This window comes from Bos taurus, chromosome 6, assembly GCF_002263795.3.
Source record: "Bos taurus isolate L1 Dominette 01449 registration number 42190680 breed Hereford chromosome 6, ARS-UCD2.0, whole genome shotgun sequence".
Taxonomy (NCBI): domain Eukaryota; kingdom Metazoa; phylum Chordata; class Mammalia; order Artiodactyla; family Bovidae; genus Bos; species Bos taurus.
Window position 1 is genome coordinate 78,047,080 of NC_037333.1, and position 72,089 is coordinate 78,119,168.

A 72,089-nucleotide genomic window follows, 5' to 3' on the forward strand; every position below is an offset into this window, starting at 1 on the left:
AGTGGCCACAGGACTGGAAAAGGTCAGTTTTCATTCCAATCCCTAAGAAAGGTAATGCCAAAGAATGTTAAAACTACCACACAATTGCACTCATCTCACATGCTAGTAAAGTAATGCTCAAAATTCTCCAAGCCAGGCCTAGACACTACGTGAACCGTGAACTTCCAGATGTACAAGTGGGATTCAGAAAAGGCAGAAGAACCAGAGATCAAATTGCCAACATCCATTGCCTCCAATTAAAATAAATAAATTTTAAAAAAAGCAAGAGAGTTCCAGAAAAACATCTACTTCTGCTTTATTGACTATGTCAAAGCCTTTGACTGTGTAAATCACAACAAACTGTGGAAAATTCATCAAGAAATGGGAATATCAGACCACCTGACCTATCTCCTGAGAAATCTGTATGCAGGTCAAGAAGCAATAGTTAGAACTGGACATGGAACAACAGACTGGTTCCAAATTGAAATAGGAGTACGTCAAGCCTGTATATTGTCACCCTGCTTGTTTAACTTATAGCAGAGTACATCATGAGAAACGCTGGGCTGGAAGAAGCACAAGCTGGAATCAAGATTACTGGGAGAAATATCAATAACCTCAGATATGCAGATGACACCACCATTAAGACAGAAAGTGAAGAAGAACTAAAGAGCCTCTTGAAGAAAGTGAAAGAGGAGAGTGAAAAATTGGCTTAAAACTCAACATTCATAAAACTAAGATCATGGCATCTGGTCCCATTACTTTTGGCAAATAGTTGGGGAAATAATGGAAACAGTGACAGACTTTGTTTTGGGGGGCCCAAAATGACTGAAAATGGTGACTGCAGCTATGAAATTCAAAGATGCTTGTTCCTTGGAAGAAAAGTTATGAGCAACCTAGACAACATATTAAAAAGCACAGACTTTGCTTTGTCAACAAAGGTCCATCTAGTCAAAGCTATGGTTTTTCCAGTGGTCATGTATGGATGTGAGAGTTGGACTGTAAAGAAAGCTGAGCACTGAAGACTTGATGCTTTTGAACTGTGGAATTGGAGAAAACTCTTGAGAGTCCCTTGGACTACAGGGAGATCCAACCAGTCCATCCTAAAGGAAATTGGTCCTGAATATTCAGCTTGTGATTCTTCTAGCCTGGTATTTTGTACAATGTTTTCCCATATAAGTTAAATAGGCAGGGTGATAACATACTTGCTGTCATACTCCTTTCTAATTTTGAACTGATCACTTGCTCCATGTACAGTTCTAACTGTTGCCTCTTGACCCACATACAGGTTCTCAGGAGACAGGTAAGGTGGTCTAATATTCCCCTCTCTTCAAGAATTTTCCACAGTTTGTTGTGATCCACACAGTCAAAGGGTTCAGCATGATCAAAGCAGCAAATATTTTGCTGAAATTCCCTTGCTTTCTCTGTGATACAACAAATGTTGGCAATTTTATCTGGGTCCTCTGCCATTTCTAAATGCAGCTTATACATGTGGAAGTCCTCAGTTCACGTACTGTTGAAGTTTAGCTTGATGGATTTTTGAGCATATCCTTGCTGGCATGTAAAATGAGTGCAACTGTGTGGTAGTTTGAACATTGTTTGAGTTGCCCTACTTTGGGATTCCAGTGAAAGCTGACCCATTCTAGTCCAGTGGCCACTGCTGAGTTTTCCAAATTTGCTGACAGCGAGTGTAGCACTTTCACATCTTTTAGGATTTGAAATAGCTCAGCTGGAATTCTGTCCACTTGCTTTCTTCATAGTAATCCTTTGTAAGGCCCACTTGACTTTACATTCCAGGATGTCTGACTTTAGGTTAATGATCTTACCACTGTGGTTATCCAGATCATTAGGTCCTTGTTTTGTATGGTGCTGTGTATTCTTGCACCTCTTCTTTTTTCTTTAACTATTTATTTGGTTGCATCAGTTCTTGGTTGTCACATGTGGGATCTTTGTTGGGGTGGGCAGGCTCAGTAGTTGGGGCCTGGGGGGCTTAGTTGCCTTATAGTGTGTGGGATCTTAGTTCCCCAAGTATGGATTGAGCCTGCTTCCCAATGCATTGGAAGGCAGATTCTTAACCACTGGACTGGCTGGAAAGTTCTCTTGCCACCTCTTCTTAATCTCTCCTACTTCTGTTAGGGGCTTACATTTTCTGTCCTTTATCTTAGTTTTGTGTCTTTTTGCCTTTTCATACTGTTTGTGGAGTTCTTATGGCAAGAGTACTGGAGTAAGTTACCATTTCCTCTTCCAGTGGACCAGGATTTGTCACAACCCTTTACTATGATCTCTCTCCATCTTGGGTGACCCTGCATGGCATGGTTCTAGTTTCATTGAGTTATGCAAGCCATTTTGCTATGACAAGACTGTGATCCAAGAAGGGATATTAACCTTTACAATATTTTCAATTCTTTTGGTTTTCTTCAATATGAGATTATACTCCCAATTAAATGTTACTAATTTTTCTCCCTTCTCCCTTACTTGGTATCACCAAGAGCTAAAACCTGACTAACCAGACTCTTACATGGACTCTAGGTATCCATGTAGCAAATCTCTTCCCCCACCATCTGAGAAACACCATAAAATAAATTCTGAGGACTTGATAACCTTGAAGGACTCATAACCACAGTATACTATGTGTAGAATAAATTTCTTCCTGCACTATCTGCTGATTGGTCATCAAGAAGTCTGATAAAGTCCTCAAGTCTTGCAAGCTCTTAAAGGAGAGATACCTGAACACTGACATCTTATTTAGTTCAGTTCAGTTGTTCAGACGTGTCCAGCTCTTTGCAATCCCATGGACTACAGCATGCCAGGATTCCTTATCCATCACCAACATCAGGACCTTACTCAAACTCATGCATCAAGTCGGTGATGCCATCCAACCATCTCATCCTCTGTCGTCCCCTTCTCCTCCTGCCCTCAATCTTTCCCAGCATCAGGGTTTTTTCCAATTAGTCAGTTCTTTGCATCAGGTGGCCAAAGTATTGGAGTTTCAATCACATAATTAAAAGACACTTGCTCCTTATAAGGAAACCTGTGACAAACCTAGACAGTATATTAAAAATCAGAGATATCATTTTGTTCACGAAGGTCCATATAGTCAAACCATGGTTTTTCCAGTAGTCATGTGCAGCTATGAGAGTTAGACCATAAAAAATGCTGAGCACTGGAGAATTGATGCTTTTGAATTGTGGTATTGGAGAAGATTCTTGGGAGTCCCTTAGACTGCAAGGAGATCAAACAAGTGAATCCTAAAAGAAATCAACACTGAATATTCATTGTATGGACTGATGCTGAAGCTAGAACTCCAATATTTTGGCTACATGTTGTGAAGAGCTGATTCATTGTAAAAGACCCTGATGCTGGGAAAGATTAAAAGCAAAATGAAAAGGGGGTAGTAGGGAATGAGCTGGTTATATAGCATCATTGACTTAATGGACGTTAGTTTGAGCAAACTCTGGAAGATAGTGGAGGACAGAGGAGCCTCATGTGCTGCAATCCACGGAGTCACAGAGTTGGATATAACTTAGCGACTGGACAAATGTTGACAATGCATGCCACATGAAAGGATCCTTTCCAATAAGATGTTGGTAACATAATTGATTTTTCATATATATTTGTTACTTACAACTTGCCAAGTGTTGCAAAATAGCTCAAAAAATAATTAAAAGGGCCAGAGTACGATAACCTGCTTGGGTGTGCTACAGTTGTTCAGCACACAATTTCTTTCTACAGTTGTCTTTCTTTTGATCAAAGATAATGTCAAATAAAGGGTCAGTTCAGTTCAGTCAATCAGGCATGTCTGACTCTTTGCAACCCCATGGACTGCAGCACCTCAGACTTCCTTGTCCATCGCCAAAGTCCAGAGCTTGCTCAAACTCATGTCCATCGAGTTGGTGATGCCACCCTACCATCTCATCCTCTGTCATCCCCTTCTCCTCCTGCCTTCAATCTTTCCCAGCATCAGGGTTTTTCTAATGACTCAGTCCTTCATATCAGATGACCAAAGTAATGGAGCTTCAGCTTCAGCATCAGTCCTTTAAATGAACATTCAAGGTTGATTTCTTTTAGGGTTGATTAGTTTGATCTCCTTGCAGTTCAAGGGACTCTCAAGAGTCTTTTCCAACACCACAGTTCAAAAGATCAGTTCTTTGGTGCTCAGCTTTCCAACTTTCACATCTATACGTGTCTATTGGAAAAACAATAGGTTTGACTAGACGGACCTTTGTTGGCAAAGTAATGCCTCTGCTTTTTAATATGCTGTCTAGGTGGTCATACCTTTTCTTCCAAGAAGGAAGCATCTTTGAATTTCATGGTTGCAGTCACCATCTGCAATGATTTAGGAGCCCTACAAAATAAAGTCTATCACTGTTGCCATTGTTTTCCCATTTATTTGCCAAAAGGAATTGGACTGGATGCCATGATCTTAGTTTTCTGAATGTTGAGCTTTAAGCCAACTTTTTCATTCTCCTCTTTCACTTTCATCAAGAGGCTCTTTGGTTCTTCTTCACTTTCTGCCATGAGAATGGTGTCATCTGCATATCTGAGATTATTGATATTTCTCCCAGCAATATTGATTCCACCTTGTGCTTCATCCAGCCCAGCATTTCTTATGATGTACTCTGTATATATGTTAAATAAACATGGTGACAACATACAGCCTTGACGAACTCCTTTCCCAATTTGAAACTAGTCTGTTGTTCCGTGTCCAGTTCTAACTGTTGCTTCTTGACCTGCATACAGATTTCTCAGGAGAACAGGTCAGGTGGTCTTGTATTCTCATCTTTTAAAGAATTTTCCACAGTTTGTTGTGATCCACATAGTCAAAGGCTTTGACATAGTCAATAAGGCAGAAATAGATGTTTTTCTGGAACTCTCTTGCTTTTCCGATGATCCAATGGGTGTTGGCAATTACATCTCTGGTTTTCTGCCTTTTCTGAATCCAGATTGAACATCTGGAAGTTCATGGTTCACGTACTGTTGAAGTCTGGCTTGCAAAATTTTGAGCATTACTTTGCTAGAGAGTGAGATGAGTACAGTTATGCAATAGTTTGAACATTCTTTGGCATTGGCTTTCTTTGAGATTGGAATGAAAATAAACGTTATTCTAGACCAGAAGTTGAGGCTTCTCTCATTAGATTTGGCTTCATTATTTCATAGATATTGTTTGAATGGTGATTTATGCTTATAGATCTTCTAAAATTTACTTTGCTGGAACTTTTCATAAGGAATCTCAGGTATAGTTTCAAAAAACTCTTAAGTCTGGGCAGCCCACCCAAGAATTCATCATTATAATTTACCTACAGTAGTTATAAATTTGGGTGAATTTCTCTCTTCTAGAGATTCTTAAAATACCCTAAGTTCCCTGTGCCTGCAAAGAAATGCTCATCCTTACCAATTGTAAACCTGAGCTAGGTACTTCACTGGATTTCCTACTTAGGGCTTTGTGAGTTTGGGCTTCATAAGGTTAACTTGAACTCATTCAGTTCAGTTCAGTTCAGTTCAGTTCAGTCACTCAGTCGTGTCTGACTCTTCGTGTAGTGTCTTTTTAAGTGTTCACTCACTTGTTTGTGTCTGACCCTTTTATGACTCCATGGACTATAGCCCACTAGACTCCTATATCCATGACATTTTCCAAGCAAGAATACTGGAGTGGGTTGCCATTTCCCACTCCAGGGGATCTTCCCAATGTAGGGATTGAACTCCTGCCTCCTGAGTCTCCTGCACTGTCAGATGAATTCATTACTACTAGTGCCACCTGGGGAGCCCTTTAATAGTGTCTAATCATATATGATTTAAAACATCATTCCAAAATACACTTCAGTGTTGTTGTTGTTGTTTTAATTACCAGTATTTTCAATTATGTTCTGCTAACAAAAGAAGACAGATACTTACTAAACCTAAACCAAGTTTATGTTGCCATAAAATAAGAATATTCAGTCAATAAGAGTTTCCAAAATATGATGGGATCTGGATTAATATATTTCTGTTTGTAAGAATATAGTCTACTAAATTGTTAGAAGTTATAGAGAGAATAATAAAAAACAAACAAAAAAAGGGTTCCTCATATCCAGAAAATAGGTTTTTTAAGTCAGCAGTATTGGATGTGAGAGATGGACTGTGAAGAAAGCTGAGTGCCAAAGAATTGATGCTTTTGAACTGTGGTGCTGGAGAAGACTCTTGCAAGTCCCTTGGACTGCAAGGAGATCCAACCAGTCCATTCGGAAGGAGGTCAGTCCTGGCTATTCATTGGAAGGACTGATGCTCAGGCTGAAACTCCAATACTTTGGCCACCTCATCCAAAGAGTTGTTCATTGGAAAAGACCCTAATGCTGGGAGGGATTGGGGGCAGGAGAAGAAGGGGATGACAGAGGATGAGATGGCTGGATGGCATCACCAACTCGATGCACATGAGTTTGGGTGAACTCTGGTTGTTGGTGATGGACAGGGAGGCCTGGCGAGCTGCGATTCATGGGGTTGCAAAGAGTCGGACACGAATGAGCGACTGAACTGAACTGACCTGATTCATAATTCATCCTTTATGAGTTCTTTGTGACCTGTGTAATTCTGTTCTGATAGATTCTGGGTTGTCTGGTGAACCTGTTTGCTTCGGCATTAGAGTTAAGCAAACACTGACTGTCCAATGGTATGGTCTCAAATAAAGTTATTTAAGGAATACCATATGAAATGTATGCTTGAGAGTACCTGGTATAGTCATTTTCTAAGAGTCTCTGAGACAGTCCTTTTTGGTAAACAGCATTCTGTTCTGTAGCTGATTTGAAAGTGCTGTCAATGAAGTGCTAGAGTAAAACAAAAAACTATGTTGAGAAAATGCAAGACTTTAAACTAGTGATTAATTTACCATGGATAATTTTCAAACATAAAAGATCTGATGAAAGTTCATTAAAAAATAAATGCAACTGACAAGGATATTTGCTTGCTTTTGGCATACAAAACAAAAAAACCCACATGACAATAAGAGATTTTTAGCATATACATAAGATATAATAAGAACTTAGCATAAAAGTGAAAAAAAATCTTATTTTCTTAACTATCTAAGGTCATGATAAAGTCAAATAAAGCACAGGGAACAATTGTGACATGACATAGAATTTTTACCTTCCAGGCAGATTATTCAGAAGGCCAAGATACACATTTTGCAAACTCTTGTTAAGAACAAACCAGTAATTCAAGAAAATATGTCATTTTAACAGAGAGAAAACCAGATTCTAGTTTTGTTTCAATATACTATTTAATATAAAAGCACTTTTCAAACAATTCTTATTAATAAACCCATCAAACCTTTGGTAGCTTTGAACACAACAAGTAAAATTGCCTGTCTGTAGAATTTTACAACTTACTATACCTATTTATGTTTTGTTCTACACATTCCTCTTTCTCACATGGAGCAACTAATCAACTAATCATTTTATACTGGGGTAAAACTACTTCCTTTTCCCCTAACTAAAGCACTTCCTGAATCCCCTGCACAGAAATTTGTTTTTCTCTGCCAGATTCTTCTGGTAGAGTCTCATTAACATATACTGGACATAAGTATGTTAACTTACATTTCACAGAGTAAAATATAGAGTAGATAATTGTGACCTGTTTGTCATAGACCTCAGAGATCAAAGCTATCAACATATTTTTCCTTGCAACCTGGCAAATGTGCAAATATGGCTAACATGACACTTTAAAAAAATGTATCTATGATTTGAACATAATAGAGATGGGAAAGAAGAAGAATCTTTTTAGTTTCATTGCTAGATATATGACAATATTCATATTTTATTAAAAGATAACACAGTTTCAAAATGTAGTTTCGAGTCTGTTTGGTAGAAGTATGTTCTGAAGAGATAGCTGTGATATCAGAAAACCTTCTGAAGTAGTTACATAGATTAAAGGGTGAGACTGTGTCAGAATGTAGATTGATATGATACATTCCTTCCTTCTTGGAAAAAGGCTTGCTGTGAAAAAAAAAATGTGCCTACTGATATAGCAACAATTATTCATTACAAAGCTAACACATTAAAGTTATGATTATTACTATGTAATAATATGGAAGTTGATCCTAAACAACTATTAATACATGCTAGGAATCAAACATTCTGTTCAAAATGTTTTAATTAATAAACATTTAGTATTTCTACAAAGTAAAAAATCAGGTTGGCCTTAATTTTTTAAAGCTATAAATTGGACTGCTAGTTTTCATAATGTGTATACTGAGCATTTGTAATGTGTCTAATTTTTGTATGGAAATGATGTAATACAACATGACTTTCTAAAGCAGATAAGATCAAGAATAAAAACAAAAGTTAGATGTTTAGAAGAACCATTTCACTAGATTCTGTAACATGCTTCTTAATTTAAGAATAATTATCACTTAGGTACTGCACTAAGTCACTTTGGTCATGTCCGACTGTGTGACCCTATGGACTGTAGCCCACCAGGCTCCACTGTCCATGGGGTTTTCCAGGAAAGAACTAATGGAGTGGCTTGCCATTTCTTCCTGCAGGGAATCTTCCCTACCAAGGGATGGGACTGAGTCTCTTAGGACTCCTGCATTAGCAGGCAGGTTCTTTACCACTAATGCCACCTGGGAATAATTATCAGGTATTACATATCTGTATAGGAGGCAGGGTTCAAAACCATCGGTTAGAAAAAGACATGCAAAAAGACAAAATAGTTGTCTGAGGCAGGCTTACAAATAGCTGAGTAAAGAAGAGAAGTGAAAGGCAAAAGAGAAAAGGAAAGATGTATCCAACTGAATGCAAAGTTCCAAAGAATAGCAAGGAAAGATATGAAAGCCTTCCTAAGTAATTAATGCAAAGAAATAGAGGGAAACAGTAAGATAGGAAAGACTAGAGATTGATTGAAGAAAATCAGAGATACCAAGGGAAAATTTCAGGCAAAGATGGGGACAATAAAGGAAAGAAACAGTATGGACCTAACAGAAGCAGAAGATACTAAGAAGAGGTGGCAAAAGTACACGGAAAAACTATGCAAAAAAGTCTTCATGAGCCAGATAACCACGATGGTGTGATCAGTCACCTTGAGCCAGACATCCTGGAGTGCAAGTCAAGTGGGCCTTAGGAAGCATCACCACGAACAAATCTAGTAAGGTGATGGAATTCCAGCTGAGCAATTTCAAATCCTAAAAGATGATGCTATGAAAGTGCTGCACTCAATATGCCAGCAAATTTGGAAAACTCAGCAGTGGCCACAGGATTCAATGAAAATTCAATTTTCATTCCAATCCCAAAGAAGGGCAATGTTAAAGAATGTTCAAATTACTGCGCAATTGCATACATCTCACATGCTAGCAAAGTAATGCTCAAAATTCTCCAACCCAGGTTTCAACGGTACATGAACTAAGAACTTCCAGATGTTCAAGCTGGATTTAAAAAAGGCAGAAGAACCAGAGATCAAATTGCCAAAATATGTTGAATCATCAAAAAAGCAAGATAATTCCAGAAAGACATCTACTTCTGCTTCATTGACTATGCTAAAGCCTTTGACTGTGTGAATCAAACAAATTTTGGAAAACACTTAAAGAGTTGGGAATACCAGACCACCTTACCTGTCTCCAGAGAAATCTGTATGCAGGTCAAGAAACAACAGTTAGAAATGGAAATAGAACAACAGACTGGTTCCAAATTGGGAAAGGGGTGTGTCAAGACTGTTTATGTCACTGTGCTTATTTAATTTATATGCAGAGTACATGTTGTGAAATGCTGGACTGGCTGAAGCCCAAGCTGGAATCAAGATTGCTGGGAGAAATATCAATAACCTCAGATATGCAGATGATACCACCCTTATGCCAGAAAGCATAGAGGAACTAAAGAGCCTCTTGATGAAAGGGAAAGGAGAGGGTGAAAAAGCTGGTTTAAAACTCAACTTTCAAAAAAATAAGATCATGACATCTGGTCACATCACTTCATGGCAAATAGGGAAACAGTGGAAACAGTGAGAGGCTTTCTTTGTTTGGGATCAAAAATCACTGCAAGTGGTGACTGTAACCATGAAATTAAAAGACACTTGCTCCTTGGAGGAAAACATATGACCAAACTAGAGAGTATATTAAAAAGAAGAGACATTACTTTGCCAACAAGGTCCATCTAGTCAAAGTTATTTTTTCCAGTAGTCATGTATAGATGTGAGAATTGGATCATAAGGAAAGCTGAGCACTGAAGAATTGACCTTTTGAGCTGTGGTGTTGGAGAAGTCTCTTGAGAGTCCCTTGGACTGAAAGGAGATTAAACCAGTCATCCTAAAAGAAATCAACCTTGAATGTTCATTGGAAGGACTGACGCTGAAGCTGAAGCTCCATTTCTTTGGCCACCTGATGTGAGGAACTGACTCAATGGAAAAGACCCTGATGCTGGGAAAGATTGAAGGCAGGAGGAGAAAGGGATGACAGAGGATGAGATGGTTGGATGACCTCACCAACTCGATGGACATGAGTGTCAGTAAACTCAGGGAGTTGGTGATGGACAGGGAAGCCTGGCATGCTAAGTCCATGGGGTTGCAAAGAGTTGGACAGGACTGATTGACTGAACTGAACTGATTACATTTATGAGAAATGTTATCACTGAAAATAAAAATAAATGTTTTTTAGTATTTTGTATGTTATTTTAATTTTTAAAAATTTATTTATTTATTTTAATTGGAGGCTATTTACTTTACAATATTGTGGTGGTTTTTGCCATACATTGAGATGAATCATCCACAGGTGTGGAAACCAAGAATTTTATAAAAAATTGTCATTTGAGATTTTCAAGAAAGTAAGTTTCACATATGAGAAATCTATGAATATAAAATTGCTTACTTTAATTATGAAATAATTTAAGTTTAATCCAAATTTTATAAAATAAGTCATAGAAATTGCTACTGATAAGCAATTAGAACTGAATTTTGAAAAGTAGCACAGTTTAGTTCAGTTCAGTTGCTCAGTCGTTTTTGACTCTTTGAAAAATCCATGGACTGCAGCAGGCCAGGCCTCCCTGTGTTCATCACCAACACCCAGGGCTTACTCAAACTCATGTCCATTGAGTCTGTGACTCCATCCAAACATCTCATCCCCTGTCGTCCCCTTCTCCTCCTGCCTTCAGTCTTTTAGAGCATCAGGGTCTTTTCAAATGGGTAAGCTCTTCTCATTAGGTGGCCAAAGTATTGGAATTTCATCTTCAGCATCAGTACTTCCAATGAACTCTTAGGACTGATCTCTTTTAGGATGGACTGGTTGGATCTCCTTGCAGTCCAAGGGACTCTCAAGAGTCTTCTCCAACACTATAGCTCAAAAGCATCAATTATTCAGTGATGGACTTTGTTGGAAAAGTAATGTCTCTGCTTTTGAATATGCTATCTAGATTGGTCATAACTTTCCTTCCAAAGAGTAAGCATCTTTTAATTTCCTGGCTGCAGTCATCATCTGCAGCGATTTTGGAGCTGCCCCAAAATAAAGTCTGACACTGTTTCCACTGTTTCTCCATTTATTTGCCATGAAGTGATGGGACAAGACTGATGGTACAGTTGAAACTCCAATACTTTGGCCACCTCATGCAAAGAGTTGACTCATTGGAAAAGACTCTGATGCTGGGAGGGATTGGGGACAGGAGGAGAAGGGGATGACAGAGGATGAGATGGCTGGATGACATCACCGACTTGATGGAGATGAGTTGGGGTGAACTCCGGGAGTTGGTAATGGACAGGGAGGCTTGGCGTGCTGCAATTCATGGGGTTGCAAAGTCAGACACGACTGAGAGACTGAACTGAACTGGACTGAACTGATGGGACCTGATGCCTTGAACTTTGTTTTCTGGATGTTGAGCTTTAAGCCAATTTTTTCACTTTCATCAAGAGGTTCTTTAATTCTTCTTTGCTTTCTGCCATAAGGGTGGTGTCATCTGCATATCTGAGGTTAATGATATTTCTCCTGGCAATCTTGGTTCCAGCTTGTGCTTCTTCCAGTCCAGCATTTCTCATGATGCCCTCTGCATATAAGTTAAATAAGCAGGGTGCCAATATACAGCCTTGACGAACTCCTTTTCCTATCTGGAACCAGTCTGTTGTTTCATGTCCAGTTCTAACTATTGCTTCCTGACCTGCATACAGATTTCTCAAGAGGCAGGTCAGGTGATCTGGTATTCCCATGTTTCAGAATTTCCCACAGTTTATTGTGATCCACACAGTCAATGGCTTTCGGATAGACAATAAACAGAAACAGATGTTTTTCTGGAACTCTCTTGCTTTTTCAATGATCCAGCAGATGCTGTCAATTTGATCTCAGGTTCCTTGCCTTTTATAAAACCAGCTTGAACATCTGGAAGTTCACAGTTCATGTATTGCTGAAGCCTGGCTTGGAGAATTTTGAGCATTGTTTTACTAGCATGTGAGATCAGTGCAATTGTGTGGTAGTTTGAGCATTCTTTGGCATTACCTTTCTTTGGGATTGGAATGAAAACTGACCTTTTCCAGTCCTGTGGCCACTGCTGAGTTTTCCAAATTTGCTGGCATATTGAGTACAACACTTTTACAGCAGCATCTTTTAAGATTAGAAATAGCTCAACTGGAATTCTATCACCTCCACTAGCTGTGTTCGTGTGATACTTTCTAAGGCCCACTTGACTTCACATTCCAGGATGTTTTGCTCTAGGTGAGTGATCACACCATCATGATTATCTGGGTCGTGAAGATCTTTTTTGTACAGATCTTCTGTGTATTCTTGCCACCTCTTCTTAATATCTTCTGCTTCTGTTAGGTCCATACCATTTCTGTCCTTTATCGATCCCATCTTTGCATGAAATGTTCCTTTGGTATCTCTAATTTTCTTGAAGAGATCTCTAGTCTTTCCCATTCTGTTGTTTTCCTCTATTTCTTTGCATTGATTGCTGAGGAAGGCTTTCTTATCTCTCCTTGCTATTCTTTGGAACTCTGCATTCAGATGCTTATATCTTTCCTTTTCTCCTTTGCTTTTCACTTCTCTTCTTTTCACAGCTATTTCTAAGGCCTCCTCAGACATCCACTTTGCTTTTTTGCATTTCTTTTCCATGGGGATGGTCCTGATCCCTGTCTCCTGTACAATGCCACAAAGCTCTGTCCATAGTTCAGCATGCACTCTGTCTATCAGATCTAGTCCCTTAAAATCTATTTCTCACTTCCACTGTATAATCATAAGGGATTTGATTTAGGTCATACCTGAATGGTCTAGTGGTTTTCCCCAGTTTCTTGAATTTAAGTCTGAATTTGGCAATAGGGAGTTCATGATCTGATCCACAGACAGTTCCTGGTCTTGTTTTTGCTGACTGTATAGAGCTTCTCCATCTTTGGCTGCAAAGAATATAATCAATCTGATTTCGGTGTTGACCATCTGGTGATGTCCATATGTAGAGTCTTCTTTTGTGTTGTTGGAAGAGTGTTTGTTATAACCAGTGCGTTCTCTGGGCAAAACTCTCTTAGCCTTTGCGCTGCTTCATTCCATACCCCAAGGCCAAATTTGCCTGTTACTCCAGGTGTTTATTGACTTCCTACTTTTGCATTCCAGTCCCCTATAATGAAAAGGACATCTTTTTTGGGTATTAGTTCTAAAAGGTCTTGTAGGTCTTCATAGAACTGTTCAACTTCAGCTTCTTCAGCATTACTGGTTGGGGCATAGGCTTGGATTACCATGATATTGAATGGTTTGCCTTGGAAACGCACAGAGATCATTCTGTCATTTTTGAGACTGCATCCAAGTACTGCATTTTGAACTCTTTTGTTGACCATGATGCCTACTCCATTTCTTCTAAGGGATTCCTGCACACAGTAGTAGATATAATGGTCATCTGAGTTAAATTTACCCATTCCAGTACATTTTAGTTTGCTGATTCCTAGAATGTCGATGTTTACTCTTGCCATCTCTTGTTTGACCATTTCCAATTTGCCTTGATTCATGGACCTGACATTCCAGGTTCCTATGCAATATTGCTCTTTACAGTATTGGACCTGCTTCTATCACCAGTCACATCCACAACTGGGTATTGTTTTTGCTTTGGCTGCATCCCTTCATTCTTTCTGGAGTTATTTCTCCAGTGATCTATAGTAGCATATTGGGCACCTATTGACCTGGGGAGTTCCCCTTTCAGTGTCCTATCATTTTGCCTTTTCATACTGTTCATAGGGTTCTTAAGGCAAGCATATTAGCTATACCATTATCAATTAGTCTCTAGTTCTCCCTGGGTTTGACTTCCCAATCTGTTATCTCTATTGCTTTGGGTATATCCTCTGATAATTTCTTTCTTTTCATTGTTAGGGTTGGAGTGACATTCTTGTGCAAATTGACACCTTACATGTTTGTAGAACTATTTCTAATTATATCTTGAATTATTCTTCTAGCTATTATTTCTTACATTCCTCAGAAGTACTTATTTTTTAAATTTCAGGTTTCCATTCTTTGTCTTTCATAGTTCCTATATTTCTTTTTTTTTAATTTAAATTTATTTATTTTATTTGGAAGCTACTTACTTTACAATATTGTATTGGTTTTGCCATACATCAACATGAAACCTTGTCTATCTCCTCTATGTTATCTACTCTAGATCTCTGAAGATTATTTTCTGCAAATAACTTTCTTCTTGTTTCAATGGATATTTTAAAACTGCATTTTCATCTTTACTTAGGACAAACAGCTAGCATTTTATTCCAAAGAATCTCAAGTGTTGGCTTTCCTTTGTGTATTACACTTTCTTCTTTGTTGCTAGTCACTCAGCCGTGTCCAACTCTTTTCTGATGCCATGGACTGTATCCTTCTAGGCTCCTCTGTCTTTGGAGATTCTCCAGGCAAGAATACTGGAGTGGGTTGCCATTTCCTCCTCCAGACATTTCTTTCTTTATATCTCCTTATACCCTATGGATGACAATGCAGAGTATTTTCTAACATGTCTTAAGGTATACTGTAGAATCTTTTCCTGATAAAGTTTTCATTTGTTTCAGGATGATGTTCTTTTTATTCTGTATTGTAACACTGTTTCTTTCTTTCTCCCCTAATCTTGCCTACTTTGAAATTATTATTTGATTAGCACTGACATACTACCCAGAAAGCATGAGTGAGATCTGCAGTTTTTATAAGTGTTCTTTGCAATCTTGGTGTACTTTCTATTGCATTGCTATGACAAGAAGGCAAATTGTATTATGCAAATTCTAGTGTAATTTCTAACAAGATTCTGATAATAGTTAGGAACTGGAAGTGAAGGATACTAGGCAACATCAAAGAACACACACACTAATGAGTACAGGTCTGCTGCCTTTTGATCAAGAAATTGACTGGATTGGAGTCACTTTCTACCTACTTCCAAGAGTAGCAAGTTCACTTTGTTTTGGAAGATAAAGAGGCAAAAATTGTTCAATTAATTGAGTTTGCCAAGGTAGCTCCATGGCTTTAGTTACTTAAAAGTTTCTCTTTATTTTTGGCAATAAGTTTAGGGACTTGGCTAAGTTAGGGACATACAATAGAAAACATTTTTCTCCTCTCCATTTATAGGCATCTAGGAGGAAGATTTTAAAAGTTGGATCAGAGACTATTACTAGTCAGACTTCATTTTAAAACTGAAAACCTTACATAAAATTTCAGACAATATCGTGCATTAAACCTGGACTGGTGACTCATTTCATATATGATATTATACATGTTTCAATGCCATTCTCCCAAATCATCCCACCCTGGGATGACCCAGAGGGATGGTATAGGGAGGAAGGAGGGAGGAGGGTTCAGGACATGTATACCTGTGGCAGATTCATTTTGATATATGGCAAAACCAATACAATATTGTAAAGTTAAAAAATAAAATAAAATTTAAATTAAAAAAATTTCAGACAATGGCGTATATGCTATGGTCATCATATTGATGCTAAAGTTGGTGATTTTGATAAAGCAAATAAACAGCTGTTTGTTACTGATACAGTGTGAGGGGTATGCAGTACTTAATCATTAAACTGCATCTGTGATTTAATCAATTGTTGTCGTATATTTATTGAGTGCCTAACAGGCAGTCTGAGCTATCAGACCTCCACTGTGGCATCACACTATGAATTTCAGAGCTTTGATATTTGCCAGAGCATTCTTCAAGGGGCCCTACTTAAATTTGGCTTTCAAGCTGTTACCTAGTTAGATAAAATATAACTTTTGTCAATTTTAATCTGTGCTAGGAAAGAACATCTAAATTAAAATCAAACAGAAACGGTGTGCTCATTTCCATTTTAGTTTATCTCTCACTGTAACAAATACTTTACTCTCTAAGTTTGGAAGATACACAGCCCAACTCTGTGCTGTGATGCTTAGATTACCTTTTCTGCATTTCTAGGGACAGTCCAGTTGGGTCTGAGTTCTTTGACTTCTGTTTGGGATTTGCTGGAGATAGCAATGGGACACTGAAATATTGGTGAAAAACAGTTCTGGAAGATACTAAACATTCTAGAATCTTAATAATAAATTGCAACAATGTGGTAGATTTGGGGGCTCCCAGAATAGAATGAATCTTTCATGTGAAAGCTCTCTTGTTTTAAAGTTTGAGGTCAGTGAAGTGGGATTGGTGACTAAGAGCTGTTAATTAAATACCTTGTCCCAAACATATTAGATCTTAGTACCTACACACCCACTCCCCTCATTTCCCACCTTTTCAAACATGATTAATCTAGAGTATGGAGAGTTTAATAGCTTATCATAACTTCCAGTTGGTACAAACATATTTTGTACTCAGGGCTTCCCTGATGACTCAAGTGGTAAAGAATCTGCTTTCAATGTAGGAGATGCAGGGGACACTGCAGATGTGGGTTTGATCCTGGAGTCAGTAATATCCCCTGGAGGAGGAAATGGCAGCTAACTCCAGTACTCTTGCCTGGAGAATCCCACTGACAGAGGAGCCTGGCAGACTACAGCTCATGGGGTCACAAAGTCAGACATGATTGAACATACATGTATGCATATTTTGTACTTAGATCTTTAGGAGTAAAAACTTTGTATTCTTTCTCCTCTAGTAATTTACTTACAGTATGTAGGATACCATTTAGGTTTTGGAGTTACATAGAACAAAGGTCTATCTAGTCAAGGCTATGGTTTTTCCAGTGGTCATGTATAGATGTTAGAGTTGGACTGTGAAGAAAGCTGAGTGCCAAAGAATTGATGCTTTTGAACTGTGGTGTTGGAGAGACTCTTGAGAGTCCCTTGGACTGCAAGGAAATCCAACCAGTCCATTCTGAAGGAGATCAGCCCTGGGTGTTCTTTGGAAGGACTGATGCTGAAGCTGAAACTCCAATACTTTGGCCATCTCATGCGAAGAGTTGACTCATTAGAAAAGACTGATGCTGGGAGGGATTGGGGGCAGGAGGAGAAGGGGATGACAGAGGATGAGATGGCTGGATGGCATCACTGACTCGATGGACGTGAATCTGAGTGAACTCCGGAAGTTGGTGATGGACAGGGGAGCCTGGCGTGCTGCGACTCATGGGGTCACAAAGAGTCGGACACAACTGAGCAACTGAACTGAACTGAACTGAACTTGTTTGACTCTTCAAGGTTTAAAATCTAGTTGGGGGGTTTAGATGTATCAATTTAAACCACCAATTTGTATAAAAGTTAGAACATGAAAGGAGTCATTCCAATAGGGGGGAAAGCTTCATAGCAGAAAATATTCATGAAAAAATATTCATGATTTATAACTTTAACTTATAATATTACAATGATTTTAATTCAAAACAGAAGGATGTCATACTAACATCATCAGGGCTAAGGAAAAACAAAGTTCATCTTCTTTCATTTCTGTTTCTGCTTGAGATGGATAGTCATGCAATTGCTTTTTAAATATTTAGTTAACATGGTAAACACAGTTAAGACAATAGTGTCTCTCTGGAGTAGCCTAAAAGTGCCATGAATATGGAAGGTATTTAAACTACACTAAAAGCTCATTCAGCATCTGTGGCTTCCAGGATTTCAGGAGTGAAAAGTACTGGGTACCATCTTTACTTGGCCTTACATGAACATCAGTGGCCTAATTCTTCTACATGGTTACAAAATACTTTTGATATTCTGCACAAGAGATAATTATTATCTAGAAATATTTAAAACTTTAAGACATGTATTGCTCAAGAAAAAGAATAAGAAGGGAACTTTAAGAAAGGAGGTGAGTAATGAACTACAGGGTAAACCAGGAAATAAATGATAAATGCTTTTGGAGCAATGAATCCATCAGTGGGCTAGAACAAATCGTTTCACTTTTAGGTGTATTTGAAGATAAGCCAGGAAAGGTTGCCAGGTTGTGAACAATCAGGTTAAAATGGGAATTTTTTGTTAGGTGATTGGGAACAATAAAACATTTGAGCAATAAACTGGAGAGTTCCAGTGGTAGTACAGTGGTTAAAACTAGCTGAGGTGCATTCTATCAAACAGAGGAAAGAGAGCCTAAAGGCTGAGTTTTTTATTATACGACAAAGAGCCTCAAAATATCAGTGGCTCACAACAATGGACATTTATAGCTTCTCTTTCATAGTTTTGCAGGTCAGCTGAAGCTCTTTGCCTTCAGGTTGCCAATTGTCTAGACTTGCTATAGACTGCAGGTCGGGTTCAGGTCCCCAGGTCCCACAGTTTCTCATCCTGAGATCAGGATATACCAGGACATTTTCTTGGTAATGACACACGACCACAAGCAAAAATACCTGCTGACTCTCAAAGCCTCAGCTCAGAAATAATTATTGTCATTCTCCTCCATTTTCCACTGGCCAAAATAAGTCAATGGCTAAATTCAAGATCAATAGGGTGAAAACATTTACTTGGCACATTTTAGTAGTACCTCAATGGAACATGACAAAAGTTGTGGCACTATCATTGTGATTTAGGGGGAAGTAAAGAAAACGGACCAAGGACTAAATCTACCACATAAAAAGTGACTCCTTGGGTACCTACTTGGCAAATCTGGACTGACGGTGACAAGAACCTTAACTGGTATTATAACAAAAAGATTTCTAATTATATGATGGGAAGAATTCAAGAGACATTTCTAATGAATGAGGCTTTCTGATCCTCCTGATATTTCCCCTCAGGAAGCCTGGGAAAAAAATTTAAATCAATACAAAGGACTCAGTGGAACACATGATATGTAATTTTTCTTAAAGATATGAAACTTGAAAGTTGTGATGATCTTGAAAAGCAAGTAGGGCCAGCTTCAAAATTCATAATCTCATCTATCATGCTGTATAACTATCAGTTAAAGTATTTCCAGAAATAAAGCACAATATGGATTGAATGTGTGGAGACTTGGTCACATCATCATTGTTTTAATTGGAAACATTGCTTCAGCCTCTCCCTGTACCTACTGGAATCTGAACAGGTCAATCTAAAGGTTTTAAGATCCAAATTCATAGATTCTCTTCAGAAATGACTGTGATTATAGATAATGCAAAGTACCTGGAGGTTACAAGAGGTTTTCCCAAGAAAATTTTAACGTGCCCTGTTTTGGCTAAATTCAACAGGATGCATTTACAATTAGACAATTTAACTAATTTGTTAACTGCATGGATTATTCTTTTCTTAGAGTTCCCTTATATTGTCAATTTTGGATATTATCAATTTTTTCATGAATCCAGGCTAATTTCTTCATGTATATAACTGAGAAGAAAAGTAAGGACAGTGATAATACGTGGTATGAAAACTTAATGAAAAGATGAATACAAATATGAAAACAATTATTTTATTTAAATGGATGTTAGAATATGACCATGACATATATAGAAAATAAGCTGTAGACAAATTTTTAAATGTTAAAATGGATCTTTAAACTAGGAATAACATTTGATAACATTTGAAACAAAAATAGAATTGATTTGATTGAACTGAATTTTAATTATATTTAGACATAATTATTATTAGTTAAGTAAATTTATGCCAGTACTTTATCATAGAAGTTATTATGTTTATGAAGAGGAAAGAGATAATTTGGTGAAAAAAATCTGCCAATATTATCTTTTGACATCATATGGAGGGATCAGTAGGTTTCTTGAATGTGCTTGTCAGTACTTATTTTGGTGTTGTATGAATATAGTCTAGCAAAAATATTTCTGTGTATTTTTCTCCTCTCTTTTAAGTCATACTATTTTTCAATTATTAAAATAATAAAAGAAAAAGAGGAACAGCATGGCATTTTCCCACAATCACTTCTATGACCTTTTAAAATTTACCTTTTTTATCTCACATAAGGGAAGACTGCATATAAGATAAGCATAAATAAACCTGTTAAAAATGAAAAAGACTACTTCAGAATATAATAACAGAAAAAATGTTTGTTTATAAAATATTATAAAATTAAATATATTTGCCACTATTTGCGAATTGTCACTAAGCCATATTAAGAAGAGTGAAATGCAAAACTCAGTGAAATTATAACTAGAGAGCTAAATATTTTCTAGACATAGAGATCTTAACTTATGTGAAAGTAAAATTTTAACCCTTCAGGGCTGTTGAAAAGCAATAAAAATTGTTGAATGGCTTGGACTTATATTCTAAAGTCAAACCAAAGATTTGAATGCTTTCCACTGGTACAGAATTTATAGCTTAAACTTGATTTTCCTTTATCAAGAGTAATGAAATGCAAAGTGTTGAAACAGAAGAGCAGAAATTGATCAACAAAATGTCAATAAGCATTATGTTTATGCAACATGAATAGGGCCTATAAATACCTAAAACTCACCATGAATCAAAATATGAAGTTGGAGGTTAGAAACAAAGACATAAAAAGGGAATCTGCATTTAAAAAGCAGTCATATTTTTCCTTCAGTCTTTCTCAGTTTCAGTTCAGTTCAGTTGCTCAGTCGTGTCTGACTCTTTGCGACCCCATGAACCACAGCACTCCAGGCCTCCCTGTCCATCACACAACTCCTGAAGTCCCATGTCCACTGTGTTGGTGATACCATCCAACCATCTCATCCTCTGTCGTCCCCTTCTCCTCCTGCCCTCAATCTTTCCCAGCATCAGGGTCTTTTCCAATGATTCAGCTCTCCACATCAGGTGGCCAAAGTATTGGAGTTTGAGCTTCAACATCAGTCCTTCCAATGAACACCCAGGAGTGATCTCCTTTAGGATGGACTGGTTGGATCTCCTTGCAGTCCAAGTGACTCTCAAGAGTCTTCTCCAACCTCACAGTTCAAAAGCATAAATTCTTTGGTGCTCAGCTTTCTTTATAGTTCAACTCTCACATCCATATATGACTACTGGAAAAACCATAGCCTTGACTAGATGGACCTCTGTCGGCAAAGTAATGTTTCTGCTCTTTAATATGCTGTCTAGGTTGGTCAAGTAGGTTGCCAGAGAAGGCAACAGCAACCCACTCCAGTACTCTTGCCTGGAAAATCCCATGGACAGAGGAGCCTGGTAGGCTGCAGTCCATGGGATCGCTAAGAGTCCGACACGACTGAACGACTTCACTTTCATTTTTCCTTTCATGCATTGGAGAAGGAAATGGCAACCCATTCCAGTGTTCTTGCCTGGAGAATCCCAGGGACGGGGGAGCCTGGTGGGCTGCCGTCTATGGGGTCGCACAGAGTCGGACACGACTGAAGCGACTTAGCAGCAGCAGGTTGGTCATAACTTTCCTTCTAAGGTGTAAGCGTCTTTTAATTTCATGGCTGCAGTCACCATCTGCAGTGATTTTGGAGCCCAGAAAAATAAAGTTTGTCACTGTTTCCACTGTTTCCCCATCTATTTGCCATGAAGTGATGGGACCAGATGCCATGATCTTCGTTTTCTGAATGTTGAGCTTTAAGCCAACGTTTTCACTCTCCTCTTTCACTTTCATCAAGAGGCTTTTTAGTTCCTCTTCACTTTCTGGCATAAGGGTGGTGTCATCTGCATATTTGAGGTTATTGATATTTCTCCCAGCAATCTTGACTCCAGCTTGTGCTTCCTCCACCCCAGCATTTCTCATGATGTACTCTGCATATAAGTTAAATAAGCAGGGTGACAATATACAGCCTTGGCATACTCCTTTTCCTATTTGGAACCAGTCTGTTGTTCCATGTCCAGTTCTAACTGTTGCTTCCTGACTTGCATACAGGTTTCTCAAGAAGCAGGTCAGGTGGTCTGGTATTCCCATCTCTTTCTGAATTTTCCACAGTTTATTGTGATCCACACAGTCAAAGGATTTGGTATAGTCAATAAAGCAGAAATGGATGTTTTTCTGGAACTCTCTTGCTTTTTTGATGATCCAACAGATGTTGGCAACTTGATCTCTGGTTCCTCTGCCTTTTCTAAAACCATCTTGAACATCTGGAAGTTCACGGTTCACATATTGCTGAAGCCTGGCTTTTGCAGTTTCAGTGGTCAACAATTGAACAAGGATAGCTACATCTCAGAATCTGCAAAGATGCCCTTCTTCAAAATTGGTCAGAGTTGAATTCTTTAAAAGAGTGCAAAAAATGTAGATGTTTTATTTTTGTAAAATGTCCTGAGACAGCAAAAGAGACACAGATGTATAGAACAGTCTTTTGGACTCTGTGGAAGAGGGAGGGAGGGGGGATGATTTGGGAGAATGGCAGTAAAACATGTATAATATCATATAAGAAATGAATCGCCAGTCCAGGTTTGATGCAGGATACAGGAAGCTTGGGGCTGGTGTACTGAGATGTCCTAAGGGGATGATATGGGGAGGAAGGTGGGAGGGGGGTTCAGGATGGGGAATACGTGTACACCCGTGGCAGATGCATGCTGATGTATTGCAAAACCAATACAATACTGTAAAGTAAAAAAAATAAATAAAATAAAAAAAAATAAACTAACAACAGAGACTTCTGCAGTTGACATATTAGTTGAGTATAAAATTTGTTATTTTTCGGTGGGATCATAAATTGCTTATTTCAGAACATTACATTTATTCCTGTATTTTATAATTTTTATTGTAATCTTTCAGGTTTATAAGATGTAAAATTGCATTTTGTTCTTTAAACAATTTAAGGGAAATATAATGTCAGACTTCCCTGGTGGCTCAGACAGTAAAGAATCTGCCTGCAGTGCAAGAGACCTGGGTTCGATCCTTGGGTCAGGAAGATTGCCTGGAAAGGGAATGGCTCCCCACTCCTGAATTCTTGCCTACAGAATCCTATGGACAGAGGAGCCTGGTAGGCTATAATCCAAGGGGTTGCACAAGCACACAGCACATAATATAATGTCAAGGAGAAAGTAATAGTGTTTTTATTACTGCTTGAAAATGCATACATATTTTTACAAGCTTTCTAAAATGTTTGTTTCAGAATTGTTTTAAAAAATCAGTCATTAAAGAGATGAGACCCCATAATGATGAATCCCCTGAGAGTAAATGAAAATTCAGCAATCTCTGAGCAAGGTGTAGGATATTAAAAAAAAATAAAAATAGATTTTGTTTTTATTAGCATTGAATATCGAACATTATGGAGTGAGAAATATATACATATATAAGTAATATACAACTATTTTGGTTATGAATAAATGAAAAATTTTATATGAAAAGATCAGCATAATTTAGCTGTAGTCACATAGAATTAAGCCAAAATTAAGATTTTTGCCAGTCACTGCTTACATGATTATGGGTTGATTACCATTCTCCTTTAGACTTCATTTCCACATCTCTTTAGTGAGGGAAATTTAAAAAAAAAATGGCTTTAATCTAATGAGAAAATTAGATTCTAAATACAGATAGTTTAGTTTTGTAATACAATGTTTGCCATATAGTAAACTAAATAAATAATCTGTTACTGTAATTATTACTATATTATCCTCATTGCAGAAACATGTTGTGTGCCAATACTTAACACCTGAGACCTGATAATTTGCAAAGCATAGCATTAATTTTGATGATTTAATCCAATTATTCAATGTAATTTTTTAAGCTACTTAAAAATTAACTTATTTTAACTAGATCTCTTGGTAATTTTTTTATGTGTGTGTTAGTCACTCACTCGTGTCCGTCTCTTTGCATCCCCATGGACTGGAGCTTGCCAGGCTCCTCTGTGCGTGAAATTCTCCAGGCACAAATACTGCAGTGGGTTGCTATTTCACTCTTCAGGGTATCTTCCCGACCTAGGGATTGAACCCAGGTCTTCGGCATTGCAGGCAGATGCTTTACCGTCTGAGCATACTAGGGAAGCCCATGCCTTTATATTTTCATTGCTGGGCTAAAGTTTTCCTTTGAATTCCACATTCACTTCCAACTGCACATTGGATACATAAACTTATATCTCTCTCAGGTTCACATTGAAAATTGAACTCTTGATCAGACTGATAAATTGCCTTTCTTGCAAAAGCACATGCACATGCACACCCACTTCCCCTGCTCCACAAACACACACACACACACACACACAAATAAGAACAGTACTAACCAAGCAACTATATCTGAGTAGATTAAAGCACACTGTCATTTGTTTCTCTCACAAGTCTGCCTTTTGGGTGGCACTAGTGATAAATAACCTGTCTGCCAACACAGGAGACATAAGAGACACAGATTTGATCCCTGGGTCAGGAAGATCCCCTGGAGGAGCGCATGGCAATCCACTCCAGTATTCTTGTCTGAAGAATCCCAGCCAGAGGCGCCTGGCTGGAGTCCATGATAGCTTGTCACTGCTATACTTGGTGTTAGCTGGAATCAGGAATCACCTGAAGGTGTCTTCACCCTCATATCAGTTGGTTGTTGCTGGCTTTCAGCTTCGAGGCTGTTGGTTTGAGTAGCTTTCTTCCCAGGTAGTCTTTGCTTCCTTACAACCTGATGGTGGCTTTCAAGGATGAACCTCGAGAGTGACCTGAGAGTGAGATTGCCTTTTATGACCTACCTTCAGGGGTCAGGCAGTATCCTTTACCTTACGTTCTTATTTGGTAACGTAGCCAAAAGGAGCCAACTGGGTTCAAAGGAAAGAAATAGTCTCCCTAAGCTACTTCCAGAATTGGGTGCAGGATCAGAAATCCTACTATTTCCAGAAGTGGATGTATGATCAGAAATATTGTGTTGCTACTTTTTTTTTTTTGGCGGGGGGGGTTGAGGGGGCAGGGGATACAATCTGCCACACTGATCAAGTAACAGAATATCAGTACTATTCCTTTATCAGTAATCCAGATTTATTTGCTCAAACCTCAAACCAAGGAGTCAGCCTTAACGTATTCTTTTCTTTGACATCAGTAAGTCCAGCTAATGTTATCACCCATATTATTTATCTTGGATTCCCCTCCTCCTGTCCTTTTGCTTTGTCCCTACCAATCCAAACATATGTTTTGTTTTTCCTAAACTTCACCAGTAAGCTACTAAAACATCACCTGCTACTTTTTATCCCTGTCCAATCCTTTCTCCACATATGTGCATTACATTTAATAACAGAATTTTCCTGATGTCACTTCCTTGGTTAAAACAGCCACACACAAGCTTTTCTAATATAGAAATATGATATGGGCATATGAATCACTCCAATTATGAGAGTTGTGTGTGATAGAAAGAGTAACAAATATGTCTCAATCACCTTTCATTGTTTAAAGATTTGTGGAGTTTTTATACTCTTGTTTTCTTCCTTGAAATGATAAGGGAAAGATTAGCTTGTGTCTTTTTAAACAGTCAGAGCACCATATGTTTTATTATTATGTCTCAAAAAGTATATTATTGTTTTCTCCTATAAATGAATATATGGATCATAAACTTTTTTTCTTTTTCTAAACAACGTTTGGATTAGGTCCTAGAGCTCTAATTTTCTATCTATTAAGTGTTTCCAGCATATAATCACATAAGGCAAATAGCCATCTTGAAAAGAGACAGATGTTTATACATTATTTACTATTTCTGTTGTGCTGCTTCATGTTCATATAAAATGCATGTATTTTTATATCAACTGAGAAAAGAAAATAATAGGATTTTAGCTAAGTTAAAAACATATTTTTTGATATCCTTTGTAGTCTATCTGCTTTTCATGCTTGATCTTTCTTATACTCAATAAAACATTTACACAATAAAATGGTCTCTTCAAAATCTATAATCTGTAATACAAAATATATAACATTTATATATATTTATTCATACACTTCTTTGGCAAGAATTTTAAATTTTTATAATTTTTTTCTTTAGCCATTGCATATTTTATGTAATGAAATTCACACGAGAATCTTGAAAACAGTATAATTTATATTTTATAAAGGCTTATTTTTCTTTTATTCTTTCCTTTGCTAGTGGCAGTCTTCATAGTGACAGTTTTTATTTTTCTTCCAAACTTTGAAATTGCATGTATTATGTATGCCTGGGGCATACATGTATGCCTTTAAGCAATATATGGATGGTTTTATTGATCAAAAACTGGACAGATATGCTAAATTTACTGGTAAGATTTTACCTGTTTTCAATTCACAGTCTTCTAACAACTCTTTAGAAACTTCATGAAATTGTGTGCTATTTTAGTTTAATAGGTACTTTATATTAAAGTTATTAACACAAACAAACTTTGGGGAAATGGTCTTCCTTTATAATTTTTTTAAAGTATTGAACTTAAAAAATCATGTTTCATCCAGTGTATCTCAGAATTTTTTCTAATTACCTCAATTCTGAAATATCATTTTTCAAATTAGTTTGCATTTAAAATGATCAGATAAAAGCCTTACATTTTATAGAAACTTTATAAAAAGTGAGTAATAAGTATCTTCCAAAGAGACAACTTCCTTAATTTATTAGAAAAAAAATTATAATCTACAGGACACAGTTCACATTATATAATAATGCATGTGAGAAAGCTTTTGCTAATGAAATTATTCATTATCTGTACTCTAGATTTTTCTTGTAGCTGAGATACAATTGGCATATAACATTATATTAGTTTCAGCTGTATGACATAATTATTTTGTAATTGTATATATTGCAAAATGACTAAAACAGTAAGTCATCTATCACCACACATAGTTACAATTATTATCTTGTGATAAGAACTTTTAAGATGTACTTGCTTAGCAATTTTCAAATATACAGTGTGGTACTATTAACTTGTGCTCTGGATTCCAAGGCCATGGTGCTAATAATCCATTGCTTAGTAACAATTAGACACAGACTTAATTTCTTAAAACACATATTATCTCACTGTTTCAGGAATCTAGTCATAGCTTACATGAGGTGTATTCTGCAGAATCTCTCACAGGGCTACAGTCTGGGTTTTGGCCAGGGCTAATTTCAATTCTGAATATTCATTAAAAGGACTGATGCTGAAGCTGAAGTACTTTGACTACCTGATGCAAAGAGTAGACTCAGAAAAGATGCTGATGCTGGTAAAGATTGAGAGCAGGAGGAGAAGGGGCCAGCAGAAGACAAGATGGTTGGATGGTATCACTGACTCAATGGACATGAGTTTGAGCAAACTTGGGGAGATAGTGAAGGACAGGGAATCTTGGCATGCTGTAGTCCATGGGGTCTCAGAGTGGGACATGATTTAGCAACTGAACAGCAATCTCACTGGAAGGTTTGAGCTAAGACCTGTTTTCTAAGCTCAGTAGTTTTGATAAAATTCAATTTTTTTACAGCCTATTGGGCCTCAGTTCCCAACTGGCTATTGCCTGTTTCTTGCATCACCAGAATATGCAAGCTGAGCAAGCAGTAGAGGACATCAGCAAGAAAGAAATTTCAATCTTATGAAGCTGTTGGATTTTTTATATTTCTCTACTGATTTCATCCTAAATGCCCACATAAGGTGTTTTAAATTAGAAACAGATTTTTAAATTACATATTTCACAGTAAATAATAGCATTATTATTCACATGTTCGATATTTATCCCTAGGACTATAAGATAGATGCATGTCATTGTTCCAAAGGAAGAAGAACTTGCCCCCATAGACAGGAGTGTGGAAAACATTGTTTTATGCTTATAGAGGGCCAAGATACCTTCTCTTTCTTTTTTCTTTCTTGGTGAAGGGTGTCTTCCTTACTCTAGCCCTTAGCTCTGTAAATAAAATTTCTTCTGAAAACAGATAACCCCATGTGTTTGGTCTAAAATCTAGATAAATCTTCAAGTTCCTGGGCCTCATTCCTCCTTGAAATGAAAATACCTAAGAAGATAACCTTTGCAGTTTTTCTGGCTCCTTGAGGGCTTAACCCAGACACCTACTGGTGGCCATATCCATTTAGCCCTTTAAAGAGATAAGAAATTACATTATTGTTTTGAATTAGAAAAATTAACTAGACAAATGACTATGGATCTAATTCTAATAGTATGTGAACTTGTTACTGGGAGACATGGGTTTTTACCTGAATATTAAGAAATCTAGGAAAGTTTTATTTCCCCACAGTAATTTAACCAGTAAGGGTTTATCTCGTCATTTTTGTCATATTCTGGTCTTCCCTAGTAGCTCAGGCTGTAAAGCATCTGCCTGTAATGCAGAGCCTGGCAGGCTACAGTCAATAGGGTTGAAAAGAGTCAGACAGGACTGAGCAACTAACACAGACATTTATCATATTCTATTAGTGACTAGAAGTCACAGGTCCCACCCACTCTTAAGGAGAGAGGCGGAGATATATTTGTGGGCCACTTGAAGGTCTGTGTACCAAAGCCATCTTTGCAGACATCAAATAGGTTGAAAATAATTATAGCTGAAAAAATCATATACGTTTATTTGTAACAATAAAGTTTAAAAATCAAGTTTTATATCAACATTTCCTGGTATAGAAAATTTGGCTCAATCTGTATGAACAATTCTCAAGTTGTTGAAACTTTATTAGACTGATAATGAATCTACATAACATACTTTTCAGTTCAGTTCAGTTCAGTCGCTTAGTCATGTCCAACTCTTTGTGACCCCATGAATTGCAGCACGCCAGGCCTCCCTGTCCATCACAAACTCCCGGAGTTCACTCAAACTCATGTCCATCGAGTCAGTGATGCCATCCAGCCATCTCATCCTCTGTCGTCCCCTTCTTCTCCTGCCCCCAATCCCTCCCAGCATCAGAGTCTGTTCCAAAGAGTAAACTTTTTGCATGAGGTGGCCAAAGTACTGGAGTTTCAGCTTTAGTATCATTCCTTCCAAAGAACACCCAGGACCGATCTCCTTTAGAATGGACTGGTTGGATCTCCTTGCAGTCCAAGGGACACTCAAGAGTCTTCTCCAACACCACAGTTCAAAAGCATCAATTCTTTGATGCTTAGTTTTCTTTACAGTCTAACTCTCACATCCATACATGACTACTGGAAAAACCATAGCCTTGACTAGACGGACCTTTGTTGGCAAAGTAACATGTCTGCTTTTCAATATGCTATCTAGGTTGGTCATAACTTTTCTTCCAAGGAGTAAGCGTCTTTTAATTTCATGGCTGCAGTCGCCATCTGCAGTGATTTTGGAGCCCAACAAAATAAAGTCTGACACTGTTTCCACTTTTTCTCATCTATTTCCCATGAAGTGATGGTACCAGATGCCATGATCTTTGTTTTCTGAGTGTTGAGCTTTAAGCCAAATTTTTCACTCTGCTCTTTCACTTTCATCAGGGGCTTTTTAGTTCCTCTTCACTTTCTGCCATAAGGGTGGTGTCATCTGCATATACTTTATATCTGGCTAAATTATATAAATTGATGAATTATATAAATTCAGTATTATTGGCTTGCTTTGAAATGTCTTGTTATCATCTTTATAAAATCAATAAATTTAAAAAATTTAGTGGTAAACTCTACCTTACACAAACATAAAAGTTTATAATGTGCTTATTCCCTTCATAACAATATGAGAAATATGGGTTTTTAACTGTAGTTTGTCTTTAGGAAAATTGAATTGAAGAATGATTTTCTAATTTACTCATAGTTATCTAGCTACAAAAGCAGGATAAGATCTTTTAACCCAGGTTTCCCAATATGATCAAGGGTACTTCACATATATCTCAGCATTATTTGATGCATTTGGCCAATTTCTTTGTATTAATGTAGACTTCTTTAATTTAATTTCATGATACATTCTTTGGCTTTGGATTTTTTTTTTTTAATTGTGTTTTCTTCTATGTCTTTTTTGCTGGCTGTTTCTTTTTCATATAGCCTCAGGTCCTTGCACTGTACCTTTATTTTCCCCTCATACTAAATACACTTTGTCTACCTCATGCCATCTCCCTGACTTTGAAACCATTTATACCCTTATCTCTCCCAAAAGTATATCACTAGTTCTGTTTTCATTTTTGGGTTTCAGTTCCCAAAAATAAATGCTACTACTGCTAAGTCACTTCAGTCATGTCTGACTCTGTGCAACCCCATAGACGGCAGCTCCCTGGGATTCTCCAGGGAAGAATACTGGAGTGAGTTGCCATTTCTTTCTCCAATCCATGAAAGTGAAAAGTGAAAGTGAAGTCGCTCAGTAGTGTCTGACCCTCAGTGACCCCATGGACTGCAGCCTTCCAGGCTCTTCTGTCCATGGGATTTTCCAGGCAAATACTAGAGTCGGGTGCCATTGCCTTCTGCAAGAAGTATGAATAACAATCTACTATACATGTACATTTTAATATCTCTTGATTATCTCAGTCCTAACATGACCAAAATTAATTTTTTCTTATCTTCAAATAAACTTGTTCCTCTTCTAATATTCATCGTTTTAAGTAAGTGACACCACCACCCACTAGTTGCTCAAGGGATAAAGTAGAACAACACTTACATATAAGTGAACACCACATCCTACCATTTTGCCACAAAAATAATGGCTCAACTATGACAAGTTACCTCCATCTCTACCCCCTTAAGAGAAAGGAAAAAAAAATCTTAACATTGCCCTAATGATACATTTTTAGTTTTATCTTTTGTCACTCTTACTATCCATTTACTCTTTCTGCTTTGGCTTTCTGTCAGGGTCTGGGCAATTCTTTTAGGTCTTTAAAATTTTATCTCTCTTTTCTTGAAGCACACCTCTCTATTAATTGTCTCCTTTTACTCCATACTCCAAATAATTTTGCCAAGTTATTCATACTTAATAATAAGTTTTGGCTTAAAGTCAATTTCTCAAAAACTTTCCATTATTCTTTAAATAAATTCCTTAAAAAAATAATGCAAAAAACCTCGAATAGCCAAAGCTATCTTGAGAAAGAAGAATGGAACTGGAGGAATCAACCTACCTGACTTCAGGCTCTATTACAAAGCCACAGTTATCAAGACAGTATGGTACTGGCACAAAGACAGAAATATTGATCAATGGAACAAAATAGAAAGCCCAGAGATAAATCCACACACATATGGACACCTTATCTTTGACAAAGGACGCAAGTATACACAATGGATTAAAGACAATCTCTTTAACAAGTGGTGCTGGGAAATCTGGTCAACCACTTGTAAAAGAATGAAACTAGAACACTTTCTAACACCATACACAAAAATAAACTCAGAATGGATTAAAGATCTCAACATAAGACCAGAAACTATAAAACTCCTAGAGGAGAACATAGGCAAAACATTCTCTGACATACATCACAGCAGGATCCTCTATGACCCACCTCCCAGAATATAGGAAATAAAATCAAAAATAAACAAATGGGACCTAATTAAACTTAAAAGCTTCTGTACAACAAAGGAAACTATTAGCAAGGTGAAAAGACAGCCTTCAGAATGGGAGAAAATAATAGCAAATGAAGCAAAGGACAAACAACTAATCTCAAAAATATACAAGCAACTCCTACAGCTCTACTCCAGAAAAATAAATGACCCAATCAAAAAATGGGCAAAAGAACTAAATAGACATTTTTCCAAAGAAGACATACAGATGGCTAACAAACACGTGAAAAGATGCTCAACATCACTCATTATCAGAGAAATGCAAATCAAAACCACTATGAGGTACCATTTCACACCAGTCAGAATGGCTGCAATCCATAAGTCTACAAGCAATAAATGCTGGAGCGGGTATGGAGAAAAGGGAACTCTCTTACACTGTTGGTGGGAATGCTAACTAGTACAGCCACTATGGAGAACAGTGTGGAGATTCCTTAAAAAACTGGAAATAGAACTGCCTTATGATCCAGCAATCCCACTGCTGGGCATACACACTGAGGAAACCAGAAGGGAAAGAGACACGTGTACCCCAATGTTCATCGCAGCACTGTTTATAATAGCCAGGACATGGAAACAACCTAGATGCCCATCAGCAGATGAATGGATAAGAAAGCAGTGGTACATATACACAATGGAGTATTATTCAGCCATTAAAAAGAATACATTTGAATCAGTTCTAATGAGGTGGATGAAACTGGAGCCTATTATACAGAGTGAAGTAAGCCAGAAAGAAAAACACCAATACAGTATACTAACGCATATATATGGAATTTAGAAAGATGGTAACAATAACCCTGTGTATGAGACAGCAAAAGAGACACCGATGTATAGATCAGTCTTATGGACTCTGTGGGAGAGGGAGAGGGTGGGGAGATTTGGGAGAATAGCATTGAAACATGTATAATATCATGTATGAAACGAGTCGCCAGTCCAGGTTCGATGCACGGTACTGGATGCTTGGGGCTGGTGCGCTGGGATGACCCAGAGGGAGGGTAGGGGAGGGAGGAGGGTGGAGGGTTCAGGATGGGGAACACGGGTATACCTGTGGTGGATTCATTTTGATATTTGGCAAAACTAATACAATATTGTAAAGTTTAAAAATAAAATAAAATTAAAAAAAAAAATCTCAGAGCATCAGTTTCCTTTCCTTCATAGACAATATCAGTTTCTAAAAACAGCTGTTTGTTTCTGTGATTATCAATATGTTTTCTCCTTTAACTGGACAATGAATAGTAAACTTTGTTTCCCTTTTTTATCTTTTGCTTGGATTTTATTGCTAAAGCTTATAGATAGTACATAATGAGGGATAATTTTGATGTAATAGCATCCCAAAATTTTTCCAAAATAATATTGTGTATATTTATTTTCATTGTTCTTGATAACTTCTGGATTATCTCTTTTACCTCCTACTGTTTTTACATCCATCTTATCTCTCCAGGATGTGCTTTATCAGTTCTTCCTCAAAGCATTTCAAATCAGTTTGGTGACCCTTTGTTGCAGAGACATGCAATGCCTGTGTAATATCACTGTCAAGCTTCAATACTTTATAATTTATTTTTCTACCTTAATATTTTCTAACCTTATTGACAAGTAAATTCATTTACAATAAATTCTAATATGTAAACTCAAACCTCTTCTATAATTTCTTCTGAGTCTTTTTTTTAAACAATCTTGCATTCCCATGGTTTTCTAATTTACCCAGTAATTGTTCTTTACTTTTTAGTAATTTGAATTTAATAACTTTAATAATGACCATAATGGTACAAGAGTAACTGTTAAAATTTCCATGATATTTTTCTATTTCAGTAACTCCATTAATCACACATAAAGAGAATGCTTCTCTTTCCTAAAACTGCAGGAGATCTAAATTCTGCTTTTGTATAAAAGATAGTTAAAGGATCTCAATCCCTCTTTGCCTGAGTGAGAATTTACTGCAGTGAGAATTTATGTAGGAAGTTGACTACAAGAATTGAACATGAGGTCTGATTTTCTTCCTTACAAGAAGAAAGCCTGTATTTTCAGAATTGGGGGTTGGACAGAGCATTTAATTGAGCCCATAAAATGCTAAGTATGTACCTAATCTTTTTTTTTAATTAATACAATATTATTTTCTCCCAGAAAGGAATCTGAGATGTTAATGATCAAGTCATCATCTTTTATGGGTGAAAACACAGTTCATTTGGCCAGTTTGTATTTGGTGACTTTGTCAATAGTTATGTAAAAGAGCTAATTCAGTACCTTAGAAGGAAGATTCCTTAAACTTTTTCTTCTTTTCACAGACAGTTTTGTGTAATGGGGTATTGGTTGCAAAATCAACTTTTAGAGATTCCATAGGAAGAAGGAAACATAGATATATGCAATTACTTGCGGGACAGATTAAAAAATTTCAATAGTTAGGCTTGAGTATGATTATACTTTTTGTTGTCAGTGTCTATATACATTTCCTCTTTCATTTATTTGTAGTGTTTCTTTCGCCAAAATTAATCATAACTTTTAAAATTGTAGCTATAAGAGACTCAGACAGAAATGAGTCTTAATGGTGATAGGACTTTATAAGTGGTGCCAAATTTCTTTTTTCTCACTTGACTTTAAAGCACATAATAAATATAATTAAATTGCCTACATGTTAAATACTGTTAAGGATTTAACAAATATTATTGTCCTATTTCTAACAGATTTATAGAGAATAATCAATTATACTCTATGGTGGGACCAATACTTATTTAATGTACATTATTGGGGCTTCCCAGGTGGCACTAATGGTAAAGAACCTGCCTGCCAGTGAAGGAGTTGTAAGAGGTATGGGTTTGATCCCTGTGCTGGGAAGATCCCCTGGCAGAGGAAATGGCAGCCCACTCCAGTATTCTTGCCTGGAGAATCCCATTAACAGAGGAGTCTTGTGGACTACAGTCCATAGGGTCACAAAGAGTTGGACACAATTGAGGCGACTCAGCACACATAATAAACATGCACAGTAAAAATCTTTGTTCACTGTATTCTGATCATCAGCTTACACTTCTTAATTTTATTCTGATTCAGTCAGGATTTTCAATATGTTTTTTGCTGACTATCTTTCAATTATGAGCATTTCTGCTGCATTCATTATGGTCAATTGCTTGCCATTATCGCACTCTCTTTGCACTTCTACATAATTCCCTCTAGTGGAGTCTCTTGCGCTTACTCCATTCCTGTGTGCTCTGTACAGTTCTATGCTTGATTCATCCTTGGGAGTGTCAATGTCATCAAATATTTTATCCCTTTGTTTCCATTCCTTGAATTCTCTTTGTTTTTCTATGCTTGGCTCTTCTTCATGGCCATAAGTAGTAGTCTTTTCCTTGCGACCAAGGGCAAAGCACCTAAAATTTTGACTGTGAAGCATTAGCTTGCTATTTGAATTTTAATCTGAAAAAGAATCACTCACCCTACTGAACTGTTATTGCTCTGTTTATATTTTCCTACTGAAAGCAATGCCCATGTTATGTGTTCAATCATTCATTATACAGTATAAAGAAGGCAACCAATATATGTTATCTCTGTTTACTTTAAATTTATAAAAATCTGTGCATTTATGACACAAATGACATGACAGAGCCTTTAACAGTTCCCTACTTAACAGTAAAGAAAAAAATTAGTTCTGGCTTAACTTTTTAATTTGCCTATATATTCTATAAAAAGACAGTTACTTGTAAGATGCATATGTAAATATGTTTGTGTGTGTGTGCTACATTGCTTTGGTTGTGTCTGATTCTTTGCAAACCTGTGGACTATAGCATGCCAGGCTCCTCTGTACATGGGATTCTCCAGGCAAGGATACTGGAGTTAGTTCCCATGCCCTCCTCTAGAGTATCTTCCCAACCCAAGGATCAAACCTGTGTCTCTTCTCCTGCATTGGCAGGCAGATTCTTTACCAACAGCACCACCTGGGAAGCCCACATATGTGTGTATATATGATACATAATTAATTAAACCTTGTAGAGAGTTGATCACTATAATATTATAGAACAATCAAATAATGAAACTATCTTAAAAATAAAGATACAATGGTTCTAAATATCATTCAAATTAAACATTTCTAAATAAATACTGATTATTAGGAGTTGATTCTGATAGATAACCGCTATTTTACTAGAGTAACTTTTTTATACTCCGTGCCCCAAAATGCACAGTTTACTCTCACACAACCAAAAAAAAAAATCTTAAAATGGAGCAATAAACCAAAGCCTATGTTTATCTAATTATACTTTTCCCTTCATAAATCAAGGAGACTATGAATTGTGGTGAAAAATTCAATTAACATTTGGTATATTACATACCTTATTTTTAAAGAAGTAAATTATCTTAGGAGGATATGGAAATTTAATATTAATTGAGCTATAATTGATTAACAATGTTGTGATAGTTTCACATATACAGCAAAGTGAATAAGTTATACATACACATGTATCTATTCCTTTTCAAGTTCTATTCCCATTTAGGTTGTTGCATAATAGTGAGCAGAATTCCCCTGTGCTAAATAGTAGGTCCTTGTTGATTATCCATTTTAAATATGGCAGGGTGTACAAGTCAGTCTCAAACTCCCTAACTATCCCATCGATCCACCCTTCCCCTTAGTAACGATAAGTTTGAAGAACAGGTTATTTTTAATGTTTAGTTGTTTGTGATACAAATTTTGAATAAATGCATGTTCTCAGGTGGTGCTGGTAGTAAAAGAACCCACCTGCCAATGTAGGAGACAAGAGATATAAGTTTAATTTCTGAGTTGGGAAGACCCCCTAGAGTAGGGCATGGCAACCCACTGCAGTATTCTTGCCTGGAGAATCCCATGGAAAGAGGAGTCTGGTGGTCTATGGTTCATAGAGTGGGACACTACTGAAGCAGCTTAGCAAACACACACACACATGTTCAATATTTGCATTACAGGTATCATCATGTGGGATTCAGAATATTTTGAAACAGATTTAACTGAAATAATAAACATAGTTCATCCATTAAAAAATTATAGTTAATATTTATAATATGAAATTAATCTACTTTATATGCCAATTATAATTTATCTTAATGATTTATATGCTTTGCATTTTTTTTGTATTTTCATACATTATACTCCATATAAAGGTACTAAAGATATCAGCTATTTTCTCTACACTATAAAATATATCTTTGTAATTTATTTATTTTATGTATAGTAGTTTGTACCTCTTAGTTTCTTACCCCTTTCACACCCCTCTGACTTCTCTCTCCCCATTGGCAGCCATTAGTTTGTTCTCTATGTAAGTCTTTGTTTATTATGCTATATTCATTTGTTCTATTTTATAGATTCTATATATTAGTGCTAGCATATGGTATTTGTCTTTGTTTGACTTATTTCACTAACATAAAACCCTCCATCTGTGCTGTTGCAAATGGAAAAATTTCATTCTTATTGTGTATGTATACAAGAAATGTTACTCAGTCATATCAAAGAAGGACATTTTTATGTATATCTTTGTGTATGTATATACATAATATGTATTATGAATATATATATGTATATATATTCACACACACATACCATATATTCTTTATTCATTCATTGGTTGATGGTCACTTAGGTTGCTTCCACATCTTCACTGTTATAAATATTGCTGCTATGAACATTGGGGTGCATATCTTTTCAAATTAGTGTTTTCATTTTCTTTGGATATATAACCAGGAGTGGAATTGCTAGTAGTCCTGTTTTTAGTAGAACTAAATTGCTAGTAATTGTTTTAGCAACTAAATTGCAGCTACTAATTGCTAGTAGTTGTTTTAGCAACCCCCTGATAGCTCAGTTGGTAAAGAATCTGCCTGCAGTGCAGGAGACACCAGTTCAATTCCTGGGTGGGGAAGATCTGCTGGGGAAGGGATAGGCTACCCAGTCCAGTATCCTTGGGCCTCCCTTGTGGCTCAGTTGATAAAGAATCCGCCTGCAATGCGGGAGACCTGGGTTCCATCTGTGGGTTGGGAAGATCCCCTGGAGAAGGGAAAGTCTACCCACTCCAGTATTCTGACCTTGAGAATTCCGTGGACTGTATAGTCTATGGGGTCACAAAGAGTTGGACTTGACTGAGTGACTTTCACTTCACTTCATACTTTTCCATAGTGGTTGAACCCATTTATGTTCCTACCAACACTGTACTACATTTTCTTTACATACTTGACAACATTTGTTATTTGCAGTATATTAGATGACAATCATTTGACAAGTATGAGGTGATACTTCATTGTGTTATTTTTCTTTTTCATATTCTTTTCCATATAGGTTATTACAGAATATTGAGTAGAGTTTCCTATGCTATACAGTAAGTCCTTGTTGATTATCTATTTTATACACAGTAGTTTATGTATATTAATTCCCACCTCCTAATTAACTCCCCTTCACCTTTCCTCTTTGGTAACCATAAGTTTGTTTCCTATGTCTGTAAGTCTATTTCTGTTTTGTAAATAAGTTCATTTATATCATTTTTTTTAATTTCACATTTAAGTGGTTTATATGATATATGTCTTTCTTTGTCTGACTTACTTCACTAAATATGATAATCTCCAGATCCATCCATGTTGTTGAAATGCCATTATTTTATTCTTTTTTATGACCGAGTAGTATTCCATTGTGTGTATACACCACATCTACTTTGTCTATTCATCTGTCAATGGACATTTAGGTTGCTTCTATTTCTTGGCTATAGTAAATAATGCTGCAGTGAACATTGAGGTGCATATATCTTTTCAAATTAGAGTTTTTTTCTGGATATATGCCCAGGAATAGGATTGTTAGTTCATATAGTAGCTCTTTTTAGTTTTTGAAGAAACATCCATACTGTTCTCCATAGTGGCCATACCAATTTTTATTTCTACCAGCAGTGTAGGAGAGTTCCTTTTTTCCATGCCCTCTCCAGCATTTATTACTTTTAGACATTTTGATGATGATCATTCTGACTGATGTGAGGTGATACCTCATTGTAGTTTTGATTTGCATTTCTCCAATAATTAGCAATGTTGGATATCTTTTTGTGTGTTTTTGTCCAGCTGCATGTTTTCTTTGGAGAAATGTCTTACTGACTTCTGCTCATTTTTTGGTTGGGTTTTTCAGTTTCTTTGAGTTTATGTGCTGTTTATGTATCTTGGAAATTAATTCCTTGTCAGTAGTCTTGTGCAAATTCCCTTGTAAGTGACTATTTTTCTCATATAACCTTTAGAATTCCCACTTTTACTTCTGCCATTTTAATTATGATGTATCTTGGTGTGGCTCTCTTTGGGTTCATCTCATTTGGGACTCTGTGTGCTTCCTGTACCTGGGTATCTATTTCCTTCTTCAAGTTTGGGATGTTATCAGCCATAATTTCATCAAATACATTTTTAAACCCTTTCTCTTTATCTTCTCATGCTGGGGTCCCTATAATGTAGATGTTAGTGTGCATGATGTTGATTCAGAGGTAATTTAAACTAAGCTCATTTTTAAGTTTGTTTTTCTTTTTGCTGCTCAGATTGGATGATTTTAGTTATTTTAACTTCTAGATCACATGAATAATTTTGTATCATTTAGTCTTCTGTTAATTCCTTTTGGTATGTTTTTCATTTCAGTTTTTGAAAACTTTATGTGGTAAATTATCTATCTCTGTTTCACTAGTTGTTTTCTCAGAAGTTTTTCCTTCTTTATTTGTTTTAAACAAATTCCTCCATCTTCTCATTTTCTTCCTTCTCTGTCTCTGTAAAAATAGGTGAAACAGTTTCCTGTGCTAGTCTTGAAGGGGTGTCCTTTTGTGTAAGCATCTCTATGCAGTCTATTTGTGCCCTGTGGCTTTGTTGGGAAAGCTGGATATGAAGTGAGTACAGGTTACATCTTCCCCTCAAGGTATACTGGCAGCTATCACCTTGGTGGGAGTCCTACTGGAAGCAGAGGGGCTGGGGCCAGAGCCAGGTATGAGCTAGGTTTTCTATGCTCAGTGGCTATCCCTTCCTTCTCAGGGGTGAAGACTAGACCCAAAGTGCTATAGCAGAAGCCCTGAGGGTAGGGTCCAAGCCAGTTCTTTCCTCTCTAAATATGTGCTCTCTCCACTCCTAGCTATCATACTTTTGCCCCAGAGGGGAGCAGTGCTGGAGCAAGAAGAGCTGGAGTGGGTGCCCAGTGTAAGGCAGTGAGTATGCTAGGATGGTCTCAGCCCAGTAAGAGCTCTAGACATCTCCCAATCTATCATCTCTGTCAGTGCCACTAATGGCCAACATTGCCCCCTTTAGTGCTTTGCCATGTCCCAGACAGCCATACAGCTCCTTTCCACCCACCTGTGTTTCCTTCCCTGCTACAGCTTCTGCCCTAGTAAGGAGCTTCACTGGAGCTAGAAGTGCTGAAATGGGTACTTAAGTGTGGGAGAGGGCATGTGCTGGAGTGGTCACAGAAAGCCAGTCAGAGTGCTGGGCTGTTTCAGTCTGCTTCCTCCACGTTGTTCCTGGGAGTAAGCAAGCATATGTACACTGTTCATGAGTGGAGTCTAGTGCCTTACAGCCCTCTGTTATCCCACTGCTTCTCAAACCAACAAAGTGAACTCATTTTCCCAGTGTTGGATGCCAGGGCTCTGGTGTCTAACATATAGTTCAAAAAGCTCTCTCAGTAGGGAGGATCTCCAAGCCTATGCAATCCTCCTCTTCTTTTGTGACCCCTCCTAGGGGTACAGGTCCCAAAACGATTGCATCTTCTTCCTTCCTACCTGACTCCACATGGGTCTTTCTTGACAGTCTTAATTGTAGAAGAGTTTTTCTGCCAGTCTCCAGTTTGTTTTCTATGAGAATTACTACACATGTCAATGTACTTTTGATGTGTTCATGTGGGAGGTGAGGTCCATGTCCTCCTACTTTATCATTTTGATCTCCTCCTCCCACCTCCTTCTCCTTTGGCAAGGGCTTTTTTGCATAGTCAGCATATTGAAAAGCAGAGACTTTACTTTGCTGACAAAGGTCCATCTAGTGAAAGCTATGTTTTTTCCAGTAGTCATGTATGGATGTGAGAGTTGTACTATAAAGAAAGCTGAGCACCGAAGAATTAATGCTTCTGAACTGTGGTATTGGAGGACACTCCTGAAAGTCTCTTGGACTGCAAGGAGATCCAACCAGTCAATCCTAAGGAAATCAGTCCTGAGTATTCATTGGAAGGACTGATGCTGAAGCTGAAACTCCAATAATTTGGCCACCTGATACGAAGAACTGACTCATTTGAAAAATACCCTGATGCTGAGAAAGATTGAAGGCAGGAGGAGAAGGGGATGACAGAAGATGAGATTGTTGGATGGCATCACCAACTCAATGGACATGAGTTTGGATAAGCTCCAGGAGTCGGTGATGGATAGGGAAGCCTGGCGTGCTGCAGTCCATGGGGTCACAAGTAGTTAGACTGGACTGAGTGACTAAATTGCTGATGTTTTGCATTACTCCTGACTTCCTATAATATACCTTATCATTGAATTCTAATTAAAAAAAAGTGTAATGGAAGCAAATGAGATGCATGTCATAGTTTGAGGAGAAAATAATCATGAAGAGTATATTTTGACATAATTTTATGAGGTCATGTATTTTTCCAGTTCCAGCAAAGGGGAAAAGAGCCAAATAGAACAATAATATGTGAATATTAAGTTAACTTTATTTGTTTAACTTGACTGGGTCATAGGGTGTCCAGTTATATGGTTAATCATTATTTCTGAGTGTGAGGTTATTTCTGAATGAGATTAACATTTCAATTGGTAGACATAGTAAAATAGATTGTTCTTTCCAGTGTAGGTGGACATCATCTAATTCATTGAGGGTCTGAATAGAACAGAAATGTAGAGAAAGCAAGAATTTTCTTTCTCTGCCCGATTGTTGAGCTAAGACATTGGTTTTTGCTGCCCTTGGACTGGGTCTTATACTACCAACTCTCCTGGGTCCACAGGTTGCAGACAGCAGATTGAGGGACATAGTTTTCATAACTGTGTAAACAAATCCTTACAATAAAGCTCTTTATATAGACAGACATAAGTATATTATTGATTTTGTTTCTCTGGTGATCCCAGATTGATACAGTGGGTAAAATGAAAGTATTTTACCTAAAGAAGTGTTAAAGGATTAATCAGGGATACAAATTAGGAGGAAGAAATTTCACATAGGGTCATTAAATTAGTATTTGTGTCATGTGTGCTCAGTCATATCCAACTCTTTGCAACCCCATGGACTGTAGCCCAACAGGCTCCTCTGTCCATGGGATTTCCTAGGCAAGGATACTAGAATGGGTTGCTATTTCCTTCTCTAGGGGGTCTTCCTAGGGATTGAACCCAGATCTCTCACATCTCCTGTGTTGTCAGGTAGATTCTTTACTACTAGTGCCATCTGGGAAGTGAGCTACAATATAGTACAATTATCTGTTGCTTCTCTGAGTATTTTGATGAAAGGAAGGATGCAAGAAAAAAGGAAGGAAGAGAAAGAAAAGCAGAGAAGGGAAAAGAAATCTATAAATTCTAATTCAATTTAGAAAAAGAATAGAGCTCTTGTAATCTTATGGGAAAAAAGCTGTTTTTTTCAAGTCTCCAAATGACTAACATATCCAAACAAAGGGTTCATGAAAAAAATGAATTGTACATGTTTCAATGCCAATTGTAAAGTTAAAAAAAATATATAAAAAAAGAAAAAAATGAATTGTAAAATGAAAACTAGTAAAATGTTTTGTTAGTGATGAAAGAACTCTGTGTGGTTCAGGGTGGACCATGATGGTATGAACAGTAGTGTTGACATTAAAAGGTTCATGCTCTCACAATGGCTGTCTCGAAGAAAATGGACAGAGAGGTATAGATCATAATAGTTCATGGTGATGTAGGAACTGTGAGCATTCTTAATTTTATATGATTTGACAGGTAACTGTTTTGGAATGCTGAATTGGAAAAGGTAAATGTATATTACATGTATCATAGTCTATAAAACCAAAGAAAAAAGATAAATTCAATCAAGGGACATAAAAAGAAAAAAAAATCTCCCTTGTGACTATCTAATTTCCAGACATATAATTAATCCAGAAAGAAAAAAAAAGATAGGCTCTTCAAATGTACTTTGACCTATTGGAAAATTCCATATAATGAAAGTAATTATTAAAGGATAATTTTTCATACCAAAATTTAATTTTAACAGCCTAACAAAAAGCCACTGTTATTTGCTTAAATGGCAGAAAGCCAACCAGAGCAACATCATTATATGAACATTTTCTAGCAACATTATTTTTCTTTTAGTTAAGTGTGAAGCATAGTAATATCAATATTAATTTGAATTCATCCACCCGTGAAATGATTCAAAATTGATTTTAGGTAATATTTTTCTTTAGTAATATATTGTTTTATATAAAGACTATTTCATTGAAATTATAGTTTGATATCTCTGTTTAGCCCTAATGCATTTTTTTAAAATATAAAACTTTTTATAATTGCTTTATAATATTATTTTTGTCATATTGTTACAAGATCAGTGATATTCTTTCAATTGTGCATCAAAAGGAAAAAAATTAGACCTATAAAACATGCACTTGCCTTAATCCTCTCACTGATTTCAACAATATTCAACACCCTGAAAGTATTTAGGATACTGATGTATAACTTCTGTTATGCAGTATCCTAGAAAAGAAAGAACTGGTCTGTGTAGACTTTTAATGATAAAAGATAATTACTTTCATATCAAAAATGACTTTTCTGATCATTTATAGGGTTGTTATTCTCTGTGTCATCACTAGTAATTAGTGTATTAAAACAGCCATTTTATAGAAATCAGTTAATAAATCAATGAGACAGAAATTTGCAGGAAATCCTATGCTTCTCTCTTTCAAGAACAGGCTTCAACAATTGCTGCGGAGAAGAATGCAAAACAGACCTGAAATACCAAACATGGCTGCACAAAGGAGATGGTTAGTGCTACACTTGACAGGCATGGCTGTTTTCCCATATCCAGGGAATTATTAAGTAAGTAGATTCGATGCACATGAGGTTGGGTGAACTCAGGGATTTGGTGATGGACAGGGAAGCCTGGTGTGCTGCGATTCATGGGTTTGGTTGCAAAGAGTCAGGCACAACTAAGCAACTGAACTGAACTGAACTGAGAAGTACTTAGTACTAGGTTTTTTAAAAAGGCAGTCAAATATTCCAAATATAAACCTTATATGGAAGCACAGGTTATAAAAGCATTAAAGGCATCTTCTAAATTATTTCTATATTTGAGTTTCTTAAAAAATAGCATTTTTAACTCTTTACTGAAAATAAGCCATTTTCTATCTTGCTTTTTTATTTATTTCTATGCCCTTTATGATTACTATTATGTTCATATTTTCACCATTTATTAGCATTTTGCAATATTACTACTGACTAGCTCAGTTGGTAAAGAATCTGCTTGCAATTCAGGAGGCTCCAGTTCCATTCCTGGGTTGGAAAGTTTCCCTGGAGAAGGGGTAGGCTACTCACCCCACCATTCTTGGGCTTCCCTGGTGGCTCAGATGATAAAGAATCTGCCTGCAATGCAGGAGACCTGGGTTCAATCCCTGGTTTGGGAAGATCCCCTGGAGGAGGGTGTGGCAATCCTCTCCAGTATTCTTGCCTGGAGAATCCCCATGGAGAGAGGAGCCAGGCAAGCTACAGTCAGTGGGGCCAAAAAGAGTCAAAAGTGACTGAGCGACAAACCACTACACTATTATTCTTATACTGCAGACAGACATTTTTGAAAATTCTTTTCTTTTTTCTGAGAGAACTAAATTACTGAAAGCAATGGGAAAAAGAGACATAAATATTTTCTGCTAGTATTTTCAAAGTGCCCACTAAAGTCTTTATTAGTTAGTAGTTGACACAGCTGCCAGAATTACTGGCCCTTTTCTCTGTTTAGAGTGAGAGAATCATTATGAGGGGTAAGGACTAGTGGTTCCTTAAGGAGGTACTATTTGCTTGTGGACAAAATTGAACAAAATTGCTGAGTTATTCAAAGAATGTAAAAATTAGTGACCAAAGAATTGAAGGCATAACTATGTTTCTCAAAGTTTTTGCAGTGTATCTCTAATGGCATAGGATAACAAACCAGGGACACCTTGTGGACTGTATAGTGTCCCCTTGCCCCATTCTTTAAAGTTCATGGAAATTTCACATTCAACTCTATAAAGCATCTGTATCTTATTACAAAAAAATGATGTTTTACATTACTTACCATATAAGATTTTTTATTTCTATTTTGCTTAATGCCTAAAATAAATGTCTGTAAGATCTAGGTTGAATGGAGAAATGTCATTGTATAACAGCTTCTTTGTCTGGGGAATTTTCTTTTATAAAAACAAAAAAAAATTAGAAATATATATTGAGAGATACAGATATAAATGTGAACCAATATTTCCCAGCTTAATGAGCTTTGTCAGAGGAATCCCTGAAGAGAAGTGTTAGAATAAAATTTCCAAAGAGGCAGCTCCTCACAGTGCTGAAATTTTCAATGAATGACTCTTACTATTTGAGAGTTTATTTAATTGTGTCATACACCAGTGAAAGGTTCACTGACTTACTCCTCAGTCTATTTTACTAGACTATACACATATAGTAAAGATAACTCATTCATTCTTTTTAACCACTAACACTGCAATTTTTGTCACATGTGGAAAATTATTTGTATTTCTATTAAATAATATCAAGTGCCTTACAACAATTTTCAGTTAAGCTTAAAGTTCTTGGATGTGAAGCATGAGTACTCAGTCTAGAAAGATAGCTGCTAAATAATCTGAGTTGGTGAGTAACTTGTTAGGTAAACAATAAGTTTACAAATAAGTAAACAATAAGTTCAAATAAGTTGAACCCTTTCAACTTATCCTTTGCTGGTACATCATTATTTTTCTCATTTTAAGAGAAGCAGCAAAAAAGTGTTGGCTAATGCATTCTACAGCCAAGTAAGGATTTACCTGTATCTGAAGAAAGCTTATAAATCACTTCAAATTCCATTATAAATATGGCCAAAAGGGTTTAAGTTATTTTAATTTACCATTTGAATACCCAATGAAGATACTGAGAAAACCACGATGCAAATAATTTAAAGCTGAGAAATCGTAATGAAAGATGTTCAGGATAAGGAATGGGTGTGGTGTGACCCCCTAGTCTTACATTTTACCTGTTACAGTTTTTGTCTCATATAAGCTTATCTATTTCTTCCCAATTGAAAAAAAATTGAAAAATTCTTTAAAATTCATTTCATAATTAAATCTGTTTTCACACATATAATTTTTGTGTGTGTGGGAAAACAAAGTAAAACAAAACTACAAAATAACCAAATTGTTAACTATTCATAAGAATTCAAGGTATTATTCTGGTTCATTTCAGCCTGTTATTCAAAATATTTTTTAAGCATTACAAAATGAGGACACATTTTCTTTTTTCCCCAGCTTGGCTTCTTTTTTTTTTTTTTAACCAAAAATATATGCATCTGTATCTTCAATGCAATACTTTATAAAATTTTCCATTGCATGAACTTATTTGTCTGACATAAGTTGAACATTTGGAAGAAACTTCAGTTATTTTTATTTGCTAAGTCACAGGTAGAATCTCATTTTACTAATTCAGATGTGTGATAAATAGAAATTAATTTTTATAATTTTTTTTAAAAAATTTGGAGCCCTATTCCAAAAGAGTGTCAAAACTTATAATCCAAATTATTTCACTGTCTTTCCTTTTTTAAGTACTGCGCCAAGTTTCCACAGTCCTTACATAGTCTCAGGGCACTGGAGGGTAGTCTGGGCATTTAGTTCTAAGTGTGCTTTTTCTGTGCTGACTTCTATTGAATCCTGTGTTTTCATGCTGGTTCTCATAGTCAATCTATATAGATTCCTACTCAATCATTGCTGGTTCTCATCTGGGTCCACAAAGTTCAGCAAAAGTCTTCTCTTTTGCAGTACCATACTCAGGCAGAGAGAACTGTTTCTCTTTTTTACTCACACAACATTGTGTTTGGAGAACTTTTTGAGCCTAAGCCCCCATCTGCCTAGAAATTCCATATAACTATTTTTACTTTTCAAAGATCTTGTGTTACATGGATATTATTCTTCTGTTGCTGCACACTCTGGGACCTAGGTACTGTGTGATGCTTTCTAAGGCTTTATCTGCATAACACAATTTAGTTATCTTTCCTCGGAGACTCACTAGTTTGCTAAGGTGTTACTGAGAGATAAGGTAACAGTTACACCCTGGTCTCAGCTGCATTAAACATGGCCCAGATGAATGGATTGTATAAAAATAACAAAAAATAATACAAAATAAACTGGACTGACTATTTACCTGCTTTTACATGCCACCACCCCCTCCTACTTTTTTTTCCTTTTCCCATTAAATAGAAAGAGAGTTTTTCTTTTCCCAATAGCCAGCCTTTCTGCTTACCTGGGCTTTGCACTCTATACTTTTCTTTCTTAGATGTTCAGTCACTCAGTCATGTCCCACTTTTTGTGACCCCCATGGACTACAGCACACTAGGCTTTCCTGTCCTTTACTATCTGCCAGCATGCATGCATGCCAAATTCCTTTAGTCATTTCAGACTCTTTGCAATGCTATGGACTGTAGCCAGCCAGGTTCTTCTGTCCATGGGATTGTCCAGGCAACAATACTGAAATGAGGTTCCATTTCCTCCTCCAGAGGATCTTCCTAACCCAGGAATTGAACCTATATCTCTTATATCTCCTGCATTGGGAGGAGAATTCTTTACCATTAGCACCACCTGGGAAGAACTCATGTCCATTTAGTCAATGATGCCATTCAACCATCTTATCCTCTATCACCCCTGTCTCCTCCTGCCCTCAGTCTTTCCCAGCATCAGGGTCTTTTCCAATGAGTCGACCCTTCGCATCAGGTGGCTAAAGTATTGGAGATTTAGCTTCAGCATCAGTCCTTCCAATGAATATTCAGGGTTGATTTCCTTTAGGATTGACTGGTTTGATCTCCTTGCTGTTCAAGGGACTCTCAAGATTCTTCTCCAGCACCATAGTTCAAAAGCATCAGTTCTTTGGCGCTCAGCCTTCTTTACAGTCCATCTCTCACATCTGTACATGACTACTGGAAAAACCATAGCTTTGACTATAAGGACCTTTCTTTTTATTTCTTTAGGCACTTATTTATATATTTAACTTATTCCTGTTTACTGACTCATTCTGATGATGATGATGATAATGCCTGTATCAATCAGGGCAAAACAAGAAAGGGAGAACTCATGCCAGATAGGGTAGTAGAGAGAATATATTGGGTGGGCCAAAGATTTTGTTTGGGTTTTCTGTAACATCTTATGAAAACCCCAAACAGAATTTTTGAGCAACCCAACAACACTGGAAACTATTTATAAAGGTGACAAAAGACATGAAAAACCTGGTGATAATAAGATATCCAGAATTTAGCTAAAAGCAATTACCATCCACATGGTACAATGGGACAAGATGGTGCTACCAGAGTCAGGGCCTGCTAGTCTCCAAGTTTGCTCCCACAGTGAAAGAGAGCTCTTGCCAAGACCTGGCATGGAGCCCAGTGAAAGAGAAAGATAAATATACTGATTTTTTTTCTCTCCTCTAATGTTCTGCCACTGCATCTGAAACTAATTATAAGCCAATAGACAAAGGATTCCAGGAAATGGACAAGTCAGATATCTGTGGTGTAGAGCAAAGCATGAGATAACAGGGAGTGGGTCTGAGAGTAAGCAAACCAGTCACAGGTCCACCTGCCAAGGATAATAGAAAATGTAATATTTATCAGCCTTTGATATTGGTACTAACATCTCCACTTTACAGAAGAGAAAGTGAAAACAATGCCGTTTTAAATAAATGGTAATAAGGACAACAAACAGGTTGCTTATGGGGCTGGAAGAACAGAAGAGATGGGGAGAAAACATTAATCCTTCTTTTAGTCACTTCTAGCTTTATTAGCTTGTTAAAAATTAACATTGATACCTTCAGTATGTTAAAAAAAGAATGTGAACATGATCATGCAACTCCCTTTAAAAAAATCTGCTTAATTTCCACTTCTTCCTCAATTTACTTTTCCATTTCTCTCATCTTTTTCATTATCAGACTTCTGAAAAAAATTTTTGTAAGTTTTCTCTTGTTCCAACTTTTACTCACTCTATCCCAGTCTATGTGTTCTAATCCTCTCATTCCATTGAAACAATATTTGATAAAGACCCCAAATAATATTTTATCATGGCATACAATGAGTCTTTTTCATTCCTTTTTACTTGGTCCATCTCTTTTACTTGAAAAACATTTCTGTCTTTTAGCATAAAAGTCAGTACAGTTATTTTTGATTTCTAGGCAGTAAGTTGGAGAATGGAGAAAAAGAAGGCAACATCCAAATCTTCTAATGTGCTTTATGAATGTATCATATATTTCTATTTAGATCTCCCTGGCTAGAACTAAGTCATGAGGACCTATCTAAAGTCAAGGAATTCTGGGATATAAAATCTGTTCAGTTCAGTTCAGTTCAGTTGCTCAGTCATGTCCAGTTCTTTGTGACCCCATAGACTGTAGCACACCAAGCCTTCCTGTCCATCACCAACCCCCGGAGCCTACTCAAACTCATGTCCATCGTGTCAATGATGCCATCTAACCATCTCATCCTCTGTCGTGCCCTTCTCCTTCTGCCTTCAATCTTTTCCAGTATCAGGGTCTTTTCCAATGAGTCAGTTCTTCACATCAGGTGGCCAAATTATTGGAGTTTCAGCTGGTGGCAAAATGCTCATGGAAAGAATAGAGTTCTGTTATTAAAAAAAAAATAAAAAAAAGGATGACTTTTTTGAGATTCTTATCAGTTTCTACCAATAGATTATGTTTTATATCTTCAATTGTCTTATAAAATAGTAAGTGGATCATAACTACTTAACAGAATGGAGTTGAGTATGTGGAGAAAGGATGTAATAGTATATTTCAGATTGCTAACTTACAAATAAATTTTCTATTCCTTGCCCTCCCACACACACACACACACACACACACACAAAATACTAGAAATAAATGCACAAAGGAAACATCAAAGGAAATTCATTTGAGAGTTGTGCTCATTTGAGAATTTTGACTTTAATGTGAAATAGTGTATGGTTTTCTTTCCCTTAGAAATATTCAGGTGCTCAACTATAAGCAACAAAATGGATAGGTTAGAGTTCAACAAGAGCTCTTCTGGGGGTAAGAAAGAGAGGGATAAAGGGACAAAAGAGTTGGGAGTGTTAAATGTGGGGGGATAAGCATCTAAGATAGAGGTGAGAGTTCAAGGATTGAAGAGATTAGGTGTGGTTAATTCATCTATGTCCATGTTGAAGTTGCTGAGAATGATAATGAGGCAGGAAAATTCTTTGCCTTGAGAGGTGTCTTCAACAAATAATAAGGAAGGAATATTTCAATAGATGGTAACAAGACACAAGAGAGGGTGGCACAGGAAGTTGACACAAGCTCTGGTGCTGTTTAGTCACTCAGTTGTGTTAACTTTTTGCACACCCATGGGTTGTAGCCTGCCAGGCACTACTATCCATAGGATTTCCCAGACAAGAACACTGGAGTGGGTTGACATTTCCTTCTCCTGGGGATTTTCCTGACCCAAGGATTGAACCCTTGTCTTCGACATTGGTGGAAGGATCCTTTACCACTGAGTCACCTGGGAACATCAACATCAACTTTAAATAGCATCAATTCCCTCAGAAGAAGGTGGTGAGGTTAATTACCTGAATGAAGCATTGAGGAGGAAGGAAGACACCTATCTCTTGATCCTGAGTTTTGTGGAATGAAAAAAAAAAAAAAAGAGAGAGAGAGAGAGAGACTTTCTGTTAAGAGCAATTCAGTGGAAGAATTTCCCTAAGAGGTAGCCAGGTTTTAATAACATTTAATGTTCTCCAGTCATAAGAGCATTCCAAGAAGTCATGACATAGGTGAGTTTGATGATCACAAATTAGAAGGTTGAAATGCATGAAGGAGTGAGGAAGATAATTTGGTAGATAAAGGTGTGTAGACAACAGTGCTGGAGCCGTGGCTACAGGGTGCTAGAGCAACTGGGAGGAGATACCCCACATCTGAGGAAAAGGAGAAGCCCCAGCAAGACAGTAGGAGGGGCAAAATTGCATTTAGAACAAACTCCATACCTGCCAGAGATGTTTGGAGAGCTAAAAACAAACCTTGTGTGCACCAGGATCCAAAGACCCCACAGAGACTGAGACAGAACTGTGTTTGAGTATCTTCTGTGTAGGTACGGATCTGCAGCAGGCTGCAGCAAGGGCAGGGGCTCTGGGTGCAGCGGACTTGGGTATGGTTGGGTGCAGCAGACTTGAGTATAGCATCAACCATCTTGAAGGAGGTCACCGTTAACCCCACCATAGAGCTGCCAGAACTTACACAGGACTAGGGAAATAAACACTTGGGGGGCACAAACAGAACCTTGTGTGCACCAGAACCCAAGAAAAAGGAGAAGTGACCCCACAAGAGACTGACCCAGACTTGCCTGTGAGTGTCCAGGAGTCTCTGGTGGAGATGTAGGCTGGTGGTGGTTTGCTGCAGGGTTGGGGGGCACTGAATGCCTACATGGGATCACCATTATCTTCATTATCTCCATCATAGTTTGGCCTCAGGTAAATAACAGGGAGGGAATGCAGGTCCACCCATCAATAGAAGATTGGATTAAAATTCTACTGAGCATGGCCCCACCCATCAACAAAAGATCCAGTTTCCCCCTCAGTCAGTCTCTCCCATCAGGAAGCTTCCATAAGCCTCCTATCCTTCTCTATCAGAGGAAAGACAGATAGAAAACCACAAGCACAGAAAACTAACCAGTCTGATCACATGGACCATAACCTTGTCTAATTCAATGAAACAATGAGCCATGCGGTATAGGGCCACCCAATACGGACGGGTCATGGCGGAGTGTTCTGTCAAAACGTAGTCCACTGGAGAAGGAAATGGAAAACCACTTCAGTATTCTTGCCTTGAGAATGCCATGAACAGTATGAAAAAGCAAAAAGATAGGACACTGAAAGATGAACTCCCCAGATTAGTAGGTGCCCAATATGCTACTGGAGATGGTTAGAGAAATAACTCCAGAAAGAATGAAGAGACAGATCCAAAGCAAAAACAACACCCAGTTGTAGATGTGACTGGTGATGGAAGTAAAGTCCAATGCTATAAAGAGCAATATTGTATATGAACCTGGAATGTTAAGGTCATGAATCAAGGCAAATTGGAAGTGGTCAAGCAGGAGATGGAAAGAGTGAACGTTGACATTTTAAGAATCAGTCAAACTAAAAGGGACTGGAATGGATGAATTTAACTCAGTTGACCATTATATCTACTACTGTGGGCAAGAATACCTTAGAAGAAATGGAGTACCATCATAATCAACAAAAGAGCCTGAAATATAGTACTTGGATGCAATCTCAAAAACAATAGAATGATCTCTGGTTTCCAAGGCAAACATTCAATATCACTGTAATCCAAATCTATGCCCTGACCAGTAATGCTGAAGAAGCTGAAGTTGAATGGATCTTTGAAGACCTACAAGACCTTCTAGAACTAACACCCAAAAAAGATGTCCTTTTTATGATATGGGACTGGAATGCAAGAGTAGGAAGTCAAGAAATACCTGGAGTGACAGGCAAATTTGGCCTTGGAGTACAGAATGAAGCAGGGCAAAGGCTAATTGAGTTTTGTCAAGAGAACACACTGGTCATAGCAAAAACTCTCTTCCAACAACACAAGAGAAAACTCTACAAATGGATATCACCAGATGGCCAACACAGAAATCAGATTGATTATATTCTTTGCAGCCAAGACGGAGAAGTTTTATACAGTCAGCAAAATCAAGACCAGGAGCTGACTGTGGCTCAGATCATGAACTCCTTAATGTCAGATTCAGACTTAAACTGAAGAAAGTAGGGCAAACCCCTCGACCATTCAGGTATGAACTAAATCAAATCCCATACGATTATATGGTGGACGTGACAAATAGACTCAAGGGATTAGATCTGATAAACAGAGTGTCTGAAGCATTATGGATGGAGGTTTGTGACATTGTACAGGAGGCAATGATGAGGATCATCCCCAAGAAAAAGAGTTGTAAAAAGGCAAAATGATTTTCTGAGGAAGCCTTACAAATAGCTGTGAAAAGAGAAGTGAAAGGCAAAGGAGAAAAGGAAAGATATACTCATTTGAACGCAGAGTTCCAAAGAGTAGCAAGGAGAGAAAAGAAAGCCTTCCTCAGTGATCAATGTAAAGAAATAGAGGAAAACAATAGAATGGGAAAGACTAGAGATCTCTTCAAGAAAATTAAAGATACCAAGGAAATATTTCATGCAAAGATGGGCTCAATACAGGACAGAAATGGTATGGACCTAACAGAAGCAGAAGATATTAAGAAGAGGTGACAAGAATACACAGAAGAACTTTGCAAAATGATATGGTCTTAGAAGACTCTTGCTCCTTGGAAGAAAACTTATGACCAACCTGGACAGCATATTGAAAATAATTTTGCCAACAAAATTCCATCTAGTCAAGGCTATGGTTTTTCCAGTAGTCATGTATGGTTGTGTGAGTTGGACCATAAAGAAAGCTGAGCGCTGAAGAACTGATGCTTTTGAACTTGGTGTTGGAGAAGACTCTTGAGAGTCCCTTGGACTACATGGTGATCCAACCAGTCCATCCTAAAGGAAATCAGTCCTGAATAGTCTTTGGAAGGACTGAGGTTGAAGCTGAAACTCCAATACTTTGGCCACCTGATGGGAAGAACCGACTCATTTGAAAAGACCCTGATGCTGGTAAAGATTGAAGGTAGGAGGAGAAGGGGACGACAGAGGATGAGATGGTTGGATGGCATCTCTGACTCAATGGACATGGGTTTGAGTAAACTCTGGGAGTTGGAAATGGACGGGGAGGCCTTGCATGCTGCCATCCGTGGTGTCTCTAAGGGTCGGACATGAATGAGCAACTGAACTGAACTGAGACAACAATTTCGTAAGTAGTGATTATGGGAAGAAATGGCCTGTGAGGTATCAAAGCCTCAGATCTCATAATCTGAGATAAAGGTGAACCAAACAACATTTTTCTGGTCTTTGGGCTTTTCGAGCTTTTCCAATGATTTACTAAGAGGCAGCTCATTGAAATTTCTACTTTTTAAATGGATAAGGATGGATCTTTGTTATAGTTACTTGTGTAACTTTACTAGAATTCTTTATAGATTTCTCCCTGCTAGATTATGCATACTCTATGAAGTCCACTCAATATTGTTAACCATTATATTCCTAGGACCTAGCATAGTGCCTGGCTTGTTTCCCTGGGGCTCCTAGTGCAAAATCTTGCAGGGTCCACAATGATAGTATAAATATTAGAAAGTGAACTGAGTTTTGTCTTGTTTTGTTACAGAGCCTCTTTGTGTATTTAATTGTGGAAGTAGCATGATTTCCACAAGAACATATATTTCTCTCCTTTTCTTAAAATGTGATATTTTACTGGTATATCTTTTGCTTTTCAATTCTTTACAGAGGCACAGGTATACAGAAATGATTTTCCAATGATAACAGGGTGATAGGGCTCTGAAAGCAGATAATTGAAAGAGACAGTCTTTGAGTAGAGAGTGGTCAGAAGTGTGGAGAAGATGACATACCCTCTATAACAGAAGCAGCCTCTTCTCTCTTCTAGCGGATTGTCTGGCCTATTCAGATGCAGTCCTGAGTTGTTTGAGAAGACAGAAATCTAGATTTGTATATGAAATTCCTTGATTTTTTAAAATGCTGGTTCAACTTTTTAAAGCCGTGCAGAAAAAAAAAAAAATATATATATATATATAATGTCAGATGAACATATTTGAGGTCTCAACCTTGGTCTACATTTGTACATATTCCCCAAGTATTTATTGAAATAAATGAAGAAGATAATTTTCTTTAACTTACTTTAAATATTTTGTTATTATTAAAGGAAGATTCCTTTTAATCAAGCAAATTAATATTACATACTTTTTGAACTTTCTTATTCAAAGGTGTGTGTGTGTTTTTTTTTTTTTTTTTTTTTCAGGTTCTGAAAGGTAACATTGAGGAGGGCATGGCAACGCACTCCAGTATTCTTTCCTGGAAAATCTCATGAACAAAGAAGTCTGGCAGGCTACAGTTCATAGGGTTGCACAGAGTTGGATACAACTGAAGAGATTTAGCACTCACGAATGTAAAGGTAACATTCTCCTACATTCAGAAGCTTTGTTTTACCCAGAATAAAGCCACTTAGAGATTGTATAATCACATATTTATTGTGAAATTATTTTATGTATCAATCAGTTCAGTCATTCAGTTGTATCCGACTTTTGGCAACCCCATAGACTGCAGCACCCCAGGCTTCACTGTCCATCATAACTCCCAGAACTTGCTCAAACATATGTCCATCGAGTCAGTGACACCATCCCACCATCTCATCCTCTATCCTCTCTTATCCTCCCACCTTCAATCTTTCCCATCATCAGGGTCTTTTCAAATGTCAGTTTTTTGCATCAGGTGGCCAAAGTATTGGAGTTTCAGGTGCAGCATCAGTCCTTCCAAAGAATATTCACGACTGATTTCCTTTAGGAGTGACTGGTTAGATCTCCTTGCAGTCCAAGGGACTCTCAAGAGTCTTCTCCAACACCACAGTTTAAAAGCATCAGTTCTTCAGTGCTCAGCTTTCTTTACAACAGCCCACCTCTCACAACCATACATGACTACTGGAAAAACCATAGCTTTGACTAGATGGACCGTTGTTGGCAAAGTAATGTCTCTGCTTTTTAATATGCTGTCTAGTTTGGTCATAGCTTTTCTTCCAAGGAGCAAGTGCCTTTTAATTTCAAGGCTGCAGACAACATATGCAGTGTTTTGGAGCCCTCTAAAATAAAATCTCTTGCCATTTCTATTGTTTCCCCACATATTTGCCATAAAGTGATGGGACTGGATATCATGATCTTAGTTTTCTGAATGTTGACTTTTAAGCCAACTTTTTCACTCCCTTCTTTCACTTTCATCAGAAAGCTCTTTAGTTCTTTGCTTTCTGCCATAAGGATGATGTAATCTGCATATCTGAGGTTATTGATATTTCTCCCAGGAATCTTGATTCCAAGTTATTCTTCATCCAGCCTGGCCTCTCACATGATGTACTCTGCATATACGTTAAATATGCAGGGTAACAGTATATAGCCTTGACGTACTCCTTTCCCAATTTGGAACCAGTCTGTTGTTCCATGTCTGGTTGCTTATTGACCTGAATACAGATTTCTCAGGAGGCAGGTAAGGTGGTCTGGTGTTCTCATCTCTTTAAGAATTTTCCACTGTTTCTTGTGATCCACACAGTCAAAAGCTTTGGCATAGTTAATAAAGCAGAAGTAGATGTTTTTCTGGAGCTCTCTTGCTTTTTCAATGATCCAACGGATGTTGGCAATTTGAAATTTGGTTCCTCTACCTTTTCTAAATCCAGCTTGAACATCTGAATATTCATGGTTCATGTACTGTTGAAACCTGGCTTGGAGAATTTTGAGCATTACTTTACTAGCATGTGAGATGAGTGCAATTGTGTGGTACTTTGAGCATTCTTTGGCATTGTCTTTCTTTGCAATTGGAATTAAAAATTGACCTTTTCCAGTCCTGTGGCCACTGCTGAGTTTTCCAAATTTGCTGGCATATTGAGTGCAGCACTTTCACAGCATCATCTCTTATGATTTTAAATAACTCAACTGGAATTCTGTTGCCTCCACTAGCTTTGTTTGCAGTGATGCATCCTACATCCCACTTGATTTCACTTTCCAGGATGTCTGGCTCTAAATGAGTGATTACACCATCGTGGTTTTCTGGGTCATGAAGATCTTTTTTGAATAGTTCTTCTGTGCTTTCTTGCCACCTCTTCTTAATATCTTCTGCTTCTGTTAGGTCCATACCATTTCTGTCCTTTATTGAGCCCATCTTTGCATGAAATATCCCCTTGATATCTCTAATTTTTTTGAAGAGATCTCTAGTCTTTCCCATTCTGTTGTTTTCCTCTATTTCTTTGCACTGATCATTGAGGAAAGCTTTCTTTTCTCTCCTTGCTATTCTTTGGAACTCTGCATTCAGATGTTTATATCTTTCCTTTTCTCCTTTGCCTGTCACTTCTCTTCTTTTCTCAGCTATTTTTAAGACCTCTTCAGACAACCATCTTGCCTTATTGCATTTCTTTTTCTTGGGGATGGTCTTGATCACTGACTCCTGTACAATGTCACAAACCTCTGACCATAGTTCTTAAGGCACTCTGTCTATCAGATCTATTCCCTTGAACCTGTTTGTCACTTTCACTGTATAATCATAAGGGATTTGATTTAGGTCATACCTGAATGGTCTAGTGGTTTTCCCTACTTTCTTCAATTAAAGCCTGAATTTGTCCATAAAGAGTTCATGATCTGTACCACAGTGAGCTCTTGGTCTTGTGTTTCCTGACTGTACAGAGCTTCTCCATTTTTTGCTGCAAAGAATATGATCATAATATTATAATCTAATATAATCTGATTTCAGTATTGACCATATAGTGATGCCCATGTGTAGAGTCTTCTCTTGTGATGTTGGAAGAAGTTATTTGCTATGAACAGTGTGTTCTCTTGACAAAAGTTGATTAGTCTTTGCCCTGCTTCATTTTGTTCTCCAATACCATATTTGCCTGTGCATTCCAGTCCCCTGTAATGAAAAAGGACATCTTTTGGAAGTGTTTCTTCTAGAAGGTTTTTTAGGTCATCAGTTCAGTTCAGTCGCTCATGTCCGACTTTTTGCGACCCCATGAATCACAGCACGCCAGGCCTCCCTGTCCATCACCAACTCCCGGAGCTCACTCAAACTCATGTACTCATGTCCATCGAGTCAGTGATGCCATCCAGCCATCTCATCCTCTGTTGTCCCCTTCTCCTCCTGCCCCCAATCCCTCCCAGCATCAGGGTCTTTTCCAATGAGTCAACTCTTTGCATGAGGTGGCCAAAGTATTGGAGTTTCAGCTTCAGTATCAGTCCTTCTAATGAACACCCAGGACGGGTCTCCTTCAGAATGGACTGGTTGAATCTCCTTGCAGTCCAAGGGTCTTCATAGAACTGTTCAAATTCAGCATTTCTGGTTGGGGCCTAGACACAGATTACTGTGATATTGAATCATTTGCCTTGGAAACAAACAGAGATCATTTTGTCATTTTTGAGATTGCATCCAAATACTGTATTTTAGACTTTTTTGTTGAGTATGAGGGCTACTCTATTTCTTCTGAAAGGATTCTTGCCCACAGTAGTAGACACTGGAATTCACCCATTCCAGTCCAATTTAATTGAATGATTCCTAAAATGTCGAAGTTCACTCTTGTCATCTCCTGTTTGACCACTTCCAGTTTGGCTTGATTCATGGACCTTACATTCCAGGTTCCTATGCAGTATTGCTCTTTATAACATCGGACTTTACTTCCAACACCAGTGATATCCACAACTGGATGTTGTTTTTGCTTTGGACTTATCTCTTCATTCTTTCTGGAGTTATTTCTCTACCCATCTCCAGTAGCATATTGGGCACCTACTGACCTGGGGAGTTCATCTTTCAGTGTCCTATCTTTTTGCCTTTTCATACTGTTCATGGCATTCTCAAGGCAATAAAACTGAATTGCTTTGCCATTACCTTCCCCAGTGGACCACATTGTGTCAGAACTCTCCACCATGACCCGTCCATCTTGGGTGGCCCTACATGGCATGGCTCATAGTTTCATTGAGCTAGACCAGACTGTGGTCCATGTGATCAGTTTGATTAGTTTCTGTGATTATGGCTTTCATTCTGTCTGTCCTATGATGGAGAAGGACAAGAGGCTTATGGAAGCTTCCTGATAGGAGACCCAGCTTTCCTGAGGGGGAAACTGGCTCTTGTGGAGCCATGTTCAGTAAATCTTTAAATCAATTTCTGTTGATGGGTGAGGCTGTATTCCCTCCCTGTTGTTTGACCTGAGGCCAAACTATGGTGGAGGTAATGAAGATAATGGTGACTTCCTTCAAAAGGTCCCATGCAGGCACTGCTGCAGTTAGTGCCTCCGACCCTGTAGTAGGCCGCTGCTGATTCTTGCCTCCGCCAGAGACTCCTGGACACTCATGGGCAAGTCTGGGTCAGTCTCTTGTGGGGTTGCTGCTCCTTTCTCCTGGGTTCTGGTGCACAAAAGGTTTTGTTTGCGCCTCCTAGAGTCTGCTTCCTAGTCCTATTTAAATTCTGGCAGCTCTGTGGTGGGGTTAATGGTGACCTGCTCCAAGAAGGCTTATCCTATACCCAAGTTTGCTGCACCCAGAGCCCATGCCCCTGTGGCAGGCCACAGCTGACTCATACCTCCACAGGAGAGAGTCGAACACTTAAAGGCATATCTGACTCAGTATCTGTGGGTTTTCCCACTGTGCACAAAGTTTTGTTTGAACCCTCCAAGTGTCTCTGGCAGATATGGAGTTTGATTCTAAACAAAATTTTGCCCCTCCTACTGTCTTGTTGGGAACTTTCCTTTGCCCTTGGATGTGGGGTATCTTTTTTGGTGGGATCCAACATTCTCCTGTCAACAGTTGTTCAGCAGCAAATTCTAACTTTGGAGTTCTCTCAGGAGAAGATGGGCGCACATCCTTCTACTCCAGCATCTTGGATATATGCAAGATACTTTATGATTTTATACATACTTTATGATTTGTTCTGATCTCTTCCTAAAGATAACAATAATATATTCATCTAACAAAATTGTTTTTGAAGACCTTGTAGAGTTAATAAATTATTTTACATATCAGATTTAATTATTACCAGTAAAACACAATTTCACAGTCAGATTGCTCTTCTCTCAGGGCTGTAATCAATGAATGAAGAATGCTGTTAGAAGGTTTTCTTACTTCTCATAGCTATTATGGTCTGTAAATAATTCCCATCGTGGTTTTCAAAACTAATTCAAAGTAGCAGATTTGAGATTTCTCCCAACACAAACAGAAAGCATAAATCAATAAAAATATGGCCATCTATTTTACATAAAAATCTATACACAGATGTTTTAAAAAAACATTTATTTCCAGTGTAGAAACATATTTTTGAGTATATAAACTTATTATGAAACTCCTTTTCATAGGCATAGATTAGCATGAAAGTAAACATTTATTACTATGAGGGATCCTCTATCATAAAAGGAGTAAGAGACTGAATATGCAAATAGAAATGACCAGACCAAATATTAAAATTAAACTCTAATCCACAAACTCTACAGTAATCATTCCCAGAAGCCAAATCACAATGCTTTTACCAATTTCCCCCAAATGGTTCCCTTATTTTACTCTCACTCACAATTTAGGGCCAATCAAAATGAGAGAAGTTTACTCTTCTAACCAATCAAGATGCCCCATTTCTATTAGCCTGCCTCCAGAATAAGCAGACCAAAAATCTCCAATTAGAGCCTGCCCTTTTTTTCACTATAAAGCTTCCCACTCCCACCTGTCTTGAGTCTCTGCCAAAAGCAAGTGATGGCAGCTGATTCTCTTGCTTTAGAGCAGCATCTGATATCCTTGACTTGTTCCTATTTGGGTGGTCTATATTTCCACACGGAGAAGGCAATGGCAAGCCACTCCAGTACTCTTGCCTAGAAAATCCCATGGATGGAGGAGCCTGGTAGGCTGCAGTCCATGGGGTCGCTACGAGTCGGATGCGACTGAGCGACTTCACTTTCACTTTTCACTTTCACACAATGGACAAGGCAATGGCAACCCACTCCAGTGTTCTTGCCTGGAGAATCCCAGGGACGGCAGAGCCTGGTGGGCTGCCGTCTATGGGGTCGCACAGAGTCGGACACGACTGAAGCAACTTAGCAGCAGCAGCAGCAGCAGCATATTTCCACAGGAGTTATATAATTTTTTTTTCAAATGTGTACAAGTGAGCAAAAGAATGATCAATATTGAACTCTGTGCTAGAAGATCTATGAGATAAAATAGGATGATATTTTATAAATTGTAATATGTTAGTGCTCTAACCCTAACCCATGAACAGTATGAAAAGGCAAAAAAGATAGGACACTGAAAGATGAACTCCCCAGGTCAGTAGGTGTTCAATTAGCTACTGAGACCATTGGAAAAATAACTCCAGAAAGAATGAAGAGACGGGTCTAAAGCAAAAACAACACCCAGTTGTGGATGTAACTGGTGAGAGAAGCAAGGTCCAATGCTGTAAAGAGCAATATTGCATAGGAACCTGGAATGTTAGGTACATGAATCAAGGCAAATTGGAAGTGGTCAAGTAGGAGATAGCAAAAGTGAATGTCGACATTTTAGGAATCAGTCGAACTAAAAGGGACTGGAATGGGTGACTTTAACTCAGATGACCATTATATCTACTACTGTGGGCAAGAATACCTTAGAGGAAATGGAGTGGACATCATAGTCAACAAAAGAGCCCAAAATGCAGTACTTGGATGCAATCTCCAAAACGACAGGATAATCTTTGTTCATTTCCAAGGCAAAAACTATTCAATATCACTGTAATCCAAGTATATGCCTCGACTATTAACACTGAAGAAGCTGAATAGTTCTATGAAGACCTATAAGACCTTCTAGAACTGACACCCAAAAAAGATGTCCTTTTCATTATAGGGGACAGGAATGCCAAAGTAGGAGGTCAAGAAACACCTGGAGTGACAGGCAAATTTGGCCTTGGAGTACAGAATGAAGCAGGGCAAAGGCTAATCGAGTTTTGTCAAGAGAATGCACTGGTCATAGCAAAAACCCTCTTCCAACAACACAAGAGAAAACTCTACAAATGGACATCACCAGATAGCCAATACAGAAATCAGATTTATTATATTCTTTGTAGCCAAGATGGAGAAGCTTTATACAGTCAGCAAAATCAAGACCAGGAACTGACTGTGGCTCAGATCATGAACTCCTTAATGTCAAATTCAGACTTAAACTGAAGAAAGTAGGGCAAACCCCTGGACCATTCAAGTATGAACTAAATTAAATCCCATATGATCATACAGTGAAAGTGACAAATAGATTCACGGGATTAGATCTGATAGACAGAGTGTCTGAAGCATTATGGATGGAGATTCGTGATGTTGTACAGGAGGCAATGATGAGGATCATCCCCAAGAAAAAGAGTTGTAAAAAGGCAAAATGATTTTCTGAGGAAGCCATACAAATAGCTATGAAAAGAAGAGAAGCGGAAAGCAAAAGAGAAAAGGAAAGATACACCCATTTGAATGCAGAGTTCCAAAGAATAGCAAGGAGAGAAAAGAAAGCCTTCCTCGGTGATCAATGCAAAGAAATAGAGGAAAACAATAGAACGGTAAAGACTAGAGATCTCTTCAAAAAATAGAGATACTAAGGAAATATTTCATGCAAAGATGGGCTCAATACAGGACAGAAATGGTATGGACCTAACAGAAGCAGAAGATATTAAAAAGAGGTGGCAAAAATACACAGAAGAACTGTGCAAAAAGATCTTCACGACCCAGATAATCACGATGATGTGATACACACCTACAGCCAGACATCCTGGAGTGTGAAGTCAAGTGGGCCTTATAAACATCACTACAAACAAAGCTAGTGGAGGTGATGAAATTACAGTTGAGCTATTTCAAATCCTAAAAGATGATGATGTTAAAGTGCTGCACTTAATAGGCCAGCAAATTTGGAAAACTCAGCAGTGACTACAGGACTGTAAAGGGTCGGTTTTCATTCCAACCCCAAAGAAAGGCAGTGCTAGAGAATGCCCAAACTACTGTACAATTGCACTCTTGTCATACACTAGCAAAGTAATGCTCAAAATTCTCCAAGCAAGGCTTCAGAAATACATGAACCAGGAACTTCCAGGTGTTCAATCTGGTTCTATAAAAGGCAGAAGAACCAGAGACCAAGTTGCTGGATCACTGAAAATAACAAGAGAGTTCCAGAAAAAAAATATATATATATCTCTGCTTTATTGAATATGTCAAAGCATTTGACTGTGTGGATCACAATAAACTGTGGAAAATTCTGAGAGAGATGGGAGTACCAGACCACCTGACCTGCCCCTTGAGAAACCTGTATAGCTACCAGGAAGCAACAGTTAGAACCGGACATGGAACAACAGACTGGTTCCCAATAGGAAAAGGGTATGTCAAGGCTGAATATTTTACCCTGCTTATTTAACTTATATGCAGAGGACATCATGAGAAATGCTGGGCTGGAAAAGGACAAGCTGGAATAAAGATTGCCAGGAAAGATATCAATAACATCAGATATGCAGATGACACCACAGTTATGGCAGAAAGTTAAGAAGAGCTAAAGAGCCTCTTGACAAAAGTGAAAGAGGATAGTGAAAAAGTTGGCTTAAAGCTCAACATTCAGAAAACACAGATCATGGCATCTGGTTCTATCATTTCATGGCAAATTGATGGCGAAACACTGGAAACAGTGTCAGACTTCATTTTTGGGAGCTTCAAAATCACTGCAGATGGTGATTGCAGCCATGAAATTAAAAGACACTTACTCCTTGGAAGAAAAATTATGACCAACCTAGACAGCATATTAAAGAACAGAGACATGGCTTCGCCAACAATAGTCCATCTAGTCAAGGCTATGGTTTTTCCAGTAGTCATGTATGGATGTGAGAGTTGGACTATAAACAAAGCTGAGCAGCAAAGAATTGATGCTTCTGAACTGTGGTGTTGGAGAAGACTCTTGAGAGTCCCTTGGACTGCAAGGAGATCCAACCGATCCATCCTAAAGGAAATCAGTCCTGGATGTTTACTGGAAGGACTGATGTTAAATCTGAAACTCCAGTACTTTGGCCACCTCGTGCAAAGAGCTGATTCATTTGAAAAGACCCTGATGCTGGGAAAGATTGAGGGCAGGAGGAGAAGGGGATGACAGAGGATGAAATGGTTGGATGACATAAATGACTCAATGGACATGAGTTTGGGTAAACCCCAGGGGTTGGTGATGGACAGGGAGGCCTGGCATGCTGCAGTCCATGGGGTCGCAATGAATCACACATGACTGAGCTACTGAATTGTACTGAACTGAATATTTATTAGCCTACTTTAAATGTATCTTCTTGTTTAAATCTTACAAAAGTCCCATGAAATAGAATTTATCTTTATTTTTTTTTTAATATGAGGAAACTGAATCTTTGAGTACATAATGACTTCCTAAATTCATGTGACTGTTGGCAAAATCGAATCCATTCCCTGTAATTATCAGAATCACGTGTGCTTGCCACAAGGGTTATTCCTTTCTTTGGCATCAGGAAGTTAGAGGTTTAATGGAGATCAAATTTATACAAATGTGGAAGGAACTGAGGAAGTGATAGTCTGGAAAGGAAGCTGGAGGATCAGAGTATTCACTCATTCTAACAGCCTAAGTTACTTGTATGGGTAGACAAGAGGATAAGCAGAGCTTGTGGGAATATCTGAGAAAGTAAGATCATCAGCCATGCAAAGGAGACCATAAAGAAGTTGATCATGGCCACATCTGTGGAAACTTCCACCTCTGTGGAAGATGCTGGCAAACTTATGTTGGTGCATTTGAGGCTGATTTTTGTTGGTTAGGACAGCAGCTGGGGAGACTGGTTGAACACAGAGTAAGAGACGACTGAGGACAAACTGGGGTCCATCATTTCTCTCACTTCAATATTCAAAAGAATATAAAACAGCCTATTATTCATTTCTTTTCTGCATCAAATGTCTCAACAGAATGATCACATTGGTATGGACATTTATTTATAGGTTATCTATTTTTTCACTAAATATAATACCATTCTGTCCTCCAGTCTCCTCAACACACTCCTCTCCACTTTTCCTTGCCTCTTTCTCTCAGTATTCTCACTCTACATCCTTAGATTCCCTACCCTGCCCTTCTTAGACAGTTCCTTTTTCCTCAGATTTTGTCATTCAGTTCAGTTCAGTTCAGTTGCTCAGTCATGTCCAACTCTTTGCAACCCCATGAATCGCAGCATGCCAGGCCTCCCTGTCCATCACAAACTCCCGGAGTTCACTCAGACTCATGTCCATCGAGTCAGTGATGCCATCCAGCCATCTCATCCTCTGTCATCCCCTTCTCCTCCTGCCCCCAATCCCTCCCAGCATCAGAGTCTTTTCCAGTGAGTCAACTCTTCACATGAGGTGGCCAAAGTACTGGAGTTTCAGCTTTAGCATCCTTCCTTCCAAAGAACACCCAGGGCTAATCTCCTTCAGAATGGACTGGTTGGATCTCCTTGCAGTCCATGGGACTCTCAAGAGTCTTCTCCAACACCACAATTCAAAAGCATCAATTCTTCGGCACTCAGCCTTCTTCACAGTCCAACTCTCACATCCATACATGACCACAGGAAAAACCACAGCCTTGACTAGAAGGACCTTTGTTGGCAAAGTAATGTCTCTGCTTTTGAATATGTTATCTAGGTTGGTCATAACTTCCCTTCCAAGGAGTAAGTGTCTTTTAATTTCATGGCTGCAGTCGCTATCTGCAGTGATTTTGGAGCCCCCAAAAATAAAGTCTGACACTGTTTCCACTGTTTCCCCATCTATTTGCCATGAAGTGATGGGACCAGGTGCCATGATCTTCGTTTTCTGAATAAATCCTTGCATGACCTATAGCCACATCTATATAGCTTGTTCTGTTCCTTATAAATCTTATACAAATCCATTAATAATTTGAGCCTGCTATCAACTGAGTGTCTTTATGGAGATCCCATATCCTATAACATAAGATTGATTCTAACTGGGGAGTATAGACCCTACTGAAAACAGGGGGAAATTTTGGTGTAAGAATACTTGCATTTGTTAAGTAACACAATGCATATAACTACTGACCTCATAAAAGGATGTGTTTTTTGAGAAAACTACAGGTTGTAGTTTTAAAAATTAATAAGCTGCTATGGCAGGGGCTGACATCTTAAAGGAGAACTCCTCAGAAGGGAATAATGCATGCTTGTACAGCTTCAAAGATGTGTGAAGTCATGGATGTGGTTGGGTGTTGCAGGTTCTCATGGCAGCAAAAGAGTGGCATATGAAAGAATTCTCCTTTTGATATACCTCTTTAATTTTTCAAAAGTCTGTTTTCTATGATGCAAGACTCAGAATGATACATTTGTGACATACGTATCTCAGATTGTGAATATATAATGTGAATCAAAATACTTTTCTACTAAAGTTTAATAATTTTATTAATTATGGATGTATGCTATGTTTCAAAAAACCCTCATATTTGTGTTTTAGTTTATACTCACTCAAGTATTATATGAATTTATATAACAGTATTAAGTGATTAAGCTTCAATTTTTTTTTATAATAGTAAACTGTATTAGGAATATGCATTTGAAAGTATAGAGTAAAGGACCCAGAGGTATCAATAATACTCCAGGTGGAGCAGACCCAAAATGAAAACAAATTTGTCCATGAAAAGTAATTGTATCCCTGTGCTATAAAACTAAACCTCTTTGGTGAACTTGAAAAAATATAGTCTTTGGACTCAAATTCATGAGTTTTCACTACTTTTCTCACTTCACAGTTTTGCATTTGTGTTTTTTGAGTAAGCAGAGATCCCTTAGAAATGTGCAAAGAATATGTTGCTGTTTAGGGGATTATATTTTAAAATGATATCATTTTAGGGGCAGCAGAAAATGATGTCAAAAATCAGAAAGTCAATAGTTCCTTAGTCTTTCTTTGTTTCAAACAATAAGAACATTTAGAAGTAAATTTTAGATTGTTTTAAATAAACTTTTGGAGAAGGAAATGGCAATCCACTCCAGTATCCTAGCCTGGAAAATCTCGTGGACAGAGGAGCCTGGTGGGCTGCAGTCCATGGTGTTGCAGAGTCAGGCACGACTGAGCGATTAACAGTTACTTACTAAATAAACTTTATTCATGCACACAACTATTAGAACATCTTATCAGAACATGAAAACATTGCTTTTGTTAGAGTTTGCACTGTATGAGGTAGTGGCAGAATTATTAACTAATTTTTGTGCAGAAAGTCTACTGAGGGACATTATATAGAACATTCTTTTAAAATTAAGATAAGATATAAGTCATATTCAGTCAGTCACTGTGATTTTATAAAGGCATGGCTATTTTTTAAAAGAGACTGAAAAAAGCAAAGGTCATAAATCTATTGCATTGATTTTTTTTTTTTGTGATACTATCCAACAATCATTGTGCTAACATCCTTAAAAATGCAAATATTTTGTTCCTAGAATATTTCAGAAATTATAAATAAGCCCTAAAAAATCAAACGTGTACTTTCTTGTTTGTGATACGTATTTTCCCACATGTCAGTCAGTCAGTCAGTTCAGTCGCTCAGTCGGGTCTGACTCTTGGTGACCCCATGAATCGCAGCACACCAGGCCTCCCTGTCCATCACAAACTCCCGGAGTTCACTCAGACTCACGTCCATCGAGTCAGGGGTGCCATCCAGCCATCTCATCCTCTGTAATCCCCTTCTCCTCCTGCCCCCAATCCCTCCCAGCATCAGAGTTATTTCCAATGAGTCAGCTCTTCCCATGAGGTGGCCAAAGTACTGGAGTTTCAACTTTAGCATCATTCCCTCCAAAGAAATCCCAGGGCTGATCTCCTTCAGAATGGACTGCTTGGATCTCCTTCCAGTCCAAGGGATTCTCAAGAGTCTTCTCCAGAACCACAGTTCAAAAGCATCAATTCTTCGGCACTCAGCCTTCTTCACAGTCCAACTCTCACATCCATACATGACCACAGGAAAAACCATAGCCTTGACTAGATGAACCTTTGTTGGCAAAGTAATGTCTATGCTTTTGAATATGCTATCTAGGTTGGTCATAACTTTCCTTCCAAGAAGTAAGCGTCTTTTAATTTCATGGCTGCAATCGCCATCTGCAGTGATTTTGGAGCCCAGAAAAATAAAGTCTGACACTGTTTCCACTGTTTCCCCATCTACTTCCCATGAAGTGATGGGACCAGATGCCATGATCTTTGTTTTCTGAATGTTGAGCTTTAAGCCAACTTTTTCACTCTCCTCTTTCACTTTCATCAAGAGGCTTTTTAGTTCCTCTTCACTTTCTGCCATAAGGGTGGTGTCATCTGCATATCTGAGCTTATTGAGATTTCTCCTGGCAATCTTGATTCCAGCTTGTGTTTCTTCCAGTCCAGCGTTTCTCATGATGTACTCTGCATATAAGTGAAATAAACAGGGTGACAATATACAGCCTTGATGTACGCCTTTTCCTATTTGGAACCAGTCTGTTGTTCCATATCCAGTTCTAACTGTTGCTTCCTGACCTTCCCACGTGTACATGTATACAATTCATGTGGAAAATACCCTAAAATTTAAGCATGGCAAGAGAAGCAAATTGTCATAAACTTTAACAGCATAAAAACACTGACAATGATTCAAACCGATTTGTCATCATCTTCTAATTATTTTTCTGTAACCAATTTATTATATTCAAAACTGTCATATCATCCCATACCTTCTTGTCCCTTACCTTACTTTTCTTCCCTTTTCTTTTTCAACAAGAGAAAGCCACTGTTATGCTCATTTTATGATTTGTTCTATTACAATTGTGTGTCAATATTTCTGGTTCTATCATTACTACTAACAGTATATATAAAGTTGCACTGTTTTTATAGCAAAGATTTTCTCTATAACCCTTGATGGACCTCTTCAGGCCAGCTTTTAAATACAAAATAAAATTAGTATTTTGTTTTTCTAATTGGGAAGGCTCTCTCAGTCTATAATACATCTTTCTGTTGTCTTATATACAATTTTCAATCTATATTTATGTATCAGACAATTCAGATATTCACTTTTTGTTACTGTTGACAGTACAGTTGAAATAAACACATATAGGATTAGCTGAGTATATTTATTTTCTTGATATTTGTAGGGTAGCTCAGAAAACAAATTACTTACTGTTAATGAAGATGCAGCATTACCGATTTAAAGTTGTTACAAGAATTGTGCTAAATTATCAAAGAGAATTTTTTTTTCTTATGTTGTTTCTATAGAAAATGCTTACTTTTTTAGTCCGGGCTTTCCTAACCCTTGGTAACTTTATGATGCCTCCATTTCCCCAAGTAAAATAAATTATATAATACAAAAGGGATTTATTTTGTATAATTGAATACTAGCTAGTTTACCCACTTAAAGAAAAAAGGTAGAAGGAGAATTTAAAGAGTTAAAAGACCAATATTAAATTAGAGGGGCAAAAAAATAAGTAAAAAAAGGGAGAGAGAAAAACAAATTTAATGTCAGAAAAATTGTAGGACAGCAATGCAAGGGTGGAAGTGACACAACCCTAAAGCACTTTATGCATTTCAACCCCTGCCATATTCCAACTATACACCTTTATATTATGAATCTACAAATGCCCTAGATCCTGTGTCTGAATTATAGATTATGCTTTTAATATCAAAGGCACAAACTGTCACATTGTCATTTGGTAGGATAAGTGCATTTTGGACTTTGTAAAATAATGACTATATGCGTTTCTGGTCACTAATTTGACCATGTCTGTCTTATTTATTTGATGATTTAAAAATAACTGATTACAATTAAAGATCTCTGGTGAAGCGATTTTGCTACTTATCAACTGCTTGATCTTTTTATATATGCAGTGTTCTTGCCTGGAGAATCCCAGGGACTGGGGAACCTGGTGGGCTGCCATCTATAGGGTCGCACAGAGTCGGACACAATTGAGGCGACTTAGCAGCAGCAGCAGCAGCAGTACCAGCAGTACAAAAGAGAAAACTACTCCATTATAAGCACTGTGATTGTCAGTGAGAGGGTTTAGCTTGAGGCAACATATCTCAAGACATTTTTTGCCATAAAAAAGGAATTTGTGGCTTCTGCATATCTATAAATTTGTCAATAGATTAACATTTATGATCTGTGTTAGCTTTCATTTTTGAGTTAAGATATACTTACCTGTGCTTTATTAGATTGCAAAGGTAATTTACAAAGTGTAGTCATTAACCTTTTACCTAAAATTGAAGCAAAAGTAATATAGTATGTTGGTTTTCAAAAGAATTGATAACCATGATATTTAAAAAAATTGGAAAGCTATGAAAGCAAATACTTAAATGTAACTACTATATTTTGATTTTGGTACCTCTGGGACTCTAAGCCAACTAAACCCTTTTGACTGATAGTACACTATAGGAAAATCAATACAAGAAACAAGCTGCTACAGTGTCTGCAACAACCAGCCAAAATGCACAGAAAGTTGACTTATTCTTCAATCCAAAATTCTATTCCATAGGTAATGCCAGTAATTTGGACAAGTTTGTAAAGTGCATGTGCTACTGTTCAATTTATTCAAATTGTTTGCAACAAAAATGGCAGCAGATACCACAGGTGTGGTCCAGAAAGTCAAGGTACTCAAGCCTTATTTAACCCTTTTATTCAAAACACAAATTCTTTCTTAACTGATACTATCATAGAGGAATACATTTTCTTTCTTGGTTCTTCTGGATAGTCTAAGAATTGAATTTACTTGAGACAGATTAACAGGAGGAAAAAAAAAAGTAATATGAAAGAGACCCAAGAAAACTGAGTAACTCCCCCAAATGACTGAAACCCTCACCTTAAAAAACAACTGCAGCTAAAGACTAAAGAGGATGCTGAGGGTTGTGGTTGGGACTTCAGAAGGGAAGAAGGAAATTCACATGGAGAAGGAAAAACAAATATTTGGTAGACAATTGTTTGCTGCCCCATATAGAGAAAATGGGACACAGAGTGAACTCTGGTCTTTGAACCCTGCTGAGTTTCTCCTGTCATAACCAGCACATATTTTTGCAGTTACATCTGGTAATAGCTCTGTTCTAGGAACAAGCTCTTTTTATTTTTTTTTATTTTTTTTTAATTTTATTTTATTTTTAAACTTTACATAATTGTATTAGTTTTGCCAAATATCAAAATGAATCTATCACAGGTATACATGTGCTCCCCATCCTGAACCCTCCTCCCTCCTCCCTCCCCATACCATCCCTCTAGGTCGTCCCAGTGCACTAGCCCCAAGCATCCAGTATCGTGCATTGAACCTGGAATTGAAATATAGTTGATTTACAATGTTGTGTTAGTTGTCTGGTATACAGCAAAGTGATTCATATATAGATAGATAGATACACACACATATATTCTTTTCCAGATTCTTTTCCACTATAGTTGATTACAAGATATTGAATACAGTTCCTTGTGCTATACAGTAGATTCTCCTTGTTTATCTATTTTATATGTGAGCATGTGCTAAGTTGCTTCAGTCGTGTCTGACCCTTGGCCACGCCAGGGACTGTAACCCACCAGGCTCCTCTGTCCACAGGATTCTCCAGGCAAGAATATGGGAGTGGGTTGCCATTTCCTTCTCCAAGGGACTTCCCAACCCAGGGACTGGTCCAGGGTCTCTTATGTCTGCTGCATTGGCAGGCAGATTCTTTACCATAGCACCACCTGGAAGCCCATTTTATATATAGTAGTTTATATTTGCTAATCCCAAACTCCTAATTTATTATCTATCCCTGTCCCTTTTCCCTTTGCTAACTGTAAATTTGTTTTCTATGCCTGTGGGTCTATTTCTGTTTAGTAAATAAATTCACTTGTATCATTTTTTAAGATTCCACATATAAGTGATATCTTTTGATATTTGTCTTTCTCTGACTTACTTCACTCAGTATAAGAATCTCTAGGTCCATCCATATTTTCTTTATCCATTCATCTCTCAATGAACATTTAGGTTGTTTTCATGTGTTGGTGATTGCAAATAGTGCTGCTATGAACACTGAAGGCCATGTATCTTTTAAAATTAGAATTTTCTTTTTCAGATTTATTCCCCAAAGTGGGATTGCTGGATCATATGGTAATTCTCTTTTTAGTTTTTTAAGAAACCTCCATACTTTTATTCAAAATGGCTTGACCAATTTACATTAGTGACGGGCTCTTGATCTAAATTCTTTTAGGCATTTAAGGGGGAGGAAACAAGAAAAATTTCCTGACTCTGGTTTTTTAAACATAGTCAGCCTAAATTAATCCTCATGTCAAAGTGACACATTTCAGGATGGCAAATTTTGCTCTCATACATATCAATGTATGAGAGATGTCTGAAGATGAGTCAGAGAATACTGGTCTGCAGGTAGGGTTTAAAGGTCCCCTGGAAATGCTGATCTTCTCATCCCATAAAGAGGCTGTGCAAGGCCTGGGGAGCCTTGTGCTAATTGCCCACCTTGTCCATTTATCCCAGTGTGCAAGCAAAAATTATTTCTTTTGTATGCCACTACATTAAAAAAGTCTCAAAACTATTTTTTCCTAGAGAGATTTTCTTCTAAGGTAGAACTAAGTATATCTTTCACATGAATAATAATTACTTAATTTGTGAATATTTTTCATTGTAATTCCTATAAGATGATGTGTGTGTGTGGGGGGGGGTTGTTATCAATTCACCAAGGAGCCATGCTGTGCTATTAAGCATTATGGAAACCATAATCCTACTTTAGATTACTACTTAACCAACAGCTGTGCTCTTGGTTCCCCTTTCTTCATTCTGTGCCCAGTTGCTTCAGTAATGTCCAACTCTTTGTGACCCCATGGACTGTAGCCTACCAGGTTTCTCTGTCTATGAGATTCTCCAGGC